At 38.1% G+C, this 72,089-nt stretch overlaps 1 protein-coding gene across 4 annotated transcripts; it reads left to right on the top strand.

The window, feature by feature from the left end:
• Positions 1-12,434: 12,434 nt before the first annotated feature.
• On the top strand, positions 12,435-68,566 carry LOC145996929 (ribitol-5-phosphate transferase FKTN-like). Of its 4 annotated transcripts, none has more exons than XM_083133505.1 (8): positions 12,435-12,457; positions 14,406-14,525; positions 19,808-20,020; positions 22,773-22,910; positions 30,828-30,946; positions 40,933-41,195; positions 43,585-43,840; positions 68,180-68,566. In XM_083133505.1, the coding sequence occupies exons 2-8, from the start codon at positions 14,460-14,462 to the stop codon at positions 68,421-68,423; spliced, it is 1,299 nt and encodes a 432-aa protein (XP_082989631.1). In that variant the 5' UTR covers positions 12,435-12,457; positions 14,406-14,459; the 3' UTR covers positions 68,424-68,566. The 4 variants fall into 4 exon arrangements, with proteins under 4 accessions (XP_082989631.1, XP_082989629.1, XP_082989628.1 ...); XM_083133503.1 differs by lacking the exon at positions 12,435-12,457 and adding an exon at positions 12,477-12,666; XM_083133502.1 differs by lacking the exon at positions 12,435-12,457 and adding an exon at positions 13,910-13,998.
• Positions 68,567-72,089: the final 3,523 nt, after the last annotated feature.

Raw genomic sequence — 72,089 nt, 5'->3', positions numbered from 1 at the left:
TATATATATATATATATATATATATAATATACACACTCGCGCGCGCAAACACACACACATATATATATCACATCAATGCAAAAAACTAAAACAGTGAGATAAAATGAGGTTTTTCTTTGCCGATCTGACTTAATTTTCAAGGTTTTTGCTCCCCCCCTTATCAGAGGGTCTGCGCACGCCTATGATGTTGGTACCTTCTTCTTCTAATAAAAACAAGTTAAAATAACAGTAATATTAAATTAATAATATTAAAATATTAATTAATATTGTTATCACATGAATGGGAAAAGATGGCATAAGAATAGGAATATAACAGCACGTATTCATTATCTAGCTCATGAATAGTTAAGATCGCTTCAATTTGTATAAAAACAACTGACCTGGCAAGATGATTGTGAAACAGATAAGGAATTGAATATTTATTGAATAACGAAAAAGGATGTTAGATCCATTTGACGAAAAGTAAAGCTCTTAATTTAATATTTAAGCATATTACTTAGGTAGTGGTGTGTATAAATCTTCTTTGATACAGTCTCCAAAGTTGTATGACCCCAATGTAATCCTTCCCTTACAATAAGTTTGACGGAAATACACCTATCTCGATTATACGACAGATGCTAAACAAAACAAGCATATTTACATAATTTAATTTTAGTAAGTCTCTCGCGGAAGATTCGGACTCCCTGGACACCCCGCCTCCCCTAAATAGTCCTTGGCTCTATTACATGTAAGTTGTATTGCGATGTTCGTCAATGTGTGTTTTTCTTCTTTCAGACACTCGGAACATGTGTTGTCCTGTCACAGAAACCCTCTCGGCTCGGAGTTATAAACGTTCGGGCTCAAAAGAAAGGTCTATTATGGTCAGAGCCTGACCTTCCCCGCGGGGGGGGGGGGGGAGTAGCGGACAGGGAACCTTGTCTTCTGTTTCTTTCGACACAGCAACCCTCCCACCAGTAAAATCTCAAACGGTCTACCATGAAATGGATTTGCGTTCGAAGGGGGAAATGGAATCAATATTGGCAAGACTAGGAAGAAAATTTGACATCTGTCCGGTGAGTTTTTCGAGTGACGCTGATACGGGCTCTTAAGTTATATCACGTAAGATCGTGGTATACCTACAAATGCGAGTGGGAAAAAAAGGGAAATTTTACTAAAACATCGCTAAACGCTAAAACACAGACAAAATATTGTCAAAATATGTCAAAAACTGATATTCAATTGATAAACAAAGAGGATACAAATGCATACCTACCAAGTATGAGTGGGAAAAAAAGGGAAATTTTACTAAAACATCGCTAAACGCTAAAACACAGACAAAAAATTGTCAAAATATGTCAAAAACTGATATTCAATTGATAAAAAAAAGAGGCTACAAATGCATACCTACAAAGTATTGCGTAGAAACAACTAATTAGCACTACTGAAGAAGTGTTTTCCAAAAATAGAAGGAAGAAAAGAAGAAGAAGCCTTTTCCCAAATCAAAGATAGGAAGGAAGAAGAAGCCTTTTCCAGAAATTACGAGAAGAAAGAAGAAGAAGGTTTCCTTTCAAGAAGAATATAACAGACCTAAATTTGAAATCAGCATATACTTCAATGTATATACAAGCTTCGCTATATATTTTCTCTGTATTATGTATAGTTTTCAGAATATAGATCCGCATTTAACTATATCCTCTTGGCTATAAAACGCTTTCTTCTTTGGAATTCTCGAAATAAAGAACCTATCCCCCTGAGATTAAGATATCTGTAGCCGTGGTATGTTTATTTTAAGAAGTGCACAAGAGGGACGTTGCATGTTCTAAAATTTCATTACATTATTTTCAGTTTGTGAATTCTTGTTTAAACAGACATTGAAATTCATTCGCAAAATAGAACTATTAAAATTAAATATGCATATTTCTTAATTGAAACCAGAACGGGAAGGAAGGAATAGGGGACTTGTCCTTGAAGTAAAGATGATATCGAACAAGTAAAGCAAGATTGTAAAAAGTAAACATCGTGTTTGTGGATATTAATAATATGGATTATCAGTTCGCAAAGATAAAAAATAATTATCTTGTTCGCCAAGAGTCATATTATATTTGAATTTATTATTTTTATTTCATATAGGCAAGCACATACACATTGATATTTCATCAATAAATAGGCCTTCCTAAGATAAATTCCAATTTCCACCATATAAAATACAGTTAAAATATATTGTGCAAGTGTTCCTAATTTTTTATAGAATTGAATAAAATGATTTCTTGTAATAATATGTTTAAATTTTGTGTTTTTTTTTTGTTTAACAATTGATTAAATCAAGTAACGAATATTACCGAAAAACAATTCACGAAAACGTTAGATTGAAATACTAACATTGAAATAAATGTTTTTGCATAGCCGCTCTAGTTTTCACACTGCTTGCAACATGGTTTCTGTTCGCTTTTCAATAAAATCTAAATTACACGCAGTTCAATTTACAGTGTTAGCGTGTTTCATTGTTATATGGTAAACCTTCCGGAGGTTTATTTTCCTGGACTTTTGAGATTCAGCAAACCACATGGTACCGACCATCATTATTCATCCTCATCGTTGCGATGTAAAGAGGAGAAGAATTTTCACGATATGCTAAGATGAGTTTCCGTGTTGTGAATGGAAGGGCCATATTCAGAAACTAGAAAAATCGCTTGTAACGACTTTTTATGTTATCTGTAAAAAGCATGAGCTATGACGAGAGTGGGAACCGTGTCGGAAATAAATTCGTAGAGGGTGGGGGGCTTGCGGCATGAAGATTCGAGGATGCCAAATTCTAATAACTCGGTAAATTGATATATGAATTGACCATTCCTTTCTATATTAACCAATTAATTCTCTTGCTTTCTTAAAAACTCGGAGGTTTAGTAGTAGACGCCTTCTATCTGTCATCCTATCCCTGAACAAAACTAATGCAATCTTTTCCATCTCAATGTATCTAATTCTCTGCAAATCACACGGCCGGAATCTTGCGCACTGGTTATTCTTCCCGCTAGCTTTTGACCGTGTTGGAAAGAACGTGAAGACTGGAACGGCCATGCAAGGACATTTCAGAAGAAGAAAGATGTGAAATGAAAAATTGATTTTTTTGTAATAATGTTAACATTTCAGTCTAACGTTTCGAGAATTGCCTTTCGATAATGTTCGGTACTTGATTTAATCAATCGTTAGGCATAACACAAGAGATGACACTGTAAAAAAAAAACAAAAAAAAAACATATTATTACCAGGAATCATTTTATGCAATTCTAAAATTATATTTTAACTGATGGTCCACCCAGTGACTTTTCTTAGTGTCGGTGTGACAGTTATCGAATCATATACTCTTGGCGTGATGTGGCACGGAAGTAGATTGTTATAGCTTCAGAAAATGGCGTTGGGTTGTAACAGTCATGAGGCTGAGAGTGAAATCTACTATCCCTGCACAAATTTTTGCATCCTTGAATTTAATGAATTGATACATTTATTGTGGACATGCGGATTTTATAGTGACGTGCACCTTCACCAGATATCGAAGATTCTACATTACAAAAATACATTAGAATCATGTACATTCATGTCGTTGAATAGCAAAGAAGAAAAAATCACCGTTTGTATATCCGTCGGCGATCACACAATCTATTGTATTCTACGTATAAGTTAAATATGTTATTCGATCGACAACTGCAGATTAAAATTTCTCATAAATCTAAAATGTTTGAACTCCACATTATTTGTACTCCAACCGAGGATTGTGGGGGGGGGGGTAATGCAGATGGGTAATCAGTTTATCTCCTTATCTTCGAACCCCGGAAAAGGTGGAGGTTAGTTTCTATCGCGAAAAGGAACTCAAAATGTAAAATCTTCATTATCACGAGTTAGAAAATAGGTATAGCCTAACGGGAGTGGGAGAAATGTCAAGTAGGTTTACAAGTGCCATAACGGTGAGTGATAGATGACACCTAAAAGTATCAACATAGAGAATTGGTGACATCAAATAGGTGCATTCTCTCCATATCATTTATTGCACCATTTAGAAAAATCGCATATGCATATGCAGATGATGTAGACTTACTGGGGGATGATGTGAATACAATTAAGAATAATGCTAAAATATTTTTCAAAACTGCTAAAGAGATAGGTTTGGAAGTTAACAAAGAGAAAACTAAATATATGCTTACAGGCCGAAACCAAGTATTAGGTAATAATCAAAATCTAATTATTGATAACAACTCGTTTGAACCAGTTTCCAAATTCAAATACTTAGGAGTAATATTAACAAATGAAAATTATATTAAAGAGGAAATAAAAAGTAGGCTTAATTCAGGAAATGCATGTTACTTCTCTCTTCATAAACTTTTGTCTTCTCGTTTAATATCTAAGAAACTAAAAGTTAAAATATACAAAACAGTAATTTTGCCTGTAGTATTATATGGATGTGAAACTTGGTCCCTTTCATTGAAAGAGGAACATAAATTGAGAGTATTTGAAAATAAGATCCTTAGGAAAATATTTGGACCTAAAAGGGATGAGGAGACAGGTGAGTGGAGAAGGTTACATAATTTAGAACTACATAATTTGTATTCATGTCCAGATATTATTAGAATAATTAAATCAAGAAAACTTAGGTGGGCAGGCCATGTGGCACGAATGGGAGAGGAAAGAGGAGTTTACAGGATTCTTGTTGGGAAACCTGACGGTAAGAGACCTGTAGGAAGGCCAAGACGAAGATGGAGGGACAACGTTGAGATGGACCTAAGGGAAATCGGTAGGGATGGAAAAGGTAGGGATGGAAAAGAGTATATAGAACTTGCTCAAGATGGAAGGCATGTGTTGCTGCAGCCATGAACCTTCGGGTTTAAGAAGGCTAGGGAGTTAGTTAGTTAGTTAGTTAGAAAAATCGCAAGTTTTTGCACAAATTGACAAAAATTAAAAAAACAAAAACAAGTAGCAATTATTCACATTATTTTTTAGTACCATCAAAACAAAATGTAATTCGCACCAATACTGATTGTGAATATATATAATTTTCTTTCTTTCTTTTTTCAGGAGCCGAAATCAACTATTTATTCCCCTCCTATCACACAAGGAAAATAAACATGAAACTTTAGTTATTACACATTCCATTCATCCATGTTAATAAATCAAGATTCATTAAGAATATGCTATTTTGATTAGGTTCTATTTTTTCCCATAAAATAATTGGATGAGTATGGCTACTAATGTTAGGATTGAACTATGGTTACAAGGACGGTGGAATTTGCAGGTATGTTATTTATAAGAGATTTTCTCGGGGACGCCAAAAAAACACCAGGTCGAGACAACACACTAAATCACTATAAGACACCTAAACACCTACGAAAGACGATTGAAAACAAGTTATTACACAATAGTAAAAAGGAAGGTGAAATTTGCAGGTACGTTATTTATAAGAGATTTTCTGGTCAACACATTCGAAAAAAAATTTGTACTGAAAAAAGTTGTCAGAAAATATTCCATCCGAGAGTTTCGATGTTTTGCTCATAGATGGCTCTGTCGTCGCCTATCAAAATTCCAACATCCGAGTTTTGCTCTATCGTCGCCTATCAAAATTCTACCCACTTTCGAAAAAAAATGGCGACCGGAAGTGGACGTATCTCAAAAACGGTAAGAGATAGAGCGAAAATTACTCGAAAAATACCCCCCAGCCCCCGTTGAACCTCCTGTCGATTTTGGTGATGTAGAGTAGGAGTACAAAATTTGGAGGTCATGAGGTCAAGGAGTGGGCCAATTGCCGAAATTATTTTTTTTCGATCGCTCGTAACTTTCGAAAGGATGATCGTAGGAACATGTTTTTTTTTTTTTTGCGTTAGCATCGTCTCGATGTCCTCCCCTTCCAAAATTGGTATAGGTTGTAATGGAACCAAATTTACCCCCTCTGAAAATTTTCTAAGTCCAGTGTTAAAAAACCTAAAATTGCGAATGTCTCGAAAACAGTGAGAGAGAGGGCAAAAATAAATCGAAAAATCTCCCCATAGGGTACAGTTAGGCACCCCTTGTAGATTTTGGTAATGCAGAGTACGTATATCAAGTTTGGTGGTCCTAAGTTCAAGGAGGAGGGGGTTTGGTCTAAACACCAATTAACAATTATTATTTTTTCATTGCTCATAACTTCCGAACAGATAGTCGCAGAGAGCTCAGCTTTGGTGCGTTAGCATCGTCTCGGTGTCCTCCCTGACTGGAAGAAATTCAAAATGGCGACCGGAAGTGAATGTATCTCAAACGCTTACACTTGGTCAAAATCTGTTTTCGAGATAACAAGGACATGCATACGTATAGGTCAACTGTTTCCCATGTAGGTTAGATTAGTCCGGAAAAGTTCGTATATATATATTATATCCTCGTGAAAGGTCGTAAAAAAAGCGAATAGGTTAAGTTATATCACGTAAGATCGTACGTAAAAGGTCGTAAGAGAAAAAAGGATGTAACCAGAAAAAAATAATAAGCAACCCTTGTAGGTTAACTTAACCCGTAAAAGGTCGTAAAAAAGTGAACAGGTTAAGTTATATCACGTAAGATCGTAGCATACCTACAAAGCATGAGGTAGGAAAAAACTAGTTGCAATAAAAATTGTACTGGAACATCGTCGAACACCATAAAATCCACAAAAAAAAATCGTTATAATATGATACAACTGAGGCTAAATCCATAAAAAATAGAGGATACCTACTTGGGATGTCGTAGAACAGCCTGATATACACTACTACTGTAATTACTGTTGTTGAACTGCCCATTAAAATTCAATCTCGGTCTCTTATTCCCTGAATGTCTATTATTTTCCCTACTTGAGGTACGGCTCCTGGATGAATCTGAATTTAGATGGGTCAATATAACGTTCAGACCTAAAACAAATTCCAACAAAAGATCCGTAAACTGTTTTTGTTCCTACTTGGTGTACTGATCAACAGAAAAAAAGTCTACCAAAATCTGGCAACCAGAAGTGGGTTATTTTCAAGACGGCCGCCGGTAACCTTGAAAATCAGAGAAAATCCTATAAGTTGCTTATTTTTAAGCGTGGAACAATTATTTTTTTCATCAATTTTACGGTTTTTATGGTCAAGAAATTCATTTCAACCAACAAATTTTGTCTATGGGATCAAAAATTGGAACCAACAGTGAAAAATAAAGGTACAATACCTGTTTGTAGGTCTAAGTAAGTACACAATATGAAGTTGTAAGTTTGTATTATCATCACACATTTTAACTAAACTGCATACATGTTTTTTCTGTAAAATATATATTTTACAAAGTACACTTTAAATTAGGTTATGAAAATGTGCAGCAATATGCGGGTAAAGAAGTCTTCATTGCCCATTAGTCCACATCACTGTCCTCTACTTCATCTGACACCTGGTTGTCACAATGCGTAACTTAGCACGATCCACACACAGAACTGGAGAGAAGACCGTTTGCTCTGCAACTGCAACGGTTACCACTGCAACCAGTTCTACAACTGCAATGTATAATTTTCAGTAGAGTGTCTGGTGCAAAATTCATATCACGCATTACTGGTACAAGTTCATCGCCATCAAGTTGCCAACCCCAATTCACAGGATACATTTCGCTAGCCGTACTCATCCATGTCATAGTCTGATAGTACACTCTTAGACAATGGAATTTGTTGGAAGACTCAGTTGGAGGAACACGTTCTGGATAAGCAAACGATTTTGCTATGACGACTTTCTTCGTAAGTGTCTGGTAACGCAAGGCTGCCCAAGAACTTGTGCTGTTGCTACCAAAAATAACAAGCATCGCTTGACTGCCAAGACTTACAATATCAGCAGGATTCTGAGCTGGAAGTGAATGCAGTCGCACAGGATGAAAGACACGATCAACTTTTAAAAGTTTTTCTAATACCGATTTTTTACTAACACCATAAATACGGGAGGTGGAATCACATCCTGTGAATGCATGAATAAATAACAACTGTGCACATAACTCATTGCCAGATTTTGGTAGACTTTTTTTCTGTTGATCAGTACATCAAGTAGGAACAAAAACAGTTTACAGACCTTTTGTTGGAATTTGTTTTAGGTTAGGCCTTTTTTTTGGGCTAAATTGGCCCTTCTAATTGTCAGGCAAATATTGTACATTAGTATTTTTCTGCGACACTGAATATCGATTGCGTTGCTTATTATCACCTACTTCGTTTGTTAACAGACTGCACTCAAAAATTACTATTAGAATCATTATTCTTCGGGTTATTTCCAGATTTCAAATTCATAGCGTTGAACCCATCAGGCATTCAAACTTTTTATTGAATCTTACATTTACTAGATCTAATATTTTCAACAGATCAATTACATCATCTACCTTGTTAAATCTAGCAGCTATTACCGACTGAGCGATAGATGTGGGCAACTGGTTAATCAAAATATCAATAGATTCAGAATCGTTAGGATGTTCCACTAAGTTGTAAGAAGTAGAGTAAGTGCGTACTGCAAAACCTTCCATACTAACACCACTCTTGCTGTCATATCTTCTACTTCTAAGTTCGGAAAATTGAACTTGCGTCAAGGAATATGATGTATGCCACAAAAGTGTCAACGTGTGTATTGTACCAGCCCTTTGCCAGTCCCTCGAAGCAATTAGAAATGCACACTAATCGTTGTGTACCTGGCACTTGCAATAAGTCTAAATACGAAGTTAAACTTTCAATAAATATACGTGGACTGCATTTTTCTGTATTGCCAGAGAACTTTGGTAGCATGTTAAGTTCAATCAGTCTTACATACTTTCTAGTTTCGTGCGTGCCCTTGCAATTAATTGTACAACTCGGCCTATTAACACCAGGCACAAATGTTGAATGTAACGGAGATTCGTAACAATCTTGCATTTATGGACAATGATTAGAGTTAAATTGTCAAGGCTTATAAACTGGATTACAACATTCATGGTTAGGTTGTGATGATACTTTTACTTTATCTTTATTTATTTCTTCTGCTGATCACAGGACGTTTAATTTTGCATCGTGAATTACATTGATCGCACATATGATCTCTTTGTTGTTCAGCACCAGAATTATCGAAAGATGATGAATCTTCTTGACTTTGTGCAATCAACCCAACATTTTGAATACCATGTGACATTGGATCAGCAACTTGAGAATTTTTGTAAACCTTATAACTTGGCAATGTAGTAACTGGAGGCGTTGTTGAAAGATCTTGAATTCTTACTTCACATACTTCAAAACGCTCAATTATTTCACGATCAGACATTAGATTCGTAAGTTTTGACAAACTTGCAATTTGCCCTTGCACTTTTCCAGTCAATTCTGAAATATTGCCCTTACAGTCACTAATTTGTTCTTCCAAGTCGGAAAATGTGTTAGTGCAGCCAAGGTTTACTTCCTGAAGCTGTTCTGGAAGTTTCTGAACTTCCTTATCTATTCTCTGGTGCAGACCTATGGTATTTGATCGACATGATTCATCAACTAAACTTATTTCTTCTTTAAATGATTGCCTTATTTCCTCGACTTTGCGTTAAGTGATTCCATTTCCTTCCGTGACTGAGATATTTCAGAAGTGATCTGTTGTTGAAAATCATTAAAGTGCTGGTGAAAATCTGTAGATTCCTGCTGATACTGCTTCTGGAAATCAGCAAGCTGCTGGCGAAAATCCATAGATTCCTGCTAAGACAGCTTCTGGAAATCATTCAGTTGTTGCTGGGACTGCTTTTCGAAATCACCGATTCTACGCAGTTCGCCGAACAAAACAGATAACTGTGAAACTAATGGATCTTGAGAAATGGTAGGATTACGGTTAACAGTAACGCTGACACTATCATTCTGAGCTTCCTCTTGCACATTTTGACTTTGTACAAAAGCGTCCATTGCAAATGGATCATAAGACGGATCACACGTCTTGCACAAGTACTTCTTGTTACCTCGATACAAATCCCAGTGCTTGTCAGTCAATCCTACACATTCAATGTGAAATCAAAATTCACATTTGTTCCTTTCCTGAATCCTGGCAACATTTAACAAGATGTAATGACTCATGTCTGTTCGTAGACTCGTTTCCCGGTATAGAACTCACAGATATACTAGTTCTGGATCGTAGATTATAGTTACTTCCTGAAGATTGCATTATTGTAGTTCAAACGCACTTACGACAACAGGCACAATAAAACAAAACATAGACATTGAAACTAGTTCACAGTACACCTTATTCGAACTATTAAATCGTTCCACTTTACTGGCCACCAATTTTTGTGCTGTTGCCGTCGATGATTAATTATTCATGTAATGTTATTAAATGAAAAATATCTTTCACAATTCGCGAAGGCGAAGCCAAACTTCTGTGGGCTGATTACATATCTAAATTACCTTAATATTTGCACGAATAGAAACGCAACAAAACACTTTTTGAAAAAAAAAAATAATCAGAAAACTTCACAACCGTTACAAGAATATTCCATGACTGTTATCTCTGTTACCATAGCAACGACAATGTTGCCAAACACATTAACGTAATACAACTTATCATAAAGAGAAAACAAACTTTATAAAACATCAACTTTAACAATAACATTTGAAGTTAAAAATAGATAATAATTATAATTTTACATTTACAAATGAACATAAGAAGTGAAATATATTTGTACTGTAGAGAACAGTCACAAAGGCGACCAGAGGAAGATTGTTTAGAAGGTGATTTAGTCTGGGAACAATCTCCTAAATTTGTGAGACCCACCTTTTCACCGTGAGTTGTACATCATAAAATGTGTTCCACGTGTCTCTACGAAGTTCAGAAGTTGGATGGCATTCACAAAATCGCGCATACTTCGTAGATGGGACAACTCTTCCAAAGGAGACGTAAGGTGGAGTGACGGTTTGTCTTCCACAGAGCTTTAACAACACTCTGAGCCAATTTTCCACTCAGAAGGAAGGAATACTACCCCGGTTCGGTTGATTGATTGATTGATTTAGTTTATTTTACTTCGCGTTTTGTGCCTCTTGGCTAATTTGCGAAGATGGGGATGAGTGATGAAATGATGAAATTGATGAATGGACATTCACAGACAACCAAGCCCGACCAGGATTCGAACCCGGGACCCTTGGCGTCGCAGCGCGATGTGCTAACCACTCGGCTACCCCGGTTCTGTTCAACGATGGTACTTCTACACCAAGAGTACTTCGAAGGTCTACTCGACACTGAAAACCTCCAGATATATATCGATGTAATTATATTTGTCTGTAGTGTGGCAATATTTTCCTTTCCTTGCTTTCTTTATTTTTAGTCCGGGAGAAATATGATAAGTGCAGATTAGAATGAAGAAGTAGTCTGTGACTACAGGATTTTGTTAGATGGACGAACATGGACTAAAAGGATATATGAATATGTTATAACTATTATGATCAGTTACGTGTAAGTTTACACTATTAAACCGACGTTCTTACGTTCAGTGATGTACCTAATGACTTTCGTTTATCATACAATGAGTCTAAACATCGGGGACCGAGACGACATCAGCGTCGTAATCAAGGAGCCCCGGGTTCGATACCCGGTGGAGGCACATAGTGGTTCGGATCCCACTTTAAACGGTAGGTCCAGACGCGATTAGCCTTTATGTGCATGAAGTGGACTTAAAACAACAATTCAATCACTATGTGAGGCCAAGAGTTCTTAATGTTGTTGATATTCAAGAACTCTTGACAACTTGGCAAATGATATGCTGTTTGCTAAACTTTCTCAGTTTGGACAAGTTCCCAAATCTTGAAAATGGTTCGAAGTTGTGTAATAGACCATTTGAAGGAAATTTATTTAGGAAATATGCTAGACTCAGCCAACATAAAATGTAGAACCCTCAGAATTTTACACGATTCGAATTTTTTTATAAATATAAAACTAACCACAATGGAAGGTTTTAAATTATATCAGTAAAAATTAATGTTATTAAATTTAAAAATATTGTTTATATAGAATATCAAATTATATCAAATACTTATCCAGTAGATAACAACACTTTTGAAAGATGTGAAAATAATGCAAGAACTAGAAATAGATTCGAAAGTCTTGGAACCAGTGGCGTGGGTTTGCTGGATGTCAAAACTCCCCTTTTGGCCCACTGTTCCTATAAAAAAGAACTTCACAGGCAGGAAACGATGGCAAAATAAGGGCTGACTACTAAAAGAAAAATTTACGTACCCCCCCCCTCCCCCCAACACACACATACGCACACACGTTTCGAAAATCTTGGGCACGCCACTGTTTGGAACAACCAGGGAGAATTAAAGAAGATGTTTAATAATTTCCTAGTGTGTAATTTTATTGTTCTTAAAGTTGCCGTGCTATTGTGTACTAATAATAGATAGTCAACGAAAGTTTCATAATAAGCCAATCAATGTAATTGATACAAAAAAGAGCTACCTGTGTGCACTAATCTGGAAATAGGGTTCGATTGGAATTGTGGTAAATAAACTGTATGATTCAATTATCAACTGTGATATCAAATTTAGTATTTTAGTAGCTAGATGGTTGTATTATATTTGTGATTAAACTGAAAACTTTGAATCTATGACAATAATTAGAAAAGTGTTTTTGGTAGTTGCTGTCTAATTTACCACATGATTCCAAAAATGAGGGAAATCTTTAGTTAAAACAATAACGTCATAGCAAGGATAATATATAGGTAATCCTTGTACATAGTCCCTGTCATATATATAAGATCATATCAAAATACAGGTCAATATTAGATTTAATGTCATGCAAATTCCGCAATATTCATAATATTTACTACATAATGGCAATATTTGTGCATGTATCAGTTCAAATTTGGAGTGTGTTTCTGTTATATGTAATGTGTCTCTAGATATTAGCAAGACTAAATCCCGTGAGAATGTATTGAACATTTTCAGGCATGTGCATTTTAGGTTTAAACTCAAATATCTCTTTATTAAAAATATGCAGTCGGCTTTCTTTACTTGGCTAAGTCAGCAGTGTATTTTGTTTTAATATTTATTGTCTCCGTATTATAGACAATAATATTTGTGACAACCAGTAGAGTCAACTTCAAATAAATTTTGATTCAATTACATAAACAACATTTTATGCATGTCAATATGGTATGAATTTACAATATAGAGAATGTCTCCAATTTCGTTAATATTTGGTATACTAACTAATGTTGGCCTTCTAATCAAGAATAATCTGTTGTTAAAATGCGGGGGTCACGTGTAGAAATTGTAGGATTATGCACAGGTAGCCCTACGAACCATGCACGGGTAGCCCCACAAACCATTCACGGATAGCCCCACGAACCATTTTTCGTAAGATTAAGTTAGGTTAGGTTAGGTTAGGCAAGCTTAGTTACAATTTTGTTCGTAAAACATGCGATACAGCTCTAAAAAAAATCCACTTATATCGGCTTTTTTCCCGATTACCGCACGTGACCCCCGCATTTTAACAATAGATTCGTGATTAGAAGCCCAAATTTAGTTAGTATACCAAATATTAACGAAATTGGAGACATTCTCTATATTGTAAATTCGCTCCGTAAATATACTATATAATATATGTTCCTTTTGAGTAGTTTGAGGACTATAAGCGCCTTGCTTATGGTGACAGCAAAGTATTGTCTAGAATAGCCTACAGGATTCCAGCACATACAAAATTCAAATTATGCATTAGCTTGGACAACAGCTTTAGAAATCCAATATTCCATTAATTAATTGACAAGTTTAATGAACAAAATTATGTCCAACCTGGTTATTAATGTTGCAATTTTATATTTGTATTCTAAGATATTTGAATCCAATATTGCACTTTTCCATTGCAAATTTTGTGATGGGTTGTATGCTTTGCTGAGCACTTTAATATTTATACAGACAAATAAATAAAAAAAATATGTAAATATATTCCTCTTCAGGAACATAGCGAGACCCATGGGGGAGGGCTTCGGTCAGACTACTGAAGTGGGTCCCAGATACCGCCATTTCAGTGTATGGATCTACGAATACAAAAAGTGCGTAATTTTAGCATATGTGGTAGTTAACAAATATAATGCTCTTGATTATGATTAAAGATGTGTTTTTTTTTTATAAATGCTATAGACTAACATCATAGAGTACACATTAGTGGATACTACATGCTAATAATATGAGTTTTAAAACAATTACTCTTGTTTGTAATTATTAATTACAATGCTTACATTATTGATTAATTTATTATCATTTCCAATGTTTTGGAATGCTATACGAAAAATTTGCTAGCGGGGGATACCCCTGCACCAACCTTCACTTCGAGTACTGTCCATACAGGGATTCATATATGTGAAGGCCTGAGTCGTAAGAGGCCCGGTATGCACAGTTTCTGTTATAACTTTTAGGCCAGATTGTTAGTTATACTGTTTAATTTTCTTATTTTCTATAGGAAGCCTGTTGTCTTTCAACTGACGACCTTCCAGGTTTGTATGATCGTCAAGACATGAGGTCATCGCAAGCCTTAAAGACCCTGGCCAAGTTTCTGATCTTCTTTGCAGTAATATATCAGGTACTTTGATTCTTTAAAAAATATTTCACATTGTTTCGAGCGACATGGACCTATACAAGGTTAAAATGTCAAAAGTCTCTTGATATTTTAATCAAAAAGCATTTTACTGACATAATTAACAGTACTGCTGAAACGTACTCTAGAATGGATGCCAAACTCAGTACATTTAAATGTGGTGACCCTGTAGGTGTAGGTATAGCACTCGCCTCTCTTTTGCATAGACCGAAACTGGCTGGCCTGATCTCCCGCTATTCGCTTTGTCAGTTTCTCTACGGTGTTCATCTTTACTTGGTACAACCTATACACTTAATGAAACCCCAGACAAGAAAGTCTTGGGGAGTCAGGTCTTGGTGAGCCACTGCCGATCCACTTATCGGGGAAGGTGTCAGCGAGGTATACCCTGTGGAGCTAACTGTGGAGCAAGGCCGCGCTAGCGTCATAGAAACGAAGGAAATCTATTGGCCAGAGCGAAGCAGTAAACGCTGCTGGGAAGGCTGGTAACTGCAGTCGGTTCCCTCCACTCCACGCAATTCGGTTACGTGTTCATTGGTGGAGGCGTCTCGCGTCGCTACTTGCGTAGAGACGTGTTTTCGTTTGCCTGCTCCACAGTTAGCTGAGACAGAGTATAGATCAGAACGATTCTGGCGATATAGGGTAGTGCACCATCTTGCTGGAGAACAAGAGTGTAGTTTATCCCATTCTGAACACTATTCATTAGCGATATAAGGAAAATGTCAATAGACTTTTGAATCGGCCTGTATACCGAATTACCGCTTCTGATATTTCTTACGATGGACGTTAAAGAATTAACGAGAATGTCACTGAGACACGTTCCAAGTTGCAGAACAAGTTGGTCGATTGCTCTCCAAGCGTTAAGCCCGAAACACACGGAACTGGATTTTTAGTAGGAATGCCCTAGTTGGTGCTCGACTGGCTTCCCATTTGCTAATTTTCGCCTCACACGACACTTATTACCGTACTTGTCGATGTACTTTTGTTCCCATAAGACATTGCGCAGGACAGACAATCTGTAAAGATATGGACGAGCAATTTGAAGAATGTTGTACAAGAATCTGCTTTGTGTTTTTATTAAAAATTAAAATAGAAAAATATGGCTAGAAACAAATATGGTAATCAATGCGTACCGAACAAGTTTTTTGATGAACTCGGGTATGCATATTCATACGTGAGATTCGCAGGATTCATTCACAAAAACACTCAAACATTTAATTATAATAATAAGGATTTCCATATCCAGTTAATCACATTTGTCACGTACACATCTCATCGCTTTGCATAAATACCTAAATATTAATGAACTGAACACAAATGCACTGCACGTCATCTTTTTACTTTTTTCTATCGAGAGACTAACACAAACAGCCAACACTCTGAAACCACAGACAAAAACCTCTCCTTTGCAAACTTACAGATTATCTTCACATGGACAAAATTTACTCTGATTGGCTGTTCCACAGAATCCAGTCGAGGAAAGCCAGTAGAAATTAGAACATGTCCTATTCCTCCAAACCAGTCAAGCAGCCAGCCAGGCAGCAATCACATCTGGGCAGGTAGCCAGTTCAGTGCCAACTAACTGGATATCCAGTTCCGTGTGATTCGACCTTTAGATAAGTTAGCTTCTCAACTACTTGTCTCACTATCTCCCCATCTCGCTCTTTATTTGGAGAAAGGAGAAATTCAAGCTAATAATTTAAATTGAAACTGCTCATTCATTACTTTAATTAAATATATAAATGTATTGCTAAATTTATGTAATCAATGTTATAACAGTTTACATTAGATTTTATAAAAGTAATTTCAGCCTTAAATGGAAAGCAAAACTGCGGATATTTTATTTCAGTTACTTTGTCGTACAAACAAGATGCCTTATCATGTGTGATATTACTGTACCATATGAAGCTGTGCTAATATTTACATATCAGTATCTTAATATGATAAACTATCAGGAAAGATTTATCATCTGGTTTACAGCAGGTTGCCAAAATAAGTTTGGTACGTCTTTCCGTCAGAACATGTGGAACGCAGTTTCGCCAAAATATGTACACTCTGCCCAGCAAGGCCGCGCATAACGGTAGAGAAGGGGAGCAAGCGAGTGCACGCTGCTGCAAACTGCTGGTAGCTGAAGCTACATTACCCCTCCATGCACTCACTTCCCCACCACGCGTTCATTGATTGAGCCCTCTCGAGTCCTACTTACGCAGAGGATTTGTTTTCGTTCGCTTGCTCCAGAGGTTCCCGAAACAGTGTGTAGTGCAGGAAGCACATTCCTCTGGAAAAAGTAGTGCCGGAGCTCCGTTCCGCTAAGATAATTAATTCTGGAGCGCCCTTCCGCCGTGATAAGTAGTATTTACGAAACCCATGTGGATATGTCACCTGTGGGCGTGGTTAATTCAACAGCCAATAGTATAGATCCACCAAACTTTCTGAAACCTCGGAAAATATGCGAACTACAGGCTTCCCCGTAACTTAGCCTAGCGACACTAGCGCCACTGCCTATGTGCCAGGGTTTCAAATGTGTTGGTGGATCTATAGCATCAGCTACGTCGGTTGCTATAGTTATGCGTCATGAAGAAAGTTAAACCGTGAAACAAGTGCTTCTCACAATCTTCGGTTTTGAATCATTATAATTGGCATGGGAAAACTGCTACCAGCATCGAACCTATGCACACCTAACCTACGAAAACTTAAAAGTTCAAAAGCATCAAACCTGTGTCAACTTTAAAGAATAAAATCTGGAAGATTCCTTTACAATCTTCAAACCCTTTAGACTAAAATGTATCTGGAAGACTGATGTCCTCAATATTTGCTGTTATCTGTTTGTGGTCTTGCTACAGTGAATACATACTGGCGATTGGGTGCCAAAATTGAGGAGGGGAACTTGAATAGGGGGCAGCAACTGACCCCCACGCCCCCCCTACTGGCCGAACTGATACTACGTACTAAATCTATATAATGAATTATGATTGGATCAAGGAAAGTAAAGAAGTCTTGGGGCTTTGACGCAACAATGCCTTTCTTTACGTTTTCTGCATCTCTAGTGTAGACGCTTTGGCGCAACAATGTATTTAAACTTTTTCATTACTCCGTCCTCCGGTTTACTTCAACAATGACTAATTTTCACAAGTTTTCAAATTAGTATTGTAAAGTTTAATTGTTTGTCTTGCAATAAAATATTTCTTCGCGCGACTGATTCATACCATTAGAAAATAATAGACAATAAGACATGACAATACTAAACCTCGCCATTCCGGGAAATGACAAAAAAATTTCCGGGAGACCGGAAGAGAGTTAGATTCCAGGAGGTTGGCAAGCGGATCTGTACATGCAAACTTACAAAAATCTAAAGTCCTTTACAGCATGAAACTTAAGAAGGTTTACTAAATGATTAAATCTATTAAAAATATCATAAAGATAACCTAGCGTGAGGCCTGCCCTAGTAGCTACTTCTGAGGCTTTCAGGCGTGTAATAAACGCGTATGGCATCACTGTTACTTCATGCATTTTACTCAGAATTTACGCGAAGCGCATAGCAATGTAATATTGCAACTTACTGCAACTTGGATACCAGAGTCCCTCGTTTACGACCGCATTAGGCCAGCCATGTCCGAATTGACAGCTGCTGCACCGTTCTATCTGCGGAATTCGCGTACCGTTACCATGTCGTTACAGTCCGAATCCGAGACATAGGTGCAGTTGAAAGATAGAGATGGAAGGCGTGACAATTGCACACTTCAAGTCATTGTAGACCTACGCTCGAACGCTATATTTAGGGTGACTAATATTTTTGCCCCGAAAACGGGACATCTCAAGGAAGTCAGTTCTCCCTGCCGAAAAATCGGCTAGGCTTAATTATAAAACTATTGTTATTATCAATGTATTATTTTTTTAAGTATGGGCCACATAAATGATACATCATAAACAATAAATTAAATATGACCTCTCATAATCTCATCATTACTTACATAGGGTATCTGGTCTTTCTGATCAACCTTTGATGTAAGTCCTACGCCGAAGTTGAAGAATGTCGTAAGTATTTATCAGAAGAACCAATCTTCTTGAGAACAACTTTATTCTTCACCAACCGTTCATATAACTCCCCCACATATCTGACATAACGCAAGATTTCATTTTTGAGTTTGTGTCAAGGTGCAGGAATTTAAATTCAGGATGCAAGTCCGTATTGAAAGACATTTATCGCTCATGCTTATTCATTGCTCTACAAATAAAGGAACGCATACAGTACAAAGCAATACAACTCTGGACACGACCTAACTTAAACAGTATGCTCCGTCTGCTCGCACATTCTTCGATTGTTACGAAGTGCCTGAAACGTACTCCAGCTGTTTTGCCACTGTGTTGCCATGACGATAGTTTAAAAACCCCATCGACATTATTTTTAGCAAGCAATGTCTATAAAAATTAGATTTGGTTTCGAAGCTAACTCTTAGATTTTTATAAAACGGGACAAATGGTGGCTCTTTAATAATATGGACACACCTCTGAAACGGGATTGTCCCTGTCAAAACGGAGCGTTTGGTCACCCTAGCCATATTGCAACTTTTACATTGTGTGTATGTATTGAGTGATTGATTTAGTTTATTTTTCTTCGCTTGTCTGCCACTTTTGGCTAATACCGAAGATGAGGATGAATGATGATAGTGATGAAATTGATGAAGGGACAAAGAACACACCCATGGCCAGGCGGGGATTCGAAGGCGGGACCCCTGGGGTCATAACACGATGTGTAACCACTCCGCCACGAGAGTCGACTAAAGACTGAATTTGGATTCACATTTGTATAAGGAGACAAGAAATTCAAGATATTGCTATTACTAACACAGATAACAAAAGAACTAGTGTCAGGTTTTTTTCACTTAAACGTACAGCAATTTAACTCACAATAATACAATTGAAATATATTTTCAAATTTTTAAAACTTTCAAAAAAAATAAAGTAAACATTTGGCAGAAGTCCTGCATCCTTTATAGTCTAGTCATGGATTCTTTTCAACAGGCGGCAGGCCGTTCAGTGGTGGTGCTTTTTTATTCTTAAGTCCATGAGGGAACAGCAGGTACAAGGTTTGGTAATTTCAGATTCGGACTTCGTGGAACAATGTAACGGCATGCTTGTAGATTCGGACACTACCCTATTCCGGCTTTATTACATTTCCTCACGCAAACAAAAGCAATTCATTCTCGTGTTTGTTTCTTTTCGCAATCTCAGAAGCTAATTGATGATTTTTCAATTCTTTTTCCACCCAGTTCCATCGTCTTCTCTACAGAAGCCGGACGCCTGAGAGGGACATTGAGACGTTTCTGTTCGTTTGTTCACAGTGGAACATTCCAGTGGTTCTCATAGACCGTGAGAGGCTGGAATATTATCAGAAATCTGGAGGAAACCAGGAGAAGAACAAGACTTTTGCCACAGAGCCATTGTGGACATTTGCAACTTGGGGGAAAAAGATTGTAGTGAAGGTAATTGCATCATCTGCTTTACCTCCACTTCCTAAAAAGGTATTTGTTTCTTTGTCTACTTCACGTTGCTTTTCTTAATCACTTAGCGGCGATGAGGAAGAATGGTGATCTAATGAACCTATACTCTGTCCAGGGAATCTCTGGAGCTAGCGAACGAAAGCAAGTCTCTAAGCAAGTAGCGACTCGAGAGGGCTCGACCAATGAACGCGCGAGAGGGGAAGTGATTGCATGGAGGGGAATTGATTGTCTTCCTTTATTTTACTTCGCTTTTTATGACACTTTGGGCTAATTTGCGAAGATGAGTGATGACATGATGAAATTGATGAATGGACATTCACAAACATCCCTACCAGGCCAGGATTCTCGCTGGAAATCAAACTGTGATAGTGTGACGTTCGGCGTGGACCACTATCGATAATCCCAGAATTAATGTAGATGTAAAGAGGAAACGCGTTTTAAGGAACCCAGAACGATAACGAATGGAGCCCAACCAAGCGTGACAAACGAACAATAATGCAGCGTCCCTGTTCCACGCGAGTTCGAGAGAACTACTCCGCGTACATGAGGCTACATTAAATTCTGTTCTCAGAATTCCAAAGAACGTGGCGAATTATCTAGATTCCGTTCTTTTAACAAGCAAAAAGAAACCCCAAAAAAGGAACAATCCAACAATTATTAAACACAAAACTTTAAACCCTCTCTATGAGCAATTATCTTTCCACACCTGTAAAACAATACACATGTATGTAGTAAGAACACTGTTAACTACCACCAAGTGCCTACGACGTCGCTCTTTTGTGCCGACGCTAATCGCGACAATGGTTCTGATTAAACAATGAAGGTAATGCCTCCCCTGCTAATGTTCATCAAGCCAGAAAATAATTTACGTTGTGACTGATTAGTTGTTAATAATAACTTCTGGTTTAACTTTAACAACTTTCAACATACTTTATTTTTGAAATTCCAGTAATTTGATTAATCACAGCGTAAACAAAGACGCCGAGTAACAGAAATATTCAACATGAACGCGCCCGTTCAACGAGCACCGTATCCTAAGGCTCGTAACAACAATAAAACACCCATTATTATAACACGAAGGTTTTTTTTTTGTATTCTTATTTTTACACATTCTTGTTTAATGTTTAATAAAACTTTCTTTTTTCAATTAATCCAATAATTCCTTAATTCTCGTTCAACGAGTAATCCAAATCACCATTCAGCTCTTAAGTAACGAGCAACAACCTCAATTAAGTCTAATATTCTCAATTACGAAATTTAATTTTCTCCGAATATATATATATGTCCTCCTCCGTAGTCGAGCGGGTTAAGGCGTTCACTCGTCTTGAGATCGTTCGCTGCGGGACGGCGTAGGTTCGAATCCGGATCTGGTCGGAATTTATTCGGCCTACGTATAGGGCCGGTGGCAACCCACCATCGTGAGGAAATTGGGAAGCTCCGAGTGAGTGAGCGAACCCGGTCAAGAAGACCTACAACAACGGCTGGGGGTTCGTCGGGCTGATCACCCGTCACCCCAACACTGGTCTGAGACCTCCACGCTATAACAGGTGACGGCGGAACAGTGTGGGAGGGAGACCAGCAGTCGGTAGGTAAGCCAAGGCCCGCCAAGGTGCTGTAGAGCTGTGGGGTTATGTTATATATATATATAAAAGTATGTACAAGTTACTTGTCTGATTCTTTCATTGAATTACATTCATTTTTTTTACATCATTGGCGTTTGAAAACCAATATTGCGAATTGATGCTACTAAGGGAAAAATACGGCAGAATATCGGTATTTATCGTCAAGTTAGTGCAATAGGGTAAAAGGGTTTTGTTTCCTTTCTATTAATTGGCCATGACGCGTGTGAAGAAAAAAGGAAGAATTGTGAATAATTTATCCGCAGCACTGTGGTGCACGTCAAACCACCGCCAATTAAAGTTCAAGAGCGCTACAAAAAGATGATACTATTTTCACTAATGCGTCCAAAAAGTGGAGATAAGTTCTGCAAAAATGTGAATAAGAACTATCACTTAGTTGCCGAGCTTACTCGTTCCTGTGGGGAACATTATCTTCAATAACATAGGTCAAATAGAAGATTAGTCAAACGCAATTTTATCGCAGTTTAATTTTTCTTTTAATTCTCGAACGAACAAAGTCTTAACTTCGCTGTATGTTTAGTATTGTAACAGTTCTGGTAAATATATCACTGGTTTATCTTATGTCCATAAATCGCCGGCTTAACGTATTCCTTTGACCGCTCGGGTACCCATTACCACGATCAGATGTAAGAACAGGAACACGAAGCGCCCGGGGCAGGAAAAGGATTCCACTCCTGCTTGGTGGCAACACCTACAAGCAAAGTAGCTACGGCGACGGGGACGGGTGGGGAACGGGGAAACGACCAATTCAGCGCAATAAGAAACGCAGCAGCCTGTAGAACGAGGTCCGATCAGCACCTCCTCCCGCTGCGTCGTAAATCTCGGCACCACCGTTGTTGTCTGGTTGGTCTGCAGCGTATTCCCTTACCTTGCCAGCATGTAGAGCTATAGTGTCAACTGATTTATAGGCCACCCTGTATACTAATAGGCTGCATTCTCAGTAAAATGTGTGTGTTGTACTTATGAGATTTTTTTTAGTTCATCCGCAAGTTTCACGCCACTTTTACTAATCAAATTATTGACAAAGCTGTCATAAAAAGTTTCTTACCCTCAGATAAACATTCTACATGTGTCCTGTTTCGTCTTCCTTCCAGGATGGCATCTTACAGCAGCTAGAAGGTCTCAGGTTCGATTCCGTTACTCTGCAGGACACCGCGTCTTCTCGTCCAACTGGTATTATTTTAAGAACACATTCGAGCATAATTCATGTCGTTCTTTTTTACAAGAGAAAAGTAAGTATACATAATGAATATGTTCATTAGACTATTTTCCGTCCGCTCTAAGAATGAAGTCAATGTAAACAATACACGTGACTCTGTAAAACCATATTGGTTGTTTGAATAGCAGGTGCGCATAAATCTTGCGCGTAGAAATACAGGTTTAGCCTAAATGAAATAGACACTTTCAAAGTTTTACAGAAAGAAGAGTTTTAATAATAGCGCTGAAATACTTACATGGTTTTAAGAGTACATTGTTTACATTGGTAAGTTACAATGTTCTATGTGTGACCCTTTTGTAACACGACAGATATCAATGCAGGCCCGTACCCAGGTGAGGGGGCAAGGGGGCCATGCCCCCTACCTCGAGCCTTGAAATATTTTGATGCAAACCTACAAAAATAACATGGATAATTTTGAAGGTTTCACAAGAATTTAGATTTTCTTCTTGTATAAATGAATGGGTTGTCTCTGGAGAGAGGCAAACTCCAGAAGTCTGCAGTCTACTATATTTAGTAATTTTAGTTTTTTAGTAATTTTAGTTTTATAACCATTTATGCGAAGCTACTCAATGTTCCAATTTGGTCAGAAGAATTCACCATATTTACTCCGCTTTGTCTTTTTTTGGAACTGCATTCTTGATGAGAAAATGTCCTCATTTTGTGGTTAATTCACATTCAGATATGTTCTTCATTATAAGGATAATTCCATAGCGTTGGTAGTCACATTCAGGGTACGAATTTCCATGGCGAAAGGGGGATCTCCCACCTTTGCACAAACGATATTGTTCTATTAAAATTTTTACCAACATTAATTTTTTCCTAGGGTAGGAGTTTGTGTTACAACAACAAAGAAAAGCAATTAGTTTGAACTTCAAACATACTTTACTAAGAATAACATCATAAAACACATACAGAGAAGGCATAACAAAGAATGATGTCAGCCTGTGTGTGAATGTTGCATACATCCAGAGGTGCAACCACAAATTTTTGTCTGGGGGGGCAAGTACCAGGATAAGCGTACCAATAATAATAATAATAATAATAACAGTAACAATAATAATAATAGTAATAGTGATAATAATAATAACAATAAAAATAATAGTAATAATGATAATAATAACAACAATAATAACATTATTATTATTACTAGTAGTAGTAGTATCAAAGATGTTATTGTTATTATCCTCATAAATTACGCACGAAGGGAGTTGAAGTCTGTGCTAAAGCATTTGTTTGTAACAAACGAGTTGAAATAAATTTTAAACACGTTCAATTTCACATTAGCTAATAATGGAAAACAAGGGCACAAACTGGATTTTTGAATGGCAGAAAATGAATGATAAATACATTCCGAAGATAATTATCTTTGTACATATAACATGTATAACTTTCATCTACAAGATATGTTTTACACATATGCAACATGGAGCGACATAGAACAATAAAATGCGTACCTATGTAACATGCCAACACTAAATTGTGTACGTATTCAAGTATATTCAAGACATATAATATACAACACATGTTATTTAAATACATTACAGAAAATAATTATATTTCGAGCGAAGCGAGCAAGAAAATTTTAGATCCAATTTTTGCAACTGAAAACAATATTTTTGAGTTAGTAGGGCGGAAATAATTTCACGGGGCGCTCATGGCATTCTCTCTTTTACAACTTTTTTTTTCATTCAGATCGCTCGCTGTCCATGGCCGACTCCCGCCATTCCCTAGCTACTACGGGGAGCTACTATAGGAATTGCGAGCGAAGCGAGCAAGAAAATTTTACGAAATGTATTTTTACTTGCGTAAAATTTGAAATCGAAGGGGGCAATTTACTCCTCTGTTCCTCACTGCAGGTGTCCTTGGGCATCAATGTTTTCCCCACCCCTATTTGCCCTTAATAGGGTGCAAATAATATCACGGGACGCCAAGATATTCTCTCTTTCACAATTTTTTTTTTATTTAGGTCATTCGGCGCCAATGACCAACTACCGCCGCTCCCTATAGCTACTGCTGTGAACTTTAAGAGAAAAGTAGGGACTGCGAGCGAAGCGAGCTAGAAAATTTTACGAAATGTATTTTTCTTTGTAGAAAATTTGAAATCGAGGGGGGGGGGAATTGTTCCTCTGTGCCCCCCTATAGATGTCCTTTGCCGTCAACGGACAGAATGCCTAGAATTGACTTCCGTCGAAGGTTGGGGGGGCAAGGCCCCCTGACCCCCCTGTGGTTGCGCCACTGCATACATCTTTTGTTCTCTCTCTCTCTCTCTCTCTCTCTCTCTCTCTCTCTCTTTTTTAGGGCTGGTAACAGCATGGGGTAAGAACGTACTTCTACAGTCATAGATAAGATTTTAAGATTATATCAATTTGAACTAGTAAGAAATGGAGCCGTAGCTACGAAGGTGGTTGTCATTATGGCTCCTGGAACATACCTAGGTAGAAATTAGACCGACCTGTTTTTCTCCTCCATTTCTCACCTCCTTTCGTTGGGAATTACACATATCATGTTACATGTTAATTTAATAGGAAAGTGGTGTCTTCTTAAAGTTTCTCATTTTTTGTCCCTCCACCTAGTTATCTTTAATTTGCAATCGATTTTGCAGATGTGAGCAATAACACACACAGCTTCAATGAAGATGGTGTGGGATGCACAACCGACTGTCCTTTTATTAGCCAAATTTCTTGAATGCTAAGTTTTGTTTTCATCGGATTCAAAGGAAAAGAGTAAGTACATAAAATTTCTACAATGACTAAGTATGCCAGCCAGCAACATCTAGGTGGGGTGTTCCTTTTTGGTTTTATAGACTTCTGTTTCCCGATTCTGCCGCTAGGTGGCAGTTTTCCAAAATGGCGGATAAGGCGTTCTGGATCCTTGAATATCACGCAACGAGGTCCGTTACAGTTGTGCAACGACATTTTCGTATGCACCGTCAGACAATTCGATTAGAAGGTGGTATGCACAGTTCAAAGAAAAAGGTTGCATTTGCAAAGGCAAAAGCAGTGGTCGACCATCAGTGTCGGAACATGATGTGGAGCGAGTTCGTGAAACCTATCTACGGAGCCCGAAGAAATCGATTTCTGCTGTATCCAAGGATCTAAACATTCCGAAGACACCATTATGGAGTGTTCTACGAAAACAGCTAAACATGAAACCATACAGCCTAAGTCTGCATCAAAAGTTAACGCGTAACGACCGTCGTGTACGGGAAAAGTTCGCCAGCGATATGCCAAATCTCATGGCTAACGATGACAATTTCAACGAGAATTTCGTTTCCACTGACGAGGCGACATTCCACCTAAGTGGAAAAGTAAACACACACAATGCGCATATGGGGAACGGAAAATTCTCATAAGTTTGTTGAGTTGGTTCTGGACTCGCCTAAAGTGAATGTTTTTTTGTGCTGTGTCACGAGAAAAGGTGTACGGAGCATTCTTATTCATGGAGAAAACGGTTACGGATTGACATTCGTGGATATGTTGAATGAGTGGCCATTTCCTCAAGTGGAAGATGCTAACACCTTCATCATGCAATTGGATGGAGCCCCACCTCACTTCCACTGTGAAGTGCAATCATTGCTCAACAGAAAATTGCCACAACGTTGGATTGGGCGCGGGAGTGATGAGGATGAGAACCTTTTATCATGGCCGCCTCGTTCCCCTGACCTTTCTCCTTGCGATTTTTTTCTCTGGGGATACGTAAAAGATACCGTTTACTATCCTCCATTACCCACTACCATTGAGGAACTGAAAACACGCATAACAAATTCCATCAAAAGTATATATACACACACCCGCAAACAGGGTGAAATTTTATTGGTGACCACGGACCGCGGAAACGTATAGAGGACATCAGAACAACTTTTCTCAGTAACATATCTCTCGTTGGTGCGTAGTTTCGGCGCTATGATCGTTCAAAAAAGCCCGTTTTGCCGCCTGAATGCTGGCAACCACACACAACATTTGATTGCATTTGTGACGTCATATCCGGTCGTGAAGCAATGCGTTCCGGAGTTGCCAGGAACACACATATTCTATGAAAAAATGACATCGCTACAATCAGCCACATTATGTACCGTAAAACAAAACGAGAAAACACGTTCTATAACCTAACAGGAAGTAAACAAACGATACGAAAAATGGTAGAAAGAAAATAGAATTCAAGTGGAAGTGCTCATATCGAATTTTGTCTCAGCTTACATTTCAAATATTTGCAAATCTAGTTACTAAGTAGGCATCTACAATTTAGTCTATCCACTTCGTCCTCCTGATATTAGTTGTCTGTGACATACTGAAGAGATAACAAAATAGAAATGAAAGAACTCAAAATTCCAAACGTAAGCAACACATAATATAATGTATATTCAGAGCATTATGAGGCAAGTGGCAAAAATGGTTGAAAATAAAGGGATATAAGTAGTAGTAATACAAGCTTTCCGACGACTGTGTTTATCTATTTACCGGATACACATGTAATAGTTTGCAACTGTGAACAGGGCAGTATATTCGCTACTGATTCATCATTACATTGTTACTGTGGTTGTACGTGTTTTAGCCGTAATGTAACAATTCGAATCTCGGATACTTCCGTTATCAACACAAAAGTACCACAAGGCATCTGGACACAAACCTGTATATATCAACCTTGCAACGAGATTTGCAAATATTGGACATGTAGCTGGGCGTAAACAGCCACATGTAAGCTGTAAGTCCAATAAAATGTATTGTTGTTGATATTTGACATGTAGGCTGATTCAAAATCCGATATTGACACTTTATTTTGAACACGTTTTTTACCATTTCTCATATCATTGGTTCACTTCCCCCTTTCCCCGAGATGACTGCTGAACTTCTGGCTGGTAGGCTATGATGTTCGGTCTACTGGACGCGTTTCCGCTTCGTTTTAAACTAATAATGTGGTTGGTAGTTCGTCATTTTCACAAAACTTGTGTGTTTCTTGCAACCCTGTCGTGCGCCGTTTCGCCGCAGGAAATGACGTCACAGATACGATCAAATGTTGTGTTGGGTTACCAGCATCCAGACGGCAAAACGGTCTTTTTTGAACGGCTGTAGCGTTGAATCGACGCACCACCGAGAAAATGTTAATGAGAAAAGTTGTTTGTTTTGATGTCCTCTATACTAATTTGTGGTCCGTGGGCGCCATTAAAATGACACCCTGTGCGTATATATATACACACACACACATACACACACAGGTTTCGGGCTTGGCCCAACCCCCCTCAAAAAAAACAAAAAAAACTGGGTACGGGCCTGTATCAATGCGATAGCCCAGTTCTCCTCTTCCAGGACTTTTCCCCTTGCACAGACAACCAGTTCCCTCAAATTACTTGTCCCAACCGTAGATGGATTGCCTTGTGGGTGGTTGTTTACATTACCGTGTTCTAAATCGACCCTACACGATAGTAACAGAATTTGTTTCTGCAAATTCAATCACGCTGAAAGTCGTCTCCACCTGCCATCGGCCATACTGCTGGACTTGCGTCAAGGATCCTCACGTGATGCTGACATCACGAAGACAAACGAAAAACGGAGTTCGTAAACTTGAAGACTTTGTCTACAACAGTACTAAATGCTTTCTGATGTAACAAACAAGCTTTTAAACTGTCTATTTCTTTTAGGCTAACTCTGTATAGTGCATGTGAAAAGCTATACCACTCAACATAGTTCCTATATTGAAGTTATGAAATCTTATACTATGAGCTCTACAGTTACCATCAATATAATTACAGGAAGTAAAACACCAGTACTAACAAATTGAATGTCACATGAACTTTTTCTTGGCGTGGATGGAGAATAGAAAGTAACAAATATTTGACAGTCTCGCTTAAAATGATATAATTTATGTATCGGGTGCCCACAATTAAAGTTGCAACTTTTATTGCGGTCGCCCTGTATAAAATCAGTTAAAGTATAATGTGTTGTTTATGGATATACTTGTATATGACCTGGACACATATATATATATCTATAAGAATATCTTACAAAGGCATAGTAATATGTTATTATTAATTTATCATAAAGAGGTAAAACTGAAGCACATAAGGATATGGATATATCTCTGCCATAGTAGAGGTGATTTGATCAGCACCACGCTCCTCGCGGTTATCGCAATGGCTGTCCAAAGTTAGCCATTTGTTGGAGGGTGTATGGGTGAATCCTAGAGCCGCTCAATTGCCAGAAAAAAGCCTTGTGAGACCATTCCTGCCGGAAATAAAATGATCATGCAAACCCCCTCACCCCGTAAAAGTTTCTGGAAACGACTAGGCGTGTTCATTATCCTGACGAATGATCCGCTAAAAAAGAAATTAATGTTGTCAGAAATAAGTAATACTGTTTGAAGTTAGTTTATTTAGTTACATGCCTCATGAAGATCATGCCATCCCCAAACACAGGGAAGATTTCAGCATTTTCCTTGTCAAGCCGTGTAAGTAGACAGAGTAACTTTGGTCAAGATTATCTCAAGATCCAGTCTATAGAAAATGTTTAACCTTTAGTTGGCCAATGGTCCACTAGTGGACCATCGAAAATATAGGCGTAGTCAGCCGATGGTCCACTAGTGGACTATCGTGTTGATTAAAAAGTTCATGTGCTTTTAGGACCTTCATACTTGTATGTGAGGTTCTAGACGCTGACAGATGTTGAGATAAAACTTTGGAATGTCATGTGAAAGAAAACCCACCCACCCAGGACCCCCCCCCCCCGACTCCAAAGTTACGTATGGAAGCTGGCGCGAATTTTATATTTGTACGCTTATTTGACAAAAAAAAAAAATTATAACTCGTAGGATATTAGACCGATCTACTTTGGGTAACTTTTGTTTTTCCGCTAAAACATCAGGGCATGTAACCGTGGAGGAATCAAAACGCCAAAGCCAATAAGAGGGGTTGGGTGGGCCGCGGCCCCCAAACTTTCAATGAAAAAATTATAAAAATGGGGAGTTTGGCCCTTCTTCCCCCGCTATTTTTAGAAGGGGAGGCAAACTTTAGCCTTATTTTCAAAGAATGGTCCTTTCTCAACCAAATGAAAGTCATTTCATGTTCCTGGGTGCATTACATTATCGATTATGTGAAAAACTCCCCATTTTTATAACTCAACCCCTCTTATTAGCTTTGGAGTTTTGATTTCTGCACTTTTGCATGTCTTGATGTCCTAGCTGAAAAACAAAAGTTACCCGAAGTAGATTGGGTTACTAGTTACTACTAGTTATAACATTTTTTGTCAAATAAGTGTACGAATTTAAAATTCGCGCCAAAAGGCCTCGGCGAAACCGAAAAGATGTTATAACTCGTAGACTATTTGACCAGTCTACTTCGGGTAACTTTTGTTTTGCCGCTAAAACATCAGGGCAAGCAACCGTGCAGGAATCAAAACTCCAAAGCCAATAAGAGGGGTTGGGTGGGCCGCGGCCCCCAACTTTCAATGAAAAATCATAAAAATGGGGAGTTTGCCCCTCTTTCCCCGCTATTTTGGGAAGGGAAGCAAAATTTAGCCTTATTTTCAAATAATGGTCATTCACAACCATTCCTGGGTGCATTACATTATCGAATATGTGAAAAAACTCCCCATTTTTAAGATTTTTTACATTGAAAGTTAGGGGCCGCGGCCCACCCAACCCCTCTTATTGGCTTTGACGTTTTGATTCCTGCACGATAGAAATGCCCTGATGTTCTAGCTGCAAAACAAAAGTTACCCGAAGTAGATTTCTCAAATAGTCTCTGAGATATAACGTTTTTCTGAAATCAGTAAAAATTTGAAAATCGCGCGCAAAGGCGGCGGCCGGTGAGGGGTTACTTTCGAAAACCCGCTCGGACTTCTAAAGGTTAAATTTTACCAGAGCATTGAGAGGGTGTTTCTAGAGATCAATTTTTAGAATTTCCTCATTGACATACTCTCTGTTCTTTCTCTATTTTTAGAGCAAATTCTGGTGGCATGGTAGTCTGGACCTTGACTATACTTTGAGAGCAAAGCTAGCAGTGGTTGGAGTGCAGGAGGGTCAACTGACCGCCATGAAGGACGAAGGGGCTTATGACAAGTAAGGAACATCAAGTGGCATCAGATGCAGCCTTTGCAGCAGTGTTGTTAAAGGTTTTAAATAAATTCAATTCCGGTCCAGGAGAGAAAATCAGCAAGCGTAAATGGGTTCTGAACCGTAAAGAATCTTTTTATCTGTAAAGTATTTCAATTCGGTCCAGGAACCTTTCCTCCCGGATGCATTTAAATACGGTCCAGGAACCTTTTTTGCGGATCAATTGAAATTCGATCCATAAAAAAGGTTCCGGTCCTGCAGCGGAATCCATTAGAATTTATACGTTCCTGGACCTTTAACAACCCTTCTTTGCAGTGATATTACCTTCTTCAATAGCCATTGTTTGCAGACAAAATAGTAGCCAAAAGTTTCTAAGAATCTCTGCCCCGAACATCGCTCAAGTTATCTCAGCAACCGTCTGGACAAGCCCAAAGATACTAAACGTAGCTACGATTTTTTTTTTCAAATGTACTCAGTAACCGTCTTGAGTAACTCGTTTGCACTTGTGGACGCCAACCAGCTCCGTGCGCTGCGAGCTTACCGCCTGGCACCTCAAGGCCAGTAAGAGCAGGAGTGGGGAGCCGATTGGGTTTAGAGCTGTAAAAAACTACGGGGGAAGGCAGACCTTTACACGAAACCACTTCCTGTTTCTTTTGCCATGATTGCAATGTCACGGTGCACTTACTCACGAATCATGTGACGAGAGCGCGAACGCGACCGACGAAGTCTCCTGCCGCCCTCCCTCACTCCTTTCCGTCCCTCTTACAACGCTACAGCAACGTAGTCCATACATAAGAGAGCGTTGTTTCACAAATACTGAATGTTGAACAGGTAGCTTAGGGAAGAACACTTATATGACTCATAAAAGTTAGTGCATGATCTATGTTACACTATGAGAACGAGAGCTTTTAAATGTAGTGGTCCAGAAGCAGGTCCGGAATTATGTATTTTAGGGCTAAAAACACTGCTAGGGCCCTTCCATCCAAGTACTTATAGAATTCCATTTACAAGTTTTTCCTAAGTTGGAGATCCGGGGCTGCACCCTCTCAAGTCCCCCTCTGAAATCGGGCCTGTATAATTGAAGTAATGAGTGAATGAGGTAAATTATAATATTTGTGGTCACCTCACTATCCTATCATAAACGTAGATATTTTTAATAGAAACTTTTAAGGTAATTGGATATTCTTAACGACTATTGAGCCTTCTCGATGGCGCAGTGGTAGCGTCCTCGACTTGTAATCAAAGGGTCCCGGATTGCATACCCGGTGGAGGTATATAACGGCTCGGATCCCACTAGAACCAGTCCCAGTTAGCCTTATTGTGCGCAAAGTGGACTTAAAACACCAACTCAATCAATCATCAATTGACGACTCGTAAGGAGGAGATTCACGTTTGAGCATTTGGTCACGGGTTCGATACCTGGTGGAGGCACATAGTGGTTCGGATCTCACTTTAAACTATAGGTCCAGTCCCGATTCCCGATTAGCCTTTCTGTGCCTAAAGTGGACTTAAAACAAAACTCAAACGTTTGAGCAGTTAACAGAAAGTTTCGCAGGCCGAATCATTGTTCGGTAACAAAAAATAAAGTAGGGGAGAGCGGGGCAAGTTGATAAAATTTGAGAGTTTGATTTTTTTTCTTTTTTATGTTGCTAGCAAGAAAATAAACATGTTACTACTCGATAGCTTAACTCTTTACCTTTATAAAAAGCACATAAAAATTTCACAGATATAATTTGTAAGCTGACGAGAACCTAATTAGTAACGTCTCAACTTGTCCCGTAGTGGTGCAAGTTGATACTGGTATGGGTCAAGTTGATACTAATTTGAAGTAGGTTGATAACGATGTGACATAGTTTGATTAAATAAGACAAAATACAGGGAAGTAATTTTGAATTAAAGTTTAGTATTCAGGAAAAGCATACAAACATGAACAAAATATCGTATCATGATGGATGGCCAACATAACTTTCTGTTATGCACATATCTGATTTACTATGAACACAGGTGTAGTACACGTACCCACATTTTAAATGAGGCAATCTACTGCAGAAAATGCATTGTATCCATTTTTTACCAGGCTTAGAAGCTGAAAATGATTCGAGGCACATTAGACACAAGCTGTCTTCATATTCTGACTCTGACTGAATTCTTCTTCTTCAGATATTTCCTGTTTGGTATTTTCTTCTTTTTACCTTGAGTTTCTCTTTCGGTCGGTCCATTTTGTATCTTCTTATTATTATTTGCTGACTCCCTATTTCCTTTTTTTCAAAGAATGGCACAATCTTTTTTCAACTCTTTCTGATCTCAATAATTTATTGTTAACTCTTGTTCGAGCTTCATTTTCTAATCTGTTCTTCACTGGTGTGTCTGTAAAAATTGACGATATCATTCGTTGCTTCCCTTTTCGATTCGCTTTTCGTCCTCCAGCCTTAGGATACAGACGTAACTCTTCTGGTCTTACTGACACACGATGCAATTCTTGATTGTCACTTCTGGTGGAAGGGGGGGGGGGGGGCTTTCATTCCCAAGACGTTGGTTTCAGAGATTCTACTTCAATCAGGTAAACGATCTTGCTCATGGTCTTCGGTCATTGGTCGATCAGTTACGGAACATGGTAAATAATCTTCTTCAGTAAAAATATCTGGATTGAATGGCATGATTCCCTTTGCTTGAAAGCCTGATATAATATTTTTTGGTGTTAGAGCATTGGGTAGTGAACTACTAACGACTCCTGGTATGTCGTAAACGTCTTCCCTGGATTGCTGGTCATCCAACTGTCAATTGCTGAAAATAAAACTTCTTAAAAGGTCCATAAACCGATCTGTCCAGGGGTTGGAGTTTGTGGGGAGTATGAGGCGGAAATGACAACATAATGATCCCGTTGTCATCCATCCTGTGGGATATGAAGTTCCAATAAAACCACGGGGTCCGCTCTGAATAAAGTGATCTTTAAAATAGACCCTTGGAAATATGAACATCGGGGACACGGATTTCTAATCGCATTTACAGCAGTGGCAAGTGTTACAATTGTGCCCCTATCTGCTGGCGTTGCCTTGGCTACTTGACGTACACCCTTTTCTGCAACGATTTTCCTAGGGCTCTGAACAGTGTGAATACCTGTTTCATCGGTGTTCCAAATATCTTTGCTCTCAAAGTTGTACGTCTCCAGAACAGCTTTTAAGTTATTGAAAAAATATGCTACGTTGTGTCGGTTAAAGCTAGTACCACGGCTTAGACTCGTGCCTTCAGGCTCTCTAAGAGGACAGTCTAGGATGCCTCTTCATGTATGCAGCAAACCATTCTTTCGAGGCAATTTTATTATTTATCCAAGCGTCAGGAATTTTCACCTAGCTATTAGCTATTAGCTACTGCTAATTCATATGCGAACTCTCTGATGTTTTTTAGGCGTCAAACCATAGTAGATCCTTGAACCATGGACAATGTATTCCTTTAGTTCAAGTTGTAAATCTTCAATGAAGACCTGACGATATTTGGAGTAACCCATTCGTATTTTGGTATCCTCACTGTGGTTTACCTCATAAGAGTCATTTTGTCGATCCCATATGTCTTTGAGACTTCTTTCAGTGACAAGGTACCATTCTTGACATCGGCATAAGCTTTCTTAAATGTTTCAATTGGTATTTCTCCTCGAATGCCGGACCATTTTCTGTAAATAAACAAACAAAAAAAATTAGAAGCAGCTGAGGTAAGTTGATACACGTATCAACCCGCCCCAATTCAACTGTATCAACTTTCCCCAACCGGCCCCATTTCGATTAACGAACTATAACGTACTACAGACAACAGAAAAACAAACGACAATAACCGAGTTTTCTTACCTTTTAGTGGCACAACACACATCCACCAAGACAAAATAATTCACGGTTCATGTAAGCCCACCAGGAGACTTCAAACAACATCCAAAAAAGTTACTTTACATCCTGAAAAATACATTTGGTCAGATAACTTCGCCCACAAAATTGTTCGTTAGCCATGCACACGCTCAGACAATAGGAACTGGTGAACGGCGTCTTTTGTTTAACGGACATTACCCAGCGCATGCGCGTTCCCTCGTAAATGGCAATGTATAAACTTGCCTCCGTCTCAACTTGACCCGATCTACCCTACATTTGCTGTTTTAATTTTTCATTACAATTAATGTTTTTCTTGTATGTACGCATTGCTTGCATTATAGAATTATTTTCTTGTAGTTTACGGTTATTACAAGCATAAGAAAACAGTTTTTCTTTGTGACGTTTCAGGAGAACACACGCTCCTTTCATCAGACATTTATTTTCATTTTGACTAAAGATACAGTTATAACAATGGTTAGTAATTTTTAAACAAAAAGAATCCGTTATATAATGAATGTTGTCAATGTTACATTGTTGTAATATAGCAACTTAACTGTGAAAAAAGCAGTCTGTTGTATTTTTATTTGAGACTTTTTAAATTATGAATCCAAAATATCATCAGGCAATTCAAATTCATCATTGTTTTCACAAAGTCTTTTGATGTTTTCTGTTACATTAAATTTCAAAGATGGTGGCTTACTCCATTTGTGAAAAAGAAAACTCCATACTGGATCTACGTTACCATTTTCATTATTTAATTTATTCCAGTGTTCTTCTGCAATGAACGAAGCTTCCCAGACATTCAACTCTGTGTTTCCCGTTAATCTTTTTAAAACCCTTCTCTTTTTAATCAAATGTTTCTCTTCGATGATATGAGTTGACAAACCTGTTCTTGGGTTTAGATTTATAATGTCCAAATCATGTTCGTGCCATCTTATTGCCATTTTCCTTGCTGTTTGTCCCACATAATCCTTTGAACATGAACAACTTATATTATATATTCCTGTGGTTTCCGCATCTGGTAGAGAGTTTCTCATTTTGAATTCATTAAATGTACCTTCCAAACTTCTTGGTGATTTAAAAACAATTTTGAAATCAAAACTTCTGAAAATTTTTGCAATTTTATGTGAGAATCCCTTGTGGAATGGAATGCACACAAATTTCTTTTCAACAGATTTTTCATCTTTGTCTGTACTTCTCTTTTCCTTTAGTTTTCTTGCTACTTGTTTTTTGATTTGGTTTATTCTGTTAGTGTGAAAGCCATTTTCTTTTGCTATATTAAAAAGCCTTTCTTCTTCATTTTTGATATCCTCATTATTAGAACAGAGTCTTTGTGCTCTCAGGAAAAAATTTAAAAATATGTTATCCATTGTTATACGTGAATGTTCTGAATTGGTATGGATGTATCTTTAGTCAAAATGAAAATAAATGTCTGATGAAAGGAGCGTGTGTTCTCCTGAAACGTCACAAAGAAAAACTGTTTTCTTATGCTTGTAATAACCGTAAACTACAAGAAAATAATTAATGTTATGTAAGCCTGATACATATCCCTCACCGTGGTGTTCCAGTCTAAGGTGCCATCGAATAAGTAGCATAACCCGATCATGGAAACCTACAACGACTTGTGGGTTCGTCGTGCTGACCACACGCCACTCCGTAAGAGGTTGGATAATCTCCTATCACTGATGGGAGTGAGGCGGTCAGTCGATAGGCACTGATCCTCATTGGCTGTTGAGCCACGGGTTATTATGAGCCTGATCACTTCCCCCTACACGCAATCCCGTTCCCTCTCATGTGTTCATTAGTCGAGCTTTCTCGAGTCACTACTTGAGCAGAAAATGGTTTCCGTTCGATTGCTCGAGAGAGTATAGGTGAGCCGCTTACTTAACAAAAACTGACGTTGGCAAGTTTTATTTAATTCCACATTTTAAATAAAATTACTTAATATATGACTTGAAGCTTTCCTCGCGACGAGTGACGAAAAGATTATCTCGAGCTATCGACGAGGTGAGTTGTGGAAATGATTCCAAGCTTTCGAGAGGTAACATCACTCTCATCTTCAGGGTAGAAAGGCCTTTCTACCCTGAAGATGAGAGTGACGTTACGTCTCGAAAGCTTGGAATCATTTCCACAACTCACCTCGTCGATAGCCTGTGAGAATCTTTTCGTTACTTAATAAATATGCTACAGGCCATCGCCGCGTTGTTTAAGTCATGCGCAAAACTAGAATATTTCCCAAAAATTGGAAAATAGCCAAGATCATGTTCTTATTGTAATGGGTACAATTTGTCTTGAGTGCAAGTATTATAATTAGATACCGGATTTTAAAGGAAATTCCTTTTTTTTATTATTCAATTATCATATTGCTTTTCTGCACATTTGATGTTTTGTAGATGGTGACACTAATGACTGGTTGATTGGGATCATACATGTGGAATTGTATTAGATGGGAAATTGTTCTTGCAAAAAATCCATTCTTGTGTGTGTGTGTGTGTGTGTGTGTGTGTGTGTTTGTGTTTGTTTATTTGATTTTTTATATTGTGTAGTAGTTCTGGTGTGTGTGTATTTATATTGTGTTATAGTTGTGATGTGTTTGTGTGTGTCTTGTGTAGTAGTTGTGATGTGTTTGTGTGTGTCTTGTGTAGTAGTTATGCTGTCTAATGTGTTTGTGTTCGTCTTGTGTAGTAATTGTGCTGTCTAATATGTTTGTGTTTGTCTTGTGTAGTAGTTCCTCCATTCATATCGGGGGTTAGGCGTAGAGCTGACAACTCTGCACTGTAAAAACACATGTCAAGAAACAACAATATAAGGCCATGGATGTTCCCAAGGTAAAATATTCCGGAGGTAAAATAGTCCCCCGTTCGGATCTCCGGGTGGGGACTACTTTGGGAGGTCCCTGGACTAAGGATAAGGTCTACGTTAGGAATAAGGATATTAAATTAGGCACCTGGAATGTTATGAGCCTTTACCGGCCTGGGGCATTTCAGTGTACAGTTAATGAGATAGTCAAGTATAAATTAGATGCAGTAGCTGTGCAGGAAGTTAGGTGGCCAGGAGAAGGGAATTGTAAAACTAAAAATTATACTTTTTTCTATGGTGGTACTGAAAATCATAATTTTGGAACAGGCTTTTTCATAAATAATAGAATTATCTCGGCTCTTAAAACAGTAGAATTTATTAATGATAGGATATCATATGCAGTTTTACAGGGTAGGTGGTGTAAAATTATTTTAATAAACATACATGCACCAACGGAAGATAAAGATGATAATACTAAAGATGATTTTTATACAGAGTTAGAACAGGTCTTTGATAAATTTTCTCAGTATGATATGAAAATTCTGTTAGGTGACTGTAATGCACAGATTGGCAAAGAAGAGACATTTAAACCCACGATTGGTAAAGAAAGTATTCATGAATTAAGTAATGATAATGGTATAAGATTGATTACTTTTGCAACCTCAAAGAATTTAATTGTGAAAAGTACCACTTTTAAACATAAAGATATCCATAAATATACCTGGTCTTCTCCAGATGGTAAAACTCATAATCAGATAGATCATATTCTTATTGATAAGAGAAGGCATACTAGTATAATTGACGTTCGTACACATAGAGGTGCTGACTGTGCCAGTGACCATTATTTAGTAATTGCTAAATTAAGAGAAAGACTCTCAGTGATAAATCATAAGCAACAAAATCTAAAAGTTCTAAAATTTAATACAGGAAAGTTTGCTGATGAAAGAATTAAGAAAGATTACCAAATTAAACTGTCAAATAGATTTGATGTTTTGCAGGATTTAAATGATGATGAAAATATAAATGAAACAGACGTAAATAAGAATTGGGAGCACATACGTAATGCAATAGAATCAGCAGCTAAAGAAAGTATAGGATACCATAAACCAAGAAAAAGTAAGCCATGGTTTGATAATGAATGTCATAATCTAATAGAAATAAGAAATCAGGCTAGACTTAGGTGGTTAAATAACTCGGATGATACAAATCTAAGCAATTATAATAGAATAAAGCGAGAAGTTAACCGCACGTTTAGAAGTAAAAAAAGAGATTACTTGAAAAGCAAAATTAACGAAATTGAAACAAACAGCAAAAATAAAAATATCAGAGATTTATATAAAGGTGTAAATGAATTTAGAAAGGGGTGGCAACCTAAAGTAAACTTGATAAAAGATAAAGACGGTGATTTTCTAGCTGACCCAAGCGATATTCTAAATAGATGGAAGAACTACTTTAATGACCTTTTAAATGTCCATGTAGGAGATAAATCAGAAGTAAATGAAGTACACACAGCAGAACCTTTAGTTCCAGAACCTAACTTGACTGAAGTTAAAGATGCTATTAAAAGGCTTAAGAATAACAAAGCACCTGGCATTGATTTAATACCAGCTGAGTTAATTAAATATGGTGGAAATTCATTAATATGTCAAATTCATAAATTAATTTGTTTAATATGGAATAAAGAAGAAATCCCTCAACAGTGGAAAGAATCCATAATTGTTCCTGTGTTTAAAAAAGGTGATAAAATGAACTGCAATAATTACCGTGGAATTTCTCTACTCTCAACAACATACAAAATATTGTCTAACATTCTTTTAACAAGACTAACCCCATATGCTAATGAAATTATAGTTGATTATCAATGTGGATTTAAACGTAACAGATCAACTACAGATCAAATTTTTCACATCAGACAGACACTTGAAAAAAAGTGGGAATATAATCAAAATGTCCATCAGCTATTCATTGATTTCAAAAAAGCATATGATTCGGTCAAAAGAGATAAATTATATAATATATTAGTCGAGTTTGGAATACCTAAGAAGCTTGTTAGTATGATAAAAATATGCACCAGTGAAACAGAAAGTAAAATTCGTGTGGGTAATAATATGTCTGACAAATTTATAATTCATGATGGCTTAAAACAAGGAGATGCATTATCTCCATTGCTCTTTAATTTTGCCTTAGAATATGCTGTAAGGAAGGTAAAAGAAACTAAAGAAGGACTAAAATTAAATGGTGTGACTCAGTTGTTAGCATATGCAGATGATGTAGACTTACTGGGGGATGATATAAATTCGATTAAGAATAATGCTAAAATATTTTTCAAAACTGCTAAAGAGATAGGTTTGGAAGTTAACAAAGAGAAAACTAAATATATGCTTACAGGCCGAAACCAAGTGTTAGGTAATAATCAAAATCTAATTATTGATAACAACTTGTTTGAACCAGTTTCCAAATTCAAATACTTAGGAGTAATATTAACAAATGAAAATGATATTAAAGAGGAAATAAAAAGTAGGCTTAATTCAGGAAATGCATGTTACTTCTCTCTTCATAAACTTTTGTCTTCTCGTTTAATATCTAAGAAACTAAAAGTTAAAATATACAAAACAGTAACTTTGCCTGTAGTATTATATGGGTGTGAAACTTGGTCCCTTACATTAAAAGAGGAACATAAATTGAGAGTATTTGAAAATAAGATCCTTAGGAAAATCTTTGGACCTAAAAGGGATGAGGAGACAGGTGAGTGGAGAAGGTTACATAATTTAGAACTACATAATTTGTATTCATGTCCAGATATTATTAGAATAATTAAATCAAGAAGACTTAGGTGGGCAGGCCATGTGGCACGAATGGGAGAGGAAAGAGGAGTTTACAAGGTTCTTGTTGGGAAACCTGATGGTAAGAGACCTGTAGGAAGGCCAAGACGAAGATGGAGGGACAACGTTGAGATGGACCTAAAGGAAATCGGTAGGGATGGAAAAGAGTATATAGATCTTGCTCAAGATAGGGACAGATGGAAGGCCTGTGTTGCTGCAGCCATGAACCTTCGGGTTTAAGAAGGCTAGAGAGTTAGTTAATATATATATTTACATATCTAACACGTTTTAGCTCCCTGTTTGTTAATAAACTATACTATACTCTGTGACACAACAGCCCTTTGTGGTAAATCTCTATTCAGCGCATCCTATTCCTACTAATCACTTTTGAAGTAGCTCCACAATTGTCTTCCAGTTGCTGGGCCAACATCGACATTTCTTCCAAACTCTTATAATTTTCAATTTCTCCATTCGTTATTGATTGAATTAACTTTCATGTACACTATTGTTATTTCAGGTTCCACACGGAAGAGATTCAGATAAATCTTCAGGACCTTCTGATACCCAAAGACATCAAGAAGTTCCTCGAAGAATCAGCCCAATCTAAGTTCATTGAGTGCAATATGGAAACTGCAAACCGTTTTGTCCAGCAGTATGGAAAGGATGAGTCTCGTAATGATCGAGAATTCGTCAGAAAATCCAGGATTACGCTTCTAAGAGCTAAATACATACTCAATAGACTGGAGGTCTCGTTTTGGCTGCAATCTGGCACATTGTTAGGTGAGTCAATAGAGAGGTTTTATCGGGATTTATCTCATTTTTGGTGCTTTTCCTGTTTCTTTTGAGATCAAAGTCGTTAACCATCCGCCTCATGGCAAACATAAATTCCATTTGGCAGAACGTCAATCTTTTAGCGCTGTTCGAGCTTTACATATACAGGGTTATTCAAAATGATTGTCGGGATATCAATATCCTTGTGGATATGTCATCATGAAACATGAAACCAGTTTCTCTCCTTACAGACAGTGTCCAGTTGTTAAGAATTTGTCCGCTAAGAGGCAGTTTTGCAAGTTGGCGGCAAATGCTAAAGAAGTTTTCTTTGCTCCAGTTTCATGGAAGCCGGTACAGTGGCGTTACATATGAGTGCAAAAATAATCTCTCCAAGTTTGGTACGTAGCTTACAGGTGCTTGATACGAGAGAATGCTGAAAATTTCGTAGCCCGACGTAGATGAAATGCAATTGGAATGATGAAACTTCATAGTTACTCAACATACTCCCCTCAAAACTCAATGCACTCTCTGGCCCGGTGCTCCAACTTTTGCAAACCACTTTTAAAAAATTCTGAAGTTTGTTTCTCGCACCAATGCTCTGTGGCAGTAATCACCTCCTGATCTGAGGCAAAATGGCATCCCTTCAGGCGTTTTTTGATCTGAGGAAACAGAAAGTAGTCAAATGGAGCCAGATCAAGACACTGAAAGCTCAGGTCTCGCAATTTCTGCTGTGTTGCTGCTGCTCGATGGGCAGGGGCATTGTCATGGAGAAACAGGACTCCCTTTTTGAGTTCGCTTGCTGAGCAGACATGGTCACTTAATAAACCTGAAAACAACAAGAAAGCCAGTCTATTATGCAATGCCTTTTGGTATATGTACATACAAGCATATGTACTTTCAAGACACAATGTGACCTTCCTCTAAACAGTTTGGGAACTTGGTCGGGCTACGAACTGTTCATCCCCTCGTGTGTTCACCCCTGATGAAGTGGCAGGCATCAATCGTTTGCCACACACGTCTCAACATCTCACAATAAACACCAGCGACTTCATGTGTGACACTTTCTCGCAGTTGTGGTAAATCACGTGGGTACGAACACACGATCTTTCATGTAACCTCATAAGAAGAAATCGCATGGGTTACGTCAGGTGAGCGTGGGGGCCACGGAACAAGAGGAGATTCATCTCGAGAAGCACGTTAAATCGAACGAGCAGGACGTTCAGCATTTAGGCAACTACTGACGCGCACATGGAAATGTGGCGGAGCGCCATCTTGTTGAAAAATTAAGTCCTCGCTATCTTCTTGTAATTGCGGCATTAGCTACTGTTGCAGTATTTTTAGGTACACCACACCCGTAGTAAGAGTTAGCTCTGCAAAGCAATATGGCCGGTACACTTTTGATGATTGATTGATTAATTTACTTCGCTTTTTGTGGCACTTTTAGCTAATTTGCGAAGATGGGGATGAGGGATGATATGATGAAATTGATGAATAGACACCCACAAACATCCATGCCCAGGCCGGGATGTGCTAACCACTCCGCCACGGAGGCCGGCACATTTGAGAAGGATATTGCACAATGTGCATTTACTTTAGGGGAATCAAGGATGTGTAGCACTACCACATGAAGGTTTTCCGTGTCCCAAATGCATAAATTGCCACGCTTCACCTTTCCAGACAGATGGAACGAACCCTCGTCACAAAAAGAAAATCACTTTCTCGGTAAAACCATCTTCCTCTTCCTTCTCTTGGAAATCCAGATAGAACTGGAAATGATGATTGTGATCGTGGGAATTAATTGCCTGCAACAGCTGCACCCAGTATGGTTTCACATGAAGACGTTTGCTTAGAATTCACCACATAGTTGGCTGCGAGATCTGTAATTCTCGACTCGCGTGACGTGTTGATTTCTTAGAGCTCCTGGCAAGTGTTTCTCGCACAAGATTTACTGTGCCAGTCTCCTTGAACTTTTTTGAACCACGAACGAATTGTGTGTAGGTGCTTCTGTACGATGATATTTCGTACGAAATATCCTTTGTATCGTCACAACCTACTCAGATTTAGCAAATTCTAAGACGAAGAAAGTTGTGTGTTCACCAGTACACGTAAAGTTTGCGTCTGCTACCTAGCGGCTAAATCTACAATTACGTGATGGAGCCTATTACGATTGTAAACTTGGATAGATTCTTTATGTACTGATATGCACCTTTTTGCTGTATGTGTTTATATGTAGTTATTGTACCATAAACGTTCGAAACCCAAGAGGAAAATATTAATCACCCTGTATATCAAACCCCTCATGCTATAGCATGGTCACTACTCCATATACACCCTTCCATTTCTGATCGTGATGCTGCTAATTATCTTTTGTAACAAGATAACGTGTTCATTCTTGAAGGTTATTTTCGAGAGTGTGACATCATATCCTACACAAGTGACGTCGACATTGGATTCTACGCAAAGGACTACAAGCCGGGCATCCTTCTGGACTTTGAAAGCAGTGGTTTTGACGTGGTGTTCGTTGACGGAAGGGTAAACGACAGCTTCGTGTTGTCACTCAAGAGGAATGGAGTGAAATTGGATCTCATCGCTTTCTATGAAGAAGATAAAAGCATCTGGATGGGTCACAGCAGTGCCATAGGGGAAAAGTTCAGGTGAGTTATGCATGTGTATTGGCAACAAGTAATTCACAATAACACCTAGCATTTAGGGAAGGAGAGTAAAGGTTTCATAAAAGAAAATGAGTGAGGAGGCAGAGAGGAAAATTCACATTTAATACAACACTAAATACATTATAAAAATGCATATTTTGGATAAAATAGTATTTATTTTTATGATTTTTCTTTTTTTCTGTGAGCAGACAGGTTGAACGAGGGCAGTTCATGCTCTCAACCTCAACATTTCCAGATATTTGGAAACTATCAAAAACTCCCCCGATACCAAAAACAAATAGGAAAAATGAGAGAACTATAGCAATTCTGGTAGTACCTGCTACTGCTCTTAGAGCATAGTGTTTCCAAACACATTTCACATACGAGCAGCGATCTCCCTTAATCAATAAGATTTCTTAAGTAAAAGGTCTCCCTGTACCAAGCTATCATAAATCAGTGATTTTATAGCAAACCGCGATGGATAGCGGAGCCCAAATAATGTAGACCTAATATACAGATGTTTTGAAAGCTTTCGATACTGTAAACAATAGAATCTTAATAAGAAATTGACAGCATACAATCCAACGAATCCCAATGTCATTACTCTTCCCAGTTTTACTTAACAAACCGCAAACAGTACACCATATTTCATAGAAATATTACCGACAAGTTCGAGGCTACATTCAGAGTTTCCAACTTTGTCTCTGATTATTTCTCATGTATATAAATGTTATTCATGAACATTTGAATCAATCTGGTAAGCTACTATTTGCAGACGAATTAAAAATATTCAAATGAAGGATTGATTGATTAATTTGAAATTTTTGGGTGCATTATTTTGCACCCTTCTAATGTCCTTATCTAAGACCATTACCTTAAAATATAAAAAAATAAAAATGGGCTTAAGGAGCACCTTGCCACAAGGCCGTCTGCAGGATTTTTCTCGGGGGGGGGGGGGCAGCGGTGCTTAACGTGGGGGAAAGGGGAGGTGATTCTTTCTTCTCACAATGTATTCCCAGCACTAGGATAATTTGCTTAGAAACTTAATCTGCTGTCTGTCACAGCACCCCTTATCTATGTTTTCACGCTACAATTTCCCAATTGGAATTATACGAAGTTTTTCAAGATATCTCAGGAGGGGGAGGGGGCAAGTGCCTCCCTGGCCCCCTGTTGGTGACCTTGTCTTGAGAAAGTTAACAAATGCAAGTTGTAAATGGACCTGCATAGTGACTGCACCGATTTACAAGCAGACATAGATAGCCTGATTCTAAACTTATACGTCACACACGTATTAACCTTTATGACAATCAAGTCTTACAGACTTCTGGGATTTATAATGCGTACGTGCAAGGACTTCAAAAGCGTCGGAAGCTTTACGATGCTCTATGATGCTTACGTCAGATCCAAGATTGAGTGTTCATTTACAGTGTGGCACCCTCAAACCCAGCAAAACACAAAGAAAATAGAACAACTAATTTCTTGAGACACATGAAATATAAATTGGATGACAGTAATCTTAAGATGAAATCCCGAAGTAGACCCAACACACTGGACTGGCAATATAGTCAATCTGGAACATGTTGTAAAACATATAACGATATTTTTAAAGGTGAAAACAGTGCCTATGTTCTCCGACTTCAACATTGAAAAAGACAATACTAAAACACATAAAATACAATAGATCTTGAGACTGATGTATTTGTGCAAATGAGTGTTTCCTTATATATACACTGCTCAAAAGAATTAGGGGATAATGTGAGTTTAGACTTTGTATGGACAGCCAGACGATAGGTAGGTATGAAAACCAAGAATGCCAGTCAATGGGAGGCTAACACATGCCAAACAGGCAAGGCAAAGGCCACTTGTGGAAGATGAAGGCAAAATTAGTGGTCAACACCAACATGTTACATGGGACTCACCAACGATGGATTCTGAGAGAGCAATGCCGCCGCATGGAAATGGACCTCTAATATGGTGTGTGGTGTCCAGCAACCGCTACAACTGTTGCGCATCGCTGTGGCATAGAGAGAATCAGCTTATCCAACAGGTCTTGGGGGATTCTGTGCCACTCCTCGATGAGGACCTGTTCAAGCTTCTGAGGAGTCCGGGGAGGTGTTTGCAGACTTGCAATACGTCGCTCTAGTGCGTCCCAGGCTTGCTGAATAGGATTCAGGTCAGGCGAGCATGCTGGCCAGTCCATCCGCTCGATACCTTCCTCGTCAAGCATGGTGTCCACCAGCTGTGCCCGATGAGGTCGAGCATTATCGTTCATAAAAAGGAATGTGTCCCCTACTGCTGCAACGTAAGGTAGAACTATGGGTCGCAAGATCTCATCACGGTATCGCACTGCTGTCAGCGATCCATTCCGGACACTGTAGAGGTCTGTACGACCACCGATACTGATGCCGGCCCACACGAGAACTCCACCACCACCAAACGCATGTCGTTCTTGCATAAATTGTGGATTGTTAGGTTTTCCTCTTTCTCGCCACATAAACAGTCGTCGATTATCAGGATCGGTGCTGAACAAAACCGATCGCCATTGTTTATGGTTCCACGCACGATGTTCTTCAGCCCACTCTCTGCGGGCTCTCCAGTGACGTGCAGTGAGGGTCACACACACCATCGGTCGACGGGCATAGAGACCTACCTGATGAAGGCGATTCCGTATTGTCTGCGTCGATACGCGTCTTCCCGTAGCCACTTTGCAGTTCGGTAGAATTCATTCGGCGGTTCCGACGGGCTAGTAATGCCAAATACCTTTTATCTTGTGGGGTTGATGATGTTGACCGACCCCGCCCACGTCGTCTTCGTACCATTCCGGTATCCTGGAAACTCCTCCACAGTCTACAACTTGCTGCGTTTGACCAGCTTCCAGTCGTCCAATTCCTCTTGAAGCAGTGGACTCGCGTAATTCGCGTTGCGGAGGCATCACGTAATCAGCACTGCCTTGTTCCAAGTGAACAGGATGACACAGAGAGGGCAGTACTTCTGCCCATTCCGCTCTACGCTCAGGTCATGCGATGTGGAACGTTGGTAGCCCCCTGGTGCATATTCTTTTCAACCGACTTTCGTGATTACATAACACTACGATACGTACATTGACCCACAGAGTAACGATTTGTGCATGTTAGTGGTGAATTCCGTCAATATCGCATTATCCCCTAATTCTTTTGAGCAGTGTATATATTACTTGGATTTGTGCATTGGTGGGTTTAGCGGGAGGGTCACGTGCTCCTCAAAAAAAGGATCACTAAGTATATAAAAAAGTATTGATAGCATTATAAATACAACGAACAAAGAAACTTCAAGCAATATTTTTATACATGGTAAAATAATAAACAAAGCTTAGCAGAAATATATTAATCGGGACTTAGATTTACTAGACACTTAAATGTGTCGACACGGGAAATAGAATCGTTACAAAGCAGTAACATTATCTGACGAACACAAAGTACACGAAATATTCTTGTATTTCCCATCTTTTTGGCAGTTTGGACTTACAAAGTAAATTGTGAAGCTAATCCCTTTCTGCACTTATTTGGCAATAGAAATAACGCAGAAGTAATTCTATTAGGTCAGTTAAAAAGTAAATGCAATATTTTTTTTGTTTTTCACAGCAACAATAGAAAACGTATAGTGATATCATTTTCCAACATAGTCCCCCAGCACTTCAATACACTTGGTCCAACGTTCCACAAGCTTTCCGATACCCTGAGAAAAAAACGTTTTCGGTTGAGCAGCAAGCCACGTATATACCGCTTCCTTCACCTGTTGATCTGTGTCGAATCGACGGCCTCTTAAAGCATCTTTAACTGGACCGAACAGATGGTAATCCGACGGGGCGAGATCGGGACTGTATGCAGGATGCTCTAACACCTCGAAGCCCAGATTCTGAAGATTTTGAGCGGTGTTGGCGCTGGCATGGGGACGCGCGTTGTCATGCAACAAAAGAATGCCTTCCGACAATCGACCTCGTCGTTTGCTTCGAATTGTAGGCTTCAACTTGTTCGAAAGCATATCACTGTATCGTTTACTGTTTATTGTTGTCCCCTTTTCCACATAATGTTCCATAATTACCCCTTCTGAGTCCCAAAAAAGTGTGAGCATCACTTTTCTTGCAGAGTGTTGACGCTTGACTTTTTTTTTCACTCGAAATTCAGGGTGTTTCCATTCCATGCTTTGGCGTTTGCTCTCAGGTTCGAAATGATGGATCGATGTTTTATCTCCAGTGATGATTCGTTTCAAAAAGGCTTCGCCTTCGTTAGCATGTCTGTCCAATAATTGCTGACAGATTCTCACACGATTTCTCGTCAGTGAGTTCTTTAGGTACCCATCTCGCACAGACTTTATGAAAGTTGAGCCTGTTATGGATAATTTCATATGCAGAACCATGACTAACGTGTATATGGTTTGCCACTTCATCAACAGTCACTCGACGGTTATTCAGAACCAGCTCACGGACTTGCTCAATGTTGTCATCAGTAGTGGATGTGGCTGGACGATCTGCTCTTTCCTCGTCCTTCACACTTGTTGGACCGCTTTTGAACTTTTCAATCCACTGGTAAACACTTCGCAACGGTAAAACATTGTCACCGTATTGTGCTGAAAGTATTCTATGTATTTCAGCTCCTGGTACAGTGGGATCCAAAAGTATTACCAATCAATTTGTCCATCACCGCGTTTACTCCCTTTGTTCTATGCAATGAGAGCTTCACGAAATGACACAAAACACCAAACAATCTGGTTACAACCTCTGAACCAGTACACGTAAAAACATAGTCCTTAAAAATACGTGGGATGAGGATAAAAACCAACGAAAATAGTCATGGCAATTTGCTGAGCAATACTTTTGGATCCCGCTGTACACCTTCAGACCACAAAAAACGGATTGCAGAACGCTGTTCTTCTGTGGTGCACACGGACAGTGACGCAGCCATGTTTACTTGGCAACACTTCGAACTGAAGTGATGACGCTGTAACCTGCCACAGGCGAAGACATCGATGCTTTCTATCGGCTTGCGAGCGCAGAAAGCTGTACAGCCAACCTACGGAAGAAAAGAAAAACATTGCATTTACTTTTTGACTAACCTAATACTTCACAAAAATCTAGTAATGTTATCACTTACAATCAAAAGGTCCTGGGTTCGTTTCCTAGTGGAGCTACATTGTACAGTGGTTTGGATTCCACTTTGAAGGTCCAGTCCAGATTAGGATATCTGACTGTAAATTGAACCTCAAACAAACCCAACAAAATGAGATAGGGAACCCTGGTCCGGAAATGCCTCAGTCAAAAGTGACAAGCCAAAATCTTCGAAGGGCAGGCAACCACGCATAACGCGGAGGTGAACCATAAAATATGTCTGGGGAAGTAGAAAACAAACACAGAAGAATCACTGTAGCGTCTTTAATGAGTAGTAACTGCAGCCATCATTACAGAAGTTGTTTAAAGTGAGCCCTGCCTTAATACAGGCATGACAGCTTTGCAATAAGCTCTGTCGCATCTGCTCAAATATCCCAGGAGTCGTTCGAACCAGATCACAGGCTGCAAGAATTATTGCCAAGAGTTCCTCTATATTACTCACAGGTGTCTCGTAGACAACACGTTTGACATGACCCCACAAAAGATCATGTGGGTCAGATCAGGTGAACGGGTAGGCCAAGCAACAGGCCCTTCTCTCTCTATCCACCGCTGAGGAAAGGTCTGCGTCAGAATATCATGAGCTCCAGCTACGAAGTGGTGAAACCACGTGCGTTGACGAACGAGAAGTGGGACATGTTCCAATAACTCGGGCAGGATGTCTCTCAGAAACACAGTGTACACTGGTCCAGTTAATCGTGGCGGTAAAAGATATGGACCTATTAAATGTTCGCCGACAATGCCCGCCCACATGTTTACAGCAAATCAGTCTTGGTGCCCCTTCACGGTTGTGGCACGGGGATGTTCATCGGCCCATACATGGCTATTCGCGATTAAAATTACCACCTGAGCGCTAGTGTCGCTTCCAATATGGCCGCTCTACGTAGGATAGATCTTTGTTTACATTCAGTAGTAGTACGTAATAGTAGCGTGTTGTCATTGCTGGTATGGAAGAAACGTTTAAATTACGCGTTATATTTAAATATTGCGAATGCGAAGTGATTTCCAGGAACTATAACGAAGGTGAAGCTGTGCTGAGAGCGAAGCATTTAATTATAATAAAAATAACACGGAAAACGCACAAGAAACTAATGTACATTCACTGGTTTTTCAAAGCGGCGCTGTTTCAACTGCACTGCACCTCGGTTGTAACTGCCTAACTAAGGCTCTCAGAAATGATTTAAAATAAAGCAATTCACCTGTATTGCAAAGCTTGGGAGGAAATAAATGAAAACATTCTGTTACAGTTTTTTCCCCAAAGAGGCAGGCTGGTTTAATAACAACACCGGATAATGATAATAATAATAATAACAATAACTAACAACAATTTCATTGAGGGTATTTTCAGTCTTCACTGAAAATTAACATACTGAATGAAACAGCAACATTAGCATGTCAATTATGTTTTTCTGACTTACCTTTATGATTACGGACATTAATTAATTCTCAAACTATTTTCATCTTTGCACTTAATCGACTTGCACCTGTTCGAAATTACATACATAATACATTGTTTTCGAAAATATGTTATATTCATAAAGAACAATTTAAAACTTACTTTCATGGCAATAAAATCATCTTTCCGAAAGATTATTTCGGAAAATAGAGTGAACAGACTCGTACATTCTTCGTAATTTCCTTGCCGCATTTCAGTTTTGCCAATCTTGTCAATCAGTTGTTTTCTCTGATTTATTTAAACATTTCATTTTGTTGATTCCACGGGGTGGAAAACACATGTAAGCTTTTCACTTGTCCTGAACCACAAAACGATTTAGAGCAAAAAACTGAACAGTATACGCTACTTTTTCGCATGTTCCCCATGCTTTGAACGGCTTCAATACGGCTAAGTGCAGCGAGGTGTCCTACGTGGAGTGGTTCCTGAAAATCTCACCAAATGGCATATCGGATAATTTTAATCGCGAATTGCGACTATTCGGCATCCCGTCTCTCGTGAAACAGGCCTCATCAGGCATGAAACTGGTGGTCGACCACACAGTTCTGCAGTAACCATTCACTAAACACGACGCGGGGTGCGAAATCAGCTGGACCCAAGGCATGGACACGCTGTGGGCAGTAAAGTAGTTGTATTTACGGTGGGACCAGGACAAGAAAGGAAGAGCCCCCCTGAAGCAGATTTGCTTACACTTAAAACTAGCTCAACATGCCAATATGAGCTTTTTGATCAAGTGTGGAACCCCGTCTAACCCAAGATTTTTGTAAAAACGCCCTCGGGAATTTCCCGAGAAAAGGAAGAGGCTCTCAGATTGATTTGTCTACACTTACAAAAGGCACTTCTGCCAGATTTTTGTCCACAAACTTGCTATTTTTTTGGCTATACCTGAAATTAAGCCAAAACACACACACACACACGCACACAGCACACACGCACGCACACGCACACACAGCACACACAGCACACACCCCCATGCACATGCACACACACAGCACACACACACAGCACACACGCACACACAGCACACAGCACACATGTAATGCAAGAGCTATTGCATTACATATCAGCCAGTATTGTGAGAGTGCTTGAGAAGAACAGACGTGTTATTACAGTGCTTGAGAAGAACAGACGTATTATTCTCATACTTACAGGCCTGATATTCAACTTGTTTATTATAATCCACTCGTATTTAGGGTCAAGCTTATATCTCCCCCAGCCTGTTATACAAAAAATCAATACATGACAAGGCCATTGAGCTAGATATGCATGTCCGCGCAGGCACTTGCGGAAGGTCAGTTTAGATCAATATTTCCACTCGTGGACTATTGGCCTTACAACCTGTCATAAGATAGGCATAGAGTTTTTGATTTTAAAACCCAAAAAGTTTATATAATAAAACCGAGGATAAAAATTAATAATAATATTAATAATATTAATATTAAGTATATACACTAAATATACAAATCACACAGCCGAACCTAACTGTTAAGTATAAAGTTTTGAATTGAAGCCCAGAATAAACAACAACAAAAATGCCAAAACGAAAACATTGTGACCAATGCAATAAAAATATATTAAGCTCTAATTGGGCCAGACACCAAAAGATTTGCAACCCAGACAAATACAGAACTCCCAGAATAATATGCCCTAAATGCCATGAAGAATATAGCATGGATTACTTCTTAAATAGACATAAAGATACTTGCTCTGCACAGTCATCAACACAACCATCCACATCTGCTCCGAAAAGGAATCACGAAGCACCTGTTAATGCCAGAGCAGCAAAGCAGCCACGCCACGCACCCATCCATAGCAGTTTTAATGCCCAACTTAAGGATTATCGCTTTGTATCAGAGCCAAGATGTGGCATTGAGAATTTTTTGAACAGTGTAAATCCTGATCTGCAGGCAATTCGTAATGCACAAAATGGCTCTTATAAGCTGTCCCTCAAATTGTTTGTACAATATAAGAAACCAAACGGCGCAAAATTTACACAGCCCCACATAACAGAAACTGTACCTGTACATTCAAATGCAAATTCAGACACAATAATAAGCAGTCTGATGGATCAATTGAACATCAAACACTCTGAATTTGCTGCGAAAGAGAGTGGCTGGAGCCTATGCGGCTCTCCACACAAGTTATATGTCAACATTTCTGAATTCAGCCCATTACAAGGATCTACATATCTTCCATTGCCTGACAATATCAAAAACAAACAAGCCGTGGTCAATATACAAAACACCGACCAGAAATGTTTTCTGTGGTGTGTATTAGCTGCCTTGTATCCAGTTTCAAGCCATCCTGAGAGAATAAGTTATTACAAACAACATGAACATGATTTTGACGATGCAATGGAGGGTTTAGAATATCCAATGTCTGTTCAGAACATTGATAAATTTGAAAAAAGAGCCAGGGATAACAGTGGCAAACAATTATCTATTAACGTATTTATTTGTTCCACTGGCAATTGCCCGATAGCACCTCTCAGAATCAGTACAATTGACGATGATTTCGCCGTTCCGATTGATCTGCTCTTAATTGAAGGGGATGACACATGCCATTACACTCTGATAAAAAATCTTGAAGCTTTGGTGAGAACACAGCTAGACAAATATAAAAAAATATTTAAGTTGTGCAGACGATGCTTGACTGTATTTGATGGTCAAAAAATGGTGAAAGGGGTTCGTGAAGAGAGTGCGGAAATTGCAAAAAACAAGTTAATTGAGCATCTGAAATACTGTGGCAACCATAAACCCGTTCATATGGTGATGCCAATGCCAGGTGAAAAAGCAAAATTCAATAAGTTTGAAGCCTTGTTGGAACACCCAACATATATTGTCTGGGATTCTGAATCAAATCTCAAATCTCTTGCATTCTGCAATCCAAATCCTGAAGATTCTTCAATTACACCATATCAGTTACATGAACCTTCCAGTTTTTGTTATGTGGTTGTACAGGATGGTGTTGTTAGTAAAGAATATTCATACTTGGGACCAAATGCCATCAAAATATTTGCACATAGAATAGAAAATGAGTGCCGTGACATAGCATCTAACATCTTATTAAAATCAAAGCCTATGTTGCCTTTAACAGAGGATCAGATTGAAGATTTCAACAATGCAGAAAAATGCCCGGTATGTGATTGTGAATTTTCAGATACAAATATCAAGGTACATCACCATTCTCATACAGATGGTCGATATAAACAGGCCCTGTGTAATAGCTGTAATATTAAGATCAAGAGACCGAGATTTATCCCCATATTTTGCCATGGAGCATCCAATTATGATTTCCATCATCTGATCAGGTACGAGGGATTTGACAAGCAGAATTTAAATATTTTAGCTGAAAATGATGAGAAATATATATCTATTAGCAAGAAAATTGAAGTTAATGGTGTTCCTATTCAAATGAGATTTCTTGATTCTTACAGAATTTCACCTGCTAGCCTGGCCACACTGGCCTCTCAATTATCTGATGAGCAATTCATAATCACACGTGCCATGTTTCCAAATCTGGACCTGAATTTGCTTAGGCGGAAGGGTGTATATCCATATGACTATGTTACAGATTTTTCTAAATTTGATGAGTGTTCCCTGCCACCAAAAGAGGCATTCTACAGCAAAATCAGAGGATCTGGAATCACTGATGAAGATTATCGCCATGCCCAATTGATGTGGAACAGTTTAAAATGCAAGACATTTGGTGATTATCACATGGCTTATTTGAAACTTGATGTGGCTCTCTTAGCTGATGCACTGCAGGCATCCAGAAAATCTTCTATGCAAAATTATGGACTGGACCCAGTGTATTTTTTCAGTGCCCCGGGTCTAGCATGGTCTTCAATGTTTTTCAACACCAAAATGCAATTGGATCTAATCCAAGATCAAGATATGTACTTGTTTATTGAGCAATGTATAAGAGGGGGGATGGTGCAATGTTCTCAGAGATATGCCAGAGCAAATAATAAATATATGCCTGATTATGATCCAGCACGGCCATCAAATTATATATTGTATGTGGATGCAAACAGCTTGTATGGTCACGCTATGATGGATAAACTGCCATATGCAGAGCTTGAATGGGTTGAAGATTTCAATATTGAAAATCTTCAGGATTTTGATGACAGTGACTATGGCCTCTTCTTAGAGGTTGATCTGATATTTCCTGATGATTTGCACAACAAATTTTCTGATCTGCCCCCAATTCCTGAGGTTCAGTGCTCACCTGGCTCTAAACAGAAGAAGCTCATGATGACCCTGGAGCCAAAACAAGGCTATGTCATATATTACAAAAACCTCCAGTTCCTGATGCGTCATGGTGTTCAAGTAACCAAAGTTGGAAAAGTTTTGAGGTTCAGGCACTCAAGATGGATGAAATCTTATATTGATACAAACACAGAGCTTCGAACATCTGCAAAGAGCCAATTTGATAAGGCCTTCTTTAAATTGATGGTCAATTCTGTCTATGGCAAAACAATAGAAAATGTCAGAAAACATACCGATGTTAAAATAATTACTGACCCCAGCCGGAGCAAAAAATTGGTTGCAAAGCCCAACTTCAATTACAGAAGAATTTATGATGAGCACATGGCACTTTTCAACATGAAAAAAACAAAGATTAAGTTTGATAAACCTATTTATGTAGGTTTTTCTTGTATGTACGCATTGCTTGCATTATAGAATTATTTTCCTGTAGTTTACGGTTATTACAAGCATAAGAAAACAGTTTTTCTTTGTGACGTTTCAGGAGAACACACGCTCCTTTCATCAGACATTTATTTTCATTTTGACTAAAGATACAGTTATAACAATGGTTAGTAATTTTTAAACAAAAATAATCTGTTATATAATGGATGTTGTCAATGTTACATTGTTGTAATATAGCAACTTAACTGTGAAAAAAAAAAAAAAAAAAAAAAAAAAAAAAAAAAAACAGTCTGTTTTATTTTTATTTAAATTATGAATCCAAAATATCATCAGGCAATTCAAATTCATCATTGTTTTCACAAAGTCTCTTGATGTTTTCTGTTACATTAAATTTTAAAGATGGTGGCTTACTCCATTTGTGAAAAAGAAAACTCCATACTGGATCTATGTTACCATTTTCATTATTTAATTTATTCCAGTGTTCTTCTGCAATGAACGAAGCTTCCCAGACATTCAACTCTGTGTTTCCCGTTAATCTTTTTAAAACCCTTCTCTTTTTAATCAAATGCTTCTCTTCGATGATATGAGTTGACAAACCTGTTCTTGGGTTTAGATTTATAATGTCCAAATCGTGTTCGTGCCATCTTATTGCCATTTTCCTTGCTGTTTGTCCCACATAATCTTTTGAACATGAACAACTTATATTATATATTCCTGTGGTTTCCACATCTGGTAGAGAGTTTCTCATTTTGAATTCATTAAATGTACATTCCAAACTTCTTGGTGATTTAAAAACAATTTTGAAATTAAAACTTCTAAAAATTTTTGCAATTTTATGTGAGAATCCCTTGTGGAATGGAATGCACACAAATTTCTTTTCAACAGATTTTTCATCTTTGTCTGTATTTCTCTTTTCCTTTAGTTTTCTTGCAACTTGTTTTCACACTAACAGAATAAACCAAATCAAAAAACAAGTTGCAAGAAAACTAAAGGAAAAGAGAAATACAGACAAAGATGAAAAATCTGTTGAAAAGAAATTTGTGTGCATTCCATTCCACAAGGGATTCTCACATAAAATTGCAAAAATTTTTAGAAGTTTTAATTTCAAAATTGTTTTTAAATCACCAAGAAGTTTGGAATGTACATTTAATGAATTCAAAATGAGAAACTCTCTACCAGATGTGGAAACCACAGGAATATATAATATAAGTTGTTCATGTTCAAAAGATTATGTGGGACAAACAGCAAGGAAAATGGCAATAAGATGGCACGAACACGATTTGGACATTATAAATCTAAACCCAAGAACAGGTTTGTCAACTCATATCATGGAAGAGAAGCATTTGATTAAAAAGAGAAGGGTTTTAAAAAGATTAACGGGAAACACAGAGTTGAATGTCTGGGAAGCTTCGTTCATTGCAGAAGAACACTGGAATAAATTAAATAATGAAAATGGTAACATAGATCCAGTATGGAGTTTTCTTTTTCACAAATGGAGTAAGCCACCATCTTTAAAATTTAATGTAACAGAAAACATCAAGAGACTTTGTGAAAACAATGATGAATTTGAATTGCCTGATGATATTTTGGATTCATAATTTAAATAAAAATAAAACAGACTGTTTTTTTTTTTTTTTTTTTTTTTTTTTTTTTCACAGTTAAGTTGCTATATTACAACAATGTAACATTGACAACATCCATTATATAACAGATTATTTTTGTTTAAAAATTACTAACCATTGTTATAACTGTATCTTTAGTCAAAATGAAAATAAATGTCTGATGAAAGGAGCGTGTGTTCTCCTGAAACGTCACAAAGAAAAACTGTTTTCTTATGCTTGTAATAACCGTAAACTACAGGAAAATAATTATTTATGTAGGGGCTGCGATATTGGATTTGTCCAAATTACATATGTTAAAGCTCTATTATGATGTGCTGAAACCTTTTTATGGTGATCGTGTAAAACTGTTGTACATGGACACGGATAGTTTTATTCTTGATATTCAGACAGAAGATGTTTATCAAGATATGGCACAACCCGAATTGCTTAAATATTTTGATACCAGCGAGCATACAAGGATTCAACCCCACAACAAAAAAGTACCCGGCATGTTAAAAGATGAGACACTTGGTGATGCTATTGTGAAATTTGTTGGGTTAAGTGCCAAGACGTACAGTTTTGAGACATGTAGTGGTGCTGTTGCCAAAAAAGCTAAGGGCGTTGGCAGAGTGACTGTTGACAAAGATCTCCAAATTGAAGATTATGAAAATTGCCTCAAATCCCAGAGTTCAATCAAAACATCAGAATGCAGAATTCAGAGTGTGGATCACTCATTGACCAGCAATATTGTAAGAAAAGTGGCTCTGGACCCACATGATGATAAGAGATGCATTTTATCATGTGGCATACATACTCTACCGTGGGGTCATTGTTATTTGAAAAATGGGAATCAATGCCCAATCACAGAGCATGATTTGGAATAAATAAACATGCCCATGAACTTATTCGGGTTCAAAAAACAGGCTATTATGGACCTGCCAACACCACAACCCTCTCCTGATTTACAATCTGTAATGTCTAAACTGAGTGGCTTGTTAATTATTCATCTGAACAGCATACTTACAGATATTGATGATAAAACAGGCAAAATATTGTACATATTTAACAATAATTTAAATCATTACCAATTACCCGTAGGTGGGCAATTACAATTTATTACAACCCCTGAGGGTGATGTTAAAATTTCAGTAGGGAGAAATATTTACAGAATTAAGCACTCAAACATGGTTTCTGGCACTGTATATACTGTTTCTGCTGGTGACTGCTTATATATTGAGGTCCCTGGATCATATGATAAACTTATACCCTTTTTTATAGAATTAAGAATCAGATATTCAATAATAAATAACTACTAAACAAAATGCCTAATGATATATTTGGCCATACAAGACATGAAGATCACAGTGACGAGATTCTGATGCTTGATGTCAGAGTCAAGAAATTAAGAAGTGATTTACAAGCTTTACAAACCACACTCAATGCCAGTCTTCAATTAGAAATTACAAATTTGCAATCACAATGCATGGACCCTCTTCTTAAAATTGATTCTGAACTCAAGTTGCTGCTTCAGAAATATACTGACCTGGCTACATTGGATAATTTTCAAAGTTTGGAAGAAGCTGTAGCAGCTCTTCAAGCCAAATTTAAGACCCAGGCTAACAACTCTGAGCAATTGAAACAGCAATTGGAAGAGCAGATAAATAATGTCCAGACCCAGCTCCAAACAATTGTCAAAAGCATAAAATCACAAGAAGATTTTGATCTAGTGATTTCCACTCTAAAAGAACAGATTCAGTCACTCCAAATACCTAATCTGGACCCTCTGAACAATGCCATAGCCGAGGTTAAAGAAAAAATTGAGACACTTGAAAATTTTATGAACAATTTGCCATCTTCTGAGGCTTTGAATGCAATAACTCGGAGTGTAGCAAATATTAAGCTGCAACTTGAAACATATGAAGATTTTGGAAAAATTCAAAGTTCCATAACCCATCTTGAAGGTACAATAGCAGCAGTGCAAAGTGATTTGGCAAATGTACTAGAATCCAGATTGCCTGGGATTGTAGATACTCTTGTTAGTGTCCAGCAACAAATCACAAAGCTTGAAAACCTCAACACTGAATCTGAACTATCTCATTTTCATCATTTGATCGATGATATCCAAACAAAACTTGAAATTTTACAACATTCAACACCCTCTCAGGCAGATATAGCCCTGCTCCAAAATGCTATGCAAAATGTGGCTGATGCTTCTGAATTACACAATGTGAAATTGGCACTTGAATTTTTACAAAATACAGTATCAAATCTGCCTACATCACAGGAACTTAAAAATATAAAGAGGGCAGTGAATAGGATATTGAAATCAGAAGATATCAAGAATATCCAGGCAGAGATCAAACATCTCACACAGACAGTGGCCACTCTACCAACAAATCAACATATTAATGAACTGCATGCCCTGTTTGAGGATATCAGAAGACAGGTCCATGATCTTACTGCTCAAAATTCAAAATTGGCAGTTGTTGAAAATTTGCAACAAATTGTAGCTAATATCAAGCAACAGCTAGGGACCATGGAATCCAATCAAGCAAATGCTCTGTCTGTTTTTGCCACCCAGCTTCAAGAAATTGTGCAACAATACAAGAAACTTGCTATTGACATAAGAATCAAGCCGGGGCACGAAGAGATTGTTAGGACCATAAATGAGCACCTTGAATCTGTAACAAGCAGATTGCTCACAGCGGAAAAGGAAATAACAGGCATAATCGAGAATCCAAAACATTCAGTAATTCTTGAATTGTACAGCATCCCCAACAGAGAATACGATTCACCATTTACACCAGGTGGCAAAATATATATGCTGTCCCCTGCACAATTTTATTACCAGTTTTTTGTTGGGGGCACATTGAGACCAATCAAGATCAAATATTGGCATCAACCACAGGCACATCACTACCCCACCTTATCAATAACAAATGCTGATAACAAAGTAAAAATCACCAGTGTAGAATTGGAGGATTTTACAGATCCCAATACATTAGAAACATCTTATACTGAAGATGATGGCACTTTGGAATTTAAAATACAAATAGGGGACAAATTATATTTAGAAAATCCTGCAGTCTCAGCTGCTGAACACCCCATAGTTGCAATATTCTTGTTTACATACCATGTCTAGTTGTTGATGAATTACACAGACAGGCCAGACATAATTTTAAGAGACTCCCAGTAGTCACAAAGGGCATAGATGATTTATGGCAAAGTGACTTGATTGAAATGGCAAGTGGACAGTTGAAAAACTTAGACAAAATCAACAAGGGCTACAAGTATCTACTCACTGTGATAGACACATTTTCAAAATTTGCCTGGGCTCTGCCACTTAAATCCAAGACTGGAAAATGCGTTACAGAAGCCCTCAGGACAATCATAAATCAGAGTGGAAGATCCCCGCGCTATTTGCAAACAGATAATGGCAAAATTCAGTGTTTCAACAATTTATTAAAAGCCAGTCAATAAAACATTACTCGACTTACAGTGATCTCAAGGCCTCAATTGTAGAGAGATTCAACAGAACCTTAAAAAATCTTATGTATAAACAATTTACACTTCAAGGTAATTATAAATGGATTAATATTCTTCCAGAACTTCTACATAAATATAACAATTCGGTCCATTCCACAATCAACATGAAACCCTCTGAAGTAACTTCATCTGATGAGCAAAAATTGATCAGCACTGTTTATTATCCTAAATACCAGCCAACAATAAGAAAGGCCAAATACAGGGTGGGCGATCAAGTAAGAATAAGCAAATATAAGCACTTATTCAAAAGAGGCTTTACGAGAAACTGGAGCACAGAATTATTTACAGTGGTTCAAGTTAAACCTGGGACCCTTAACACATATATAATAAAAGACCACCGAGGAGAAATTCTCAAAGGCAGGTTCTATGAACAAGAGCTCAGCAAAACTAAACAGCCTGACACATATCTCATAGAAAAAATCATCCGCAGAAAAGGCAACAAGTTATTTGTCAAATGGCTAGGTCATCCGGAAAACAGCTGGATCGATGCAAACAAAGTGATAATATGAACACCTGGGATGTTATAAAAAGGCTGCCAGAACCTGAACAGCAGAATAAGATAAATGGAGTGCTGCTGCCTGATAATATTAGGTGTCTTATCGTTGGGCCATCTGCTTGTGGTAAAACTACACTAATGGTTGATAATTTTTTATTGGCACCCAACTGGCTAGACTGGAAAAACAGGCACTTGTATGTCTTCTCTAAGAGCTTGGAACAATTAAAATATCAGCAGTTGATAAAATTATATGATGGACTGGATATAGCCACTTTTGAACCAGATGTTAAGCCACTTGATGAATGTCTCGATAATTCTGTTGTTGTGTTTGATGACATTATATTGGATAATCAAAACAAGGTTAGAAACTTTTTCACACAGGGCCGACACAAAAACATTGATTGCTTCTACCTGGCACAGACTTTTTCTAAAATACCGAAGCAACTGATCCGAGACAACAGCAATTTTATATGCGTGTTTCATCAAGACCATACCAACCTCAAACACATACATGATGAATATGTGGGTGGGGACTTGAGCTACAATGATTTTTCTAAGTTTTGCAGTAGGTGCTGGAACCAGGACAGTTATGGGTTTGCCACAATTGATATGACAAGAACACCTGATACTGGCAAATACAGAAATAAAATCAACGATTTTCTAGACGTTGAGACGTATATAAATAACCATGAAACGATCAATCATTGATGATCTTAAGTTAAGAGATTATCTTGTAAAAAGATTTAAGGGATGGAAATCAGAGAACCGGGGAATTTATGAAAAACACAAACAAGCAGAACAGCCTGTAATTGATGCTATTAATAATTTAGGTAAGAATATCAAAACTGTTACAGAGCAAAATCAAAGTTTGATCACAGAGCTTGTACCTGTAGCTGCAAGGAACATATTAGATTATCCACTCACCCCACTTTCCAGTATTCATACACCTAGTCCTATTGCTCCTAGAAGAATTGAGGCTAGTCAGGATCCTATTGAATTGGGTCTTCTTGCTCAAAAATATTTAACAACACCTAAAGACAACAAAGATGAGGTGTTTGGCTTATATGCCGACACAGAGCTTGATGGTAGCATCATACATAGAATTGGCAATTTCAGAGTAACATTTATGGGAGACGATATCATTGTATATTCAGAATCTCGACTTGGAGAAAAAGGTGCTTTTGTTAAGTATCTCGGAACACCTGGATTGTGGGAACTGATGACTAGGAAGAGACCTGGCAGCTATACAGATCAAGATTATGAGGATTACAAAGAAATATTAATAAAATCAGATGCTCTATACCAGAACAATGATCCCACACAAAAAAGAGTCAAGTCGAGCAGTGGAGCAAAATACAATAATTTAATCAAGCCCATATGGTCACAGATCAAGACAGGTAGTGGAATCAAACAATACAACACCCTGCCTAAAGAATTTGTGTGGGTTGATGATGTCAGGAAACTTGTAGATAGGTTGCTGGTAATAGCTGGGGAGGAAAATGCTGGGAACCACAATTTTTACAATGAAAAGGTTGGAATTATGGACATGATAAGCACAAAATTGTCTAATTTTATAGTGAATGACACTAAGGGGATTGGATATCTCATAAAAATTATTAATACTCTACCACCTAAATTTTGGAATATTTCTGAGGGTCGGGGCCTTGTTAATGACATTATAAACAAGCTGCCATTTGAACTACACATTCCAGGTTATCAGTATTGTGGTCCAGGCACGAAATTGGATCATAGATTAAACAGAGGTGATCCTGGTGTTAATCCCCTAGATGCTGCTTGCAGAGACCATGACATAGCATACAACACACATTCTGATCTTGACAAGAGACATGTTGCAGACAAGAAATTAGAAGAGGCAGCATTTGGTAGATTTGTAAGCAAAGATGCTTCTTTGAGTGAAAGAATATCAGCATTGGGAACCACCATAGCTATGAGCACCAAACAAAAACTGGGGTGGGGGTTGTAAATAATAAACCTACAATGAAGGCCAAGGGTGTTATGTATCAGGTACCTTATGCAGGTCTCAAATCTCTTAAAACTATTGACAGCCTTTTGACCAAAAAGCAGCGCAAGAGAAAAAGCTCTTGTATTGCCAAGGGGCATGGTATGAAATTGTTGCTTAGTACCCCCCAATTAAAAAAATTACAACAATCTAGAAAAAAATCACATGTTGGGGGATTTATATTTACCATCCCTGCCATCTTAGCTGCTCTCGGGGCTGTGGGGAGCTTGGCTGGGGGATCAGCCGCCATAGCAAAAACAGTAATAGATGCCAAGAAGAATAGGGCAGAATTAGATGAACAGAGGCGACATAACCTGGCCATGGAGAAACAAGGCAAAGGTGTTAAGAGAGCCATGAATAAGTTTAAAAAAAACAAGAGCCGCTTACAAACCAAGACATTGAAGCTTTAATCAAGCCACTGGGCATCAAACATTTTAGAGGTGTGTACATGTCTGATTCTTTACCAGAACAACCACTCAACAAAGAGTGTGGCATTGTTAATTTGGATAAGTACAAAAATCAGGGCACTCACTGGATTTGTTATCTTAAATATTTAAAAGATGAGGCATTTGTGTTTGATTCATTTGGAGGTGTTCCACCTGAAAATTTAATAAAATATTTAAAATCACCTAATCTTTATTACAATAATGCCCGTGTTCAAAACTTCAAAGATGTTAATTGCGGACATCTGTGTTTATCTGTTCTTAGATATATGTCTCAAATAAATAAACCATCAATTGAAGATTTTCAAAAAGCCTTGTGGTATCTGAAACATCATGGGGGTATTCCATCTCACCAGCCAAAATTCAATATTGAAACTCAAATTGCATGATGACATAGTGTATCCCAAAACAATAGCTCTCAGAGCATTTTACGGCATGTACCTAATCCCCAATATTACACACCACAACAACACAATTGCAGTAGGGGATCAAAAAATTGTCATCACTCCAGGGCAATATAATCTGTCCACTCTAAATGCTCAATTACCCAGAGGTATAGTGTTGAGTCAAAATTCTGTCACTCACAGAGTAGAGATTGTATCTGCCACAGAAACAGTGCATCTGGGTACTATAGGAGAGCTGTTAGGCTTTGAGAACAACACAAAACTTGAAGCAGGCATCAAACACACTGCTATGAATATACCTAAATTCTTAGCCATAGAGACTCTGAATATTCACTGCAATGTGGCCGAGGGTATGATCACCAAATCAAATGGCATAGGCACTCACAAACAAACCGGGATCATTGCAACATTCAAACCTAATTCTGAATTCATGGAGCCCATCATCTACAATCCATCCCCTACATTATATTTTCCTGTGTCTCACAACAGAATAGATTACATCGAATTGATGGTCACTAACGAAAAAGAAGAATTAGTTGATTTTGCTGGAGCCACAACAACTGCCATCATAGAGATTAACATTTAAATAAAAATACATACAATGGAAAATATTGAGAGTTATGAGCTACAATCATTCCCTCCAAACAGGAGGACATTTGCAAATTTAAATCAACCCAACACAGAGATCGAGGTTGATCTTGATGTAGGGGATGGCTTCATACACCCTCACAGAGCAGATCTATACATCAAATTTGATGTTGTAAAGCTCGATGGAACAGATTATCCGGCAAATTCAAATATAAGATTGGTAGACAATTTTGTGCCGCATCTGTTCTCTGAAATTGAGGTCAGAAAACATGGCGTTGTTATAAACAGAGTGGATTATCCCGGCATTACCTCCACAGCTTTGGCCACATTAAAATTATCCAAAACCGAGGCTTCTTATTACAAAATAGGCGGATTTGAAGCTGGTGAGAAAATATTAACCAAGAGCCACACAGTGCTGTTCCCCATGCGTCTGTTGCCAGGATTCTTCTCGGATTACAAAGATATTATGTGGAAGGGTGGTTTAAGAATCACATTTAGAAGAGCTGCAAATGATAACAATGCTTTGATGAGGTACAGTACATTAAACTCTACAGGAGAAGCTCTGCCTAATACCCTACCTGATGCAGGGAAATGCCTTATTCAGACTATGGAGTTAAGAATCCCTGTTGTTGAATATGAGGCCAGTTATGGTCTTAAACACAAAGCTGATATCCTAAAAAATCCACAGATTCCTCTGCAATTTTATACATATCAATGCGTACAGAAGCCCGCCACTGGTACCTATTATGAGTTTGATGCTACAAATTCATTCTCCAGTATTCAATATGACATGCCTGATTTTGTGGTGGTACTGTTTCAGACTGGGAGACACAATAATCAGGAAAAAAATTCAAGTAAGTTTGATAGCTGCAACATCAAGAACATTTATCTTAAAAATGGCAGAAATGAGGTCTTTCCTAGAGAAAATTACAATTTAGACATGTCCAAGGATGATTTCCTCAAATTATATGAGGCTTTTTCGGCTTTCAAGAGAGTCACTACAGGCAATACTGATATGTATTACACACCAGATGAATTCAAAGCACAGAGACCCATGTTTGTCATTAACACTTCCAAAAGAAAACAAGTTGTGGTGAATGACAGGACGAACATTAAAATTATCTGTGAATTCCACGAGGCACTCCCCGATGACACCATATGTAGTGTTATTCTCATAGGAGAAAAATCATATGTTTATGATGTAAGAAATGAGAGAGTCACGGAGCAATTCTAGAAGGTCTCTGCATATTCTATTGTGCTGTTGTACAACACACAAACCTCAACTGTATATCAGCTAGCAGTGAATATTCTCAAAATCTCACGTGTAGAGATATTATTTTGCCATATATATTTCAATCTTACACATTTTGTCAGGGTTCAAACCCAGAGCCCCTTGATTAGAAGGTAATAATACCAACACTTTGCCTTCTCTTAGCACTTCTCCATAGAGAGGTCTTAAACCCAGGGGCCTTTTTATTACAAGGCAATAAGCCATGGGACTATGTCCACATTTTATTGAGAGCCCAGAGCTCATAGCTTTATATCAGCTAAAAACAATCCAGAGTTGGACTCTGAAATTGTGCATTGAATAATCTCCAAGACTTGCCCAGGCTCGTATTAACAGAATAGAATTGCTTTCAGCATGAAGAGGCAGTTTATTGGCACTGTGTCAGAACATTTGTATCTCTATCTCAAATCTTTGTTACACTTTTACATGTCAAATCTTTGTTACACTTTTACATGTCGCACAGAAAGATTAATGGCCTCTTCAGTGAATCGCGCAGAAAAATCATTAGTGCTGTATAGATTATATCTCTTGCGTGTTTTGCCGGCACGCAAGCAATTAATTATGCCTACCCCGCTCTTGTATTGAGCGAGTGGTTATAACACATGAGAAAATTGAGAAATGTACAATATATTGTTGTAAAATACTTTTTACCAGGTTTTCAGATTTGGGGGCTATCAACTAGCAGTAATTATTCTCAAAATCTCACGTGTGGACTGCAACATGTATTTCAATCTATCAGGAAAAAAATTGAACCTGGTATCCAATTGAACTTAGGCCAGAAGTAAATATGTGTGTGTGTGTGTGTGTGCTGTGTGCTGTGTGCTGTGTGCTGTGTGCTGTGTGTGTGTGTGCTGTGTGTGCGTGTGCGTGCGTGTGCTGTGTGTGCTGTGTGCTGTGTGTTTTGGCTTAATTTCAGGTATAGCCAAAAAAATAGCAAGTTTGTGGACAAAAATCTGGCAGAAGTGCCTTTTGTAAGTGTATACAAATCAATCTGAGAGCCTCTTCCTTTTCTCGGGAAATTCCCGAGGGCGTTTTTACAAAAATCTTGGGTTAGACGGGGTTCCACACTTGATCAAAAAGCTCATATTGGCATGTTGAGCTAGTTTTAAGTGTAAGCAAATCTGCTTCAGGGGGGCTCTTCCTTTCTTGTCCTGGTCCCACCGTAAATACAACTACTCAGTAAGGGTGCAGCTGCTGCTCCCTCAGAACTTTCCAAACAGTACTATGGGCCACAACAATTTCACGTGCCACAACAGAGCCCGTGTACTAATGGATGGTTGTCTTTGTCCTCCTTGCTAGTGGAAGTGAGGTCGCACTTGCCTCGTTTCCCATAATCGTTGGAAAAGTTTGGGAAACATGGTGTGCGCTGGATGTAGTCTGCGCCGTGGATGCATGGTCCGATACAACCTTTCTGCTTCCCTACAGTTTGCATTTGCTCGTCCATACACAAACACCATATCAGCCAGTTCCTCTACCGTATACTCCATTGCACTGATTGCAGCCGCGACACTCGTGCTTCTAGACTACACACGTCGAATTTGACGTCACGCCTTCTCCAGGGCACGCAATGTGGATTCCTCGCCCTTTCTTTTATGGTTCCCCTCCGCTCAGTGCGTGGTTGCCTGCCCTTCTAAGGTTTTGGCTTGTAACTTTTGACTGAGGCATTTCCGGACCAGGGTTCCCTATCTCATTTGTTGCGTTTGTTCCCTTCCATCATCCCTGCAAGTCTGTAACACGGTCACAGACTGTTTTCAATATGTCGGATAATATGTACGTTTATATATCCTGTGAATTTGTGTAATAATGTTTTAAGTATTGTATAACGATCTTCATTATTGGGTAATACACCTGTAGCGTTCAAATGCACTGCTTGTCCAGGAATTTCTTGCAAATTCCAAATGACGGCTATTGTACATCCACCATATTGATATGTCAGAGTGTGACTTCTTCCTGTTTTTCCAGGCTGAGGGAAACGTCGAATGGAATGTTTTTCATTACAGATGGCTTGATTGGTGGCGAGGTAAACCCTCAAGGAGTATATACGTGATATATAAGAACTGGTTCCTTGAAAGAGCTGTGTTACTGTAAAATATTCCAACAAATGTCACTCTGACATATTTCCCAGTTGATGAAATGATTGAATGTCGTTGTCATAATTCTTTCCAATGCCATGGTAAACTAGATTATGAGATATGAGGAGTAAAGCGACAATGAACAAAAAAAATCTCGAAGGGTCTTGGATTCGATTCCATTTTGAGGCATATTGAACAGTGATTCGGATCCAAATTTAAACTGCAGGTTGCGTTCCGTTTAGCCTATCACAGACATTGGGCTTAAATCAAACTTTAAAAAGTATTCTCGAGCTTTTTGAAATTTGTGATAAAAGGCAGAACATTTGAGTCTTCAAAAATATTAGACACAATAATATGGGGTGGCGACTGTCGTTCGTACGTGTTTCGTAAACGTCCTGCGAATAAGTGAGCAAAATGGTGTCAGGCAGAAAAACACGTCTTGATCGGGAAACGTCAATACAAAACTATCACGATAATACCAACCTTTATCCTAAATCCAAACACCCGTAATTTGGGAAGGGTGATCGCCCTATCGTCCACCCCGTGCATTCGCACCTGCCACCCGCGCCTGTTTAAATCGGGCGTTTCAATACTTATGGACCACCCTGTATAATGTCAATGCATTTGGTTCTTTCGCAGATACATCTACCCGCAGATCTCCCTCTGCTGGACAGAGTTTCTGGAGATGAAGGTTCGAGTCCCGTGCAACATTCAAGAAGTCATCGAGGTTGAATACGGCAAGGACTGGTTCACCCCGAAGAAGGACTTTAACTATCTGATAAGCTCGAAAAACAGCGTGCAGGCAGGAAAATGGCCAAACGACCAGAATCCTCACGAGACGTACAAGTCGTATTTGGAAGTGCTGAGGAGGCAGGGACATTAGTACTGAAAGAATCTCGACACAATGTTTATTTGTAGTGTTAAGCTTGTTTCTTCCAGGAAGGGGTAAAGCAATACGGCGCTGCCCTCTTCAAACACAACTTGAATTTCAAACTCTGGTGATACTGTGATGGACTTGTATCTGTTCTATTTCTTATTACAAGAGCCCAATAAAAACAAATGCAATGTGTATCACTGAAATGAAATTGGATGCTACAAATATACAATGTTTGCCTAATACTCACTCTACAGGTAAGGACGTATTTAAGGGGGTCCAGGAGGTCCGGACAACACCCCCCCCCGAAAAACTTACGAAGTACTAACATTTGATAATGAAAATTTACTTGTTTAGTAAATCGATGGTTATAATTTCCTCTAAACTTATTGGAAGACGATATCTTATTGGGATCATACGACTTCGAAAGACAATACCAAAGATTTATGCTTGCAGACTACTATTTATGATAATATGCTTAAAATATTAATCAGGAACTTCACTTTTCGCCAACTAGATATCATATCCTTTTTAATTCAATATACAGGGTGTATCATAAGTAATAGCGCAAACTGACACAGTTCAAAGTACACAATAGTATAAGCAAAACCGTCTTAGTAAACATTGGTCTGCAAACGAGCCGTTTCCGAGATAATTGCGAATGTGTGGTGACAAGCCGCCACTGACTCCATTGTTTGTAAACGTCGTCCTTTGGTAAAACGCTAATAATACAGTAAGAAAAGTCATTGGAGATCTCATTGCTTTTATTGAACATTCTACTTACTTTAACAAGGAATACAGTACTACGTTAGTATGTTACATGTTACAATTACTGTGCAATCGTACCTGGTAAAGGAGGTGTTCAAAGAGTCGTCCTTGCATCCGGTTCCATTGTAAGGATCCATTTTCACTACGCAGTACAGCGCAACTGACTTGACTCCCACAGTACGATTAGGCTGTGTACTGATTGTATCCATCCTGTTTGATTACAACGCCACCTATCGGAAATGTTCTGTTTTGTAAATAAAGAGCAAACCTCGGAACGCGCAAGGAGTAAAGCACTCGGTGTATTCAAAAATGTAATCAGTGACGGCTTCTAACCACATATTCGCACATATTATTAGCATTTTACCAACAATGAAGTCAGTGGCGGCTTGTAACCACACATTAGCAATTATCTCTCAAACGGCTCGTTTGCAGATCCATGTTTACTGAGACTTTTTTGCTTCTGTTATCGTGTACTTTCAACTGTGTCAGTTTGCGCTATTACTTATGATACACCCTGTATATTCAATTCTTTATCTACTGTCATTAATTACTATACCAGGGTACTTATTTTATACAAATTATGCCGACCTTAACTACAGGGAAGCTAGATTTATTTATTTATTTATTTATGCTTTGCACTTCTACAGAGGATTGAACCTCCAATTACAGAAGGCGTACACTGTGTTTGATTAATACAATAGAAATTACATGGAAATATACAATCACATACTCATTCATTCACGTACAATACATATAACATACAACATACGTAACACATGAGATATATATACACTTATCTACATACATTTAGGCAAGAGGTTTATACGTAATTCACAAGTATTGCATTTATATTAAACAATCTATATCTTATCAGTAGAGCCCGGAAGTTTGGCAAAATGCCTCTTTTTATCTACTGCATATATTGATAATTTTTTTCCGGATATACGTTTCTTATGTTGTTTCGTATGTTTTGGAAGTCTTTTCATTTTGCCTATTTTGCCTATTTGGGACCCCACTGCCTATTTTTAATTATAATGCCTTCTTTTGCCTTTTTCAATTAAATTTGACATTTTTTTAAAAAAAAAATGTGTATATAAATTATTTTTCTCCCAAAAAACGTTGTTGGCATTTATTTTTCTTCCGTTTATTATGTGAATAATTTTCGCCTTATTTAAGTAATATTGAACTCACGCATGTTTCAACATTGCTGAAGGAGAAAAGTGTGAGAAAAAAGTATTTCATGCTGAGTCAGGATATTGCCTTTCGGTTAACATTTCTTGTGCATGATTGACTGCTGAAGTGGACAGGTTGATTTCGAACACAAAGAAAATATTTGTGAAATCTCCCTCTCGAACCCGAAAATTTCAGGAAGTTGCGATTGAGCTTAGTTTACCTCAGCAACCAGTCTTGACGAGATGGGGAACCTGGATATCAGCAGCTATATATTATGCTAATAACAACCTTCAAAAAAATCAGTGAGGTGATCGATGCTCTTCCAGAAAATGAAGCTGCTTCAATTCGTGAAGTGAAAAAACTCTTGTGCTATTCAAGTTTACTTTTGCACATTATGGTGCATTGCCAGAGACAATTACAATTATAGCATCCATGAAAATCTTCGAGGAATCTATGCAGCAGACGATGGAAGTGCCAGGAGAAAAGGGGTGAGCTGTTGCGGAAAAGTGCTAACGGGTAGTGAGTGCAAATGAGGACTTGAAACAATTGAAAACAATTTGTGATATTCTAAAAGGTGAAAATGCTGTTACCAAAATGAATCCAGCTACATTAGCTTGTTTTATGTATGCTCCAATAACTTCTGTCGAAGTAGAAAGATCATTTTCTATTATGAAAAACATTCTCTCTGACAGACGACTATCAATGAATGTTTAGAACTTAAAAAGCACCTTGTAGTTATGTGCAATCAAGACGGAGAAAATTGAAATGCTCTTCCCAATTTAGATTTTAACATTTTGCCAGAAATTATAGATAAAAGTAAGCGACTTCTAAATGTGCCTTTTTTCGGTTTATTTTGCCTTTTTTTATTTTTAGTGCCTATTTACCACATTATAAATGCCTTTTTGCCTGCCTATTTTAACGAAAATAAATGCCTGAACTTCCGGGCTCTACTTATCAGAGTTTCGTTTTCTATAGCACTAAATCTATTATTCTTTTATATCTGTCAAATGGAAGTGAAAAATCTACACATTGGTTTTTTGCAACAAGGATATTGTAACTTTGACACATTCTATTCATTGGTGAGTTCCTATATTTCTGAGTTTTTGAAATTTTAGAAGTTAGAATATTTCTATTACGCAGATTATTTTTTCTTATATTGAATTGTATTTGACCGAGAAAGGAGCTATTGTCTAAAACACCATTAATTGTTTTATACAAGTACAAATGTTCTAATATTTTCCTCCTATTACTAAGACTATTAAAACCAAATATGTCAAGCAGATTATTACAATTCACGTTATTTTGTCGTGGGGACATATCATGTTTTTTATAAAACAGATTCCTTAGGAACCTTTTTCTGAATTCTCTCTATGTTATTTTCGTACGATCTATACATTGGAGACCAAATAACGGATGCGTATTCAAGTCTACTTCCTACTATGCTATTATATAGAGTTGTAATACAATGTATATTCTTAAAATCTCTAGAATTCCTTATAACAAAACCTAATGATCTGTAGGCCTTATTTACCATATATGATGTGTGTTGTTTGAAGGTCAAAGCAGAATCAATGAAAACACCAAGATCTTTGAGTAGTAGGATTGGCTATAGGATGAGCGCACTTATAGCGTAGAAAAGAAGAGGCTATTTGATTGAACAATCCGATTTGCCTATACTTAAAACAAAGGCAAAAGGGGCTTATACCTCAATTCTTCAAGTGTGATATGCTCTGA

This window comes from Lepisma saccharinum, chromosome 13 (assembly GCF_977018435.1).
Source record: "Lepisma saccharinum chromosome 13, izLepSacc3.1, whole genome shotgun sequence".
In the NCBI taxonomy this organism is placed as follows: Eukaryota; Metazoa; Arthropoda; class Insecta; order Zygentoma; family Lepismatidae; genus Lepisma; species Lepisma saccharinum.
The sequence above is the reverse complement of the archived record's forward strand: the minus strand, read 5'-3'. Positions and strand labels throughout refer to the sequence as shown.

Coding starts and splice junctions, on each gene's coding strand:
- LOC145996929 (XM_083133502.1), top strand. CDS start 13,978: ATGGATCTACGAATACAAAAA. Junction 14,526..19,807: donor TCTTTGCAGTAATATATCAG/GTACTTTGATTC, acceptor TTTTCCACCCAG/TTCCATCGTCTTCTCTACAG. Junction 30,947..40,932: donor GACGAAGGGGCTTATGACAA/GTAAGGAACATC, acceptor TTGTTATTTCAG/GTTCCACACGGAAGAGATTC.